The sequence below is a fragment of the Zingiber officinale genome, chromosome 5A, assembly GCF_018446385.1.
Source record: "Zingiber officinale cultivar Zhangliang chromosome 5A, Zo_v1.1, whole genome shotgun sequence".
NCBI lineage: Eukaryota > Viridiplantae > Streptophyta > Magnoliopsida > Zingiberales > Zingiberaceae > Zingiber > Zingiber officinale.
Genome location: NC_055994.1, coordinates 120,185,727 through 120,257,815, shown reverse-complemented (window position 1 = coordinate 120,257,815; position 72,089 = coordinate 120,185,727). Strand labels below are relative to the sequence as shown.

Sequence of the window (72,089 nt, the reverse complement as noted above, 5' to 3'; positions counted from 1 at the left end):
TTGAGTGTGTAGGTTCTTAAGAGGTTGTACATGTAGCTTTTAAAGCTTGCAAAGGAGAGCTTGTCAGTTGAGTTTGAGTAACAACTTGACAGGTTGCAAACCTCAAGTCTCAACAAGGACTAGTTGGAAGATTGAAAGTCCAAGAGGTTAAGATTGACCACAACCTTAGCAAGATGTTCCTAAGGTTGATGTCAACCAGGAGCTTGGCAGCTTGCTCATAACTTGATAGGGATGAGTTGGAAGACTAAGAGGTCAAGGTTGGCCGTAATCTTAACAAGTTGCTTGTGGATCATACAAGATCATGACTCAACATGGTCAAGTTGTGCTCGCATGATCCAGTGGATTGTTGGTTGGATGATTTGGAGGCTCAAAATGAGGTGGACTTGAAGATAAGGCAAAAGATATCATGAAGTAGCTTGAAGGGCTTGCTGCATCCAAGAGACTACAAAAGGCTTGGTAGGAAGGACTAAAGGCAAGAAGCATCAACGACATTAAAGACTTGAAGATATATAAGTTGTGAGTGATTATGAAAGACCGTAATATTGAGTTTTTTCTGGGAGAATCCACTCAATCTCGAATTAAATTAGGATCTTGGAGAAAATTTAATCGACTAATGATTATCATTAGTTGAATGAAGTGTTGACTTGACTCAAGAATCATAAAAAAATTTTGCCCCACTCAACGAGAGAAAGGGTTCAGTTGTTTGAACCTCTTGAGTTGACTATTTAAAATAAGATGCTCTTTGTTGTGCTTGAGTCAATTGGAGAGTGATTCAATCAACTGTCAAACTATGATCATCAGAGGATAAGAGTCAATCGTATCCCTTAGAGTCGATTGAGATAATTTTCAATCAATTGATATGTTATTTAGTCGATTGGAAAGCTAGCCATTGAAGCATTCAAATGACCAGAAGCTATAGCAACCAACTAAAATAGTGTTTAGTTGACTAGAAAGCTAGCTATTGGAGGATAAGATCTCCACCTTAGCTTTTTGAATTTCAATCGAATGAAGAAGATTTGAGTCACTAAAGTTGAGCATAAATAATTATCAAATCTTATCTACGTACCCATTCAAGGCTAAAGATAGAGAATAAAGATACCTAAAAACATCCCTATCAATCAATAAGCAATCATCAACATACATCGTTTCTTCTACTCCTAAGCCCTTCCGATGATTTTCTAAACTTTTTCTTTTGTAAGGTTTTTGGTTTTTTCTTTATCTTCATTCCTCATAGCTGAGGATCCACAACATTACAAAGGGCAGTATGAATCTTGAGATGTAGTCAAATTTAGAAAACTCGTTAACTATTTTTATCTACAAGACATAAAGCAGATGATGGTGCTTTGTTTTTTTGTTTTTATATTTTATTTTATTTATTTTAATTTGTATCAAATATTCTATTTAAATCCGAAATTTTTCCATCTACTATCCGAATAAATAGCCTATCAATCTAACGTACGTTCTTAGATTAACCGTGAAAAAAAAAAGCATCCGTTAGTAGACGATGCCTAAAAGCATCCTTTCTTTCTTTTAATGTAATCATAATCATCTAGATTTTCATGTAACTAACTGAAATGATTAACGCATTGATCAATGGCAGAGTTTATTGATTCTCTTCTCTGTTCTTCCTTTGGTTTCTCCTGCAGTTCCAACAAAGTAGGAACAGAGTGCTCCACCTTCTTCTTCTTCCATTGACAGAGGAGTTTCAAAGCTGAAACAAGCAAGCTAATGAATCTAGTCGATTTAAACTAGAACAGGTTTGCAAAACTCGCTTCCATTGATAATGGAGCAAAACAGAGATATGGCAACTAGCACTACTGAAACTAATTAAGCTTAGCAATTGAAGAGGTAGCTCGTGGAACAGAGGTAGCAGAAACAGAGCTAGTGCTTGTGCTTGTTGGAAAGAGCTGCTTCCTTGAGCTGAGGAGAAACCACGGGCGATGGAGGAGGTGGAGCTGCGGGATCTGGTGAGGGATGGCCGTGTTTGAGTTCAGTCTTGGCGTCGCCTGGTTCGGGTGGTGGAGGGGCTTCGAGGCTTGGCAGGGAAAAGATGGTCTGTGACTGCCTCCTCTGGTGGCGGCTTGGCTTCTCAGCCATGGCTGTGAGTCAGAACTTAGAAGAGGAAGGAGAATGAAGAAGGGAGGAAAGGAGGAGGAAGCGAAGGGTGAGGGAAGGGGAGAGAGGAGAGGAGGTGCGTTTAATGCATGGTTGAGCATTGACCGAGCAATGGCCGCTGGCAGGTGGAGCAGGCTGCTGTCACATGCTCTCCTCTGTTCATCTCTGACATCGATGCAGGTTTTATTTATTTTTTTAATAATTAATTAAAAAATACACGATCTGTTCCTTATTTATCTATAAATTTAAAACACAATTTACCGCATTTGACTTTACCTAAATTTCGTAATTCTAAAAAATAAGCATCACAGGCTAGTTATATTCCTTCTTTCCACGGAATAATTATATAAACTTGTATGTGTGCATCTTTAAATATTTATTTTATCTATTTAAAAATTTATTATTTTTAATTTGTGTTATGAAATTTAGATTTGAGATAATAGATATGTTAAAGAGAATTATATGAATATATTAATTTTAATTTAGAATAGTTCATAGTTTTTTATCAATTAGTTTTAGATAAAATTGAATGATGAATGTATATTATTTATAAATTTAAAAGTTTGATATTTTTTAAATCATGAGAGTCTTAGGAACCTATTGACAATGGTGTAGTCAAGATTTTCAACTAAGAGCGAATTCAATAAATTAATACAACATAAAATCGAATTATTCAACTTTGAAAACTAAAAAATACTTTAAAAAATATAAGTTGAAATTTTAAAAAATTTTAAATATTAGTATAAGTCAATTTCACAATCCAAAAACCTAAATTTCAAATTTAAAGAAATGAAAACGAACTTAGATTCGAAAATTCAAATCTTAGCCCTTGGTTCTAGTTGAAACAATGATCTGTCAATCCCCGTAACTTATCTATGACTTAAAATCGAAGAATTATTTGTGTTCTTGTTTCCTCATAATATTATGAGACCTCCATTCCTATTTAAATAATCATTCCAACTAATAACCTACTAAAATAAATTAAGTTTATACTTTTTAACTCTTCTTAAATTAGTGAAACATGAAAGAAGAAAGAACAAGTAACTCCTCTTGTTGTTGTTGTAGTTAGACAAAGGGGAAAAAGAGCTATTTTGTAAATGGCTGCTCGTTGGAAAAAATAAAAGGAAGACCACTGCTTTTGATAAAAATAGAGAAGAGAATATAGGGAGGAAAAAGTAAAAGAGAAGAGCTTTATCTTCTCGGTTAGCAACCTCAACTAGTTTTTGTAAGCTTGACGATGATACAAAGAGACCAAGGCAAGACAAAACAGGGTTATTATTGTTGTGCCAACAAAACCCTAGAAAAATACGAGAAGAGAAAGAAGATGAGATTGCTGCTCTTGTTGTTGGAAGAGGGTAGTAACTAATGTTGCATTTCTTACTTGTTGGAGAAGAGAAAGGAGAAGAAAAGAGAGTTTTTGTGCTTGAGAAGATGACATGAAAAACTACAAATTTATTGTCATTGGATAAGAGAAGGAGAAGAAGGAAATGAGGAAAAAGAGGAAGGAAAAATAAAAGAGGGATAGACGAAAATACGGCGATTGCGTATGGCACCATAGGGGCTACTAGTTGCGTAGGGAGAAAAAAAAGGAAAGAGAATGTTTCCTTAAAAATACCCTCATTCATTTTAAACCGATCGAACCCATTTAAACCTTAAACTTGGTTCAATAGTAATTTGACCAAATTAACTCCAAATCAATCTCGGTTTGAACCAACGTAACCCCTATCCGTGCCTACCCATTGGATTTAATTTGAACTCGATCCAATTTTAATTTAACATTCTCACTTCTTGTTATATGATTTAATTCATTTAATTATTATTATATATTTTATTTTTAAAATTCAATACTTAGCATTCCAAGTTGTGATATTTCTTCATAAAAGTGATAGCAATTGATAGCTTAGGTCAAGAAATTTTAAAATATATCATCAATTTTAATTTTTCATTGATGAAGTGGTGAATTGGCCAGTCAAAGTGGGAGTGAGGGTTTGATATTTTTTAAAAAATCCAAGGGGGCATGGGCGGAGCCAAGTAGTAAGTTACCCGGGATGGAGTTTGGATCCTCTGTCCCCAAATTTCTCTGTCCCCGTGTCCCCTTACCGATCGGACAGACCATATTACATCTCAAGGATACCTTGCACATCACGAGAATACTGCACACATCTTAAGGATGTCATGATGCCTTGAGATATAATCTGGTCCGTCCGATCGACAGGGGACACGGGGACAGAGGATCCGAACTGCCCGGGATGTAGCCCGGGGTCTCTTTTTTTCTTAATTCCAAGTTAAAATTATATTTCCTCTTTTAATATAGCTCAGGGGCCCATTTTTTTTAGTATGCTACCTGGGGCATTCAAATTGGACGGAAAGAGAGAAGAAGATTTTTAAAAAAAATCCCTAACCCCTCTTTTTCTCATCCGCTCGATTTGGAGCGACTGACGCCCAATGGTCGATCCCTCTTTCTTTTCTGGGAGTATGCGACTATTCCGTTCCTCTCTCGACTGCCCGGGTAGAAATTTTCTTGAAGAAAAAAAATTATTACCATTTTAGGGCATTTCTATGTTCTTGGCTTCCTGCTTTGTATTTACTACATACGCTTTCGTATTCTAGTTTGGAATTTATTTATTTTTTACTCCATGAATTGATATCATATTTGGTGGTTGAGATAGACAAAACCTAATCTTCCAGCGATCTCTTTAAATTCGTTAAACAGGTACCTTGCAGTTGAGAAGAACAATCAACTCTTTGTGAAGCTATACCGTAAGGGTTCAAGCTTGACAAGGAGGAAGCCACCAATTACTACCTTGATCATCAAGATTATTTCTCTGTCTACACAAAATTACAACACTCTCATCCATCTAGGTTTGGATTTTTTTTATATATACTAAGAGAGGGGGATTTTCTATCTTTGATTTCTAATTATTTTTTTTACTAATATTGTTCTAATGTAGAATTTAACTAGCCAATTTCTTAATTGTTTTCCACTCCTCTAAAATTTTACTAATTTAAATTGTCCTTATGTGGAATATTAAATAACACAATTATAAATAATTTAATACTTTTTAATTCAATAAATAATATTGAATTTTTATCACTACTGTTGTTGTTGAATCTATATTGGCGAAGGTGAGATTTATACTAAAAATTGAATTAGAAATCATTCTTTAAAATTTATGAGATTCTTAAATGATCATGTCAAAATTTGTTTGTGTTAGGTTATTTCAATGTCAAATCAAGAGAGAAAAAAAGGAAACAATATTCTATCATTCTTTAAGCCAAGAATTAATAATCCTTCATCATCCGAGAGGACCAAGACTAATACATCCATTCCTAACGAGGAATTTGAACCTTCTTCTAAATCTCAAAGAGTTGAGTTTGATGAAACTTCACTTGAACAAGATCTTAGATTGCGTATTTCAATGTGGGAACGTTCTATTAATTATCATAATGAAATTAGACGAGCTTATATCAAAATAGAAACATACAACCTAAATTGCAAGAGTACCCACAGTCTGAATGAGGAAAGCAACGTCATTAATTTCAATATATATGGTTTAGAAATTTTCCACGGTTAGAGTACTCTTTCAAAGGATGTAATATTTTGTTTTTCATGTTATCTTTTTGAATTAAGTGAAATACAACAATCTACATTTACAGTTGATGGGTTTAAAAGTTGGAAAGACATTAATGATGGAGTCAAGTGTGCATTTTTGTCTCACATGGAAAGTTCTAACTCGGTGGATAATAAATCTGCAAAATATATTGTTGATGTGATGAATGTAACTTGACATATAGATAAAGTTATGAATGAAAAATTTTCTAAAAATATTCAAAAGAATTGATTAAGGTTTGCAACAACAATTGAGAGTGTCTATTAGATTAGTTTACAAGCATGTGGATTGAGAGGCCATGATGAATCTTCATATTCCCAAAATTATGGTAATTTCATTTAGATACTAAAACTTCTGAAAAATGGAATACTAGTATTAACAATGTTATCTTAGAGAAAGCTCCAAGAAATGAAACAATACCTCACCAAAGTTCAAAAAGAAATCTTGTATATTATTGGTAATAGAGTTAGAAATAAACTTCATGATGAAATTGAAGATTCTAACTTTTATATTTTGGTGGATGAAGTGTAGGATGTATCTATTGATCCCGGTGCAACCGGCAAGAGGGGGGAGGGGGTGAATTGCCTACAAATTAAAATTAACCCTTCTTGTACTTTGGACTTGATTAGTAACACAATTAAAATAACAATAATAAAACTAAACTAAACAAATTAAAAGAAAGATTAAGAGACTAGAATTTTACTTGGTTACAATCTAGGTGGTTGTTAATTCAAGACAGTGAAAGACATTAGAAGATCTCCTTCATTATAGGCGGAAAAAGCTCTTAAAATCATTGAAAAGATCAAGAAAATGCTAAGAAAGTGTTACAATAGTTGTAGTTCAAGTTGTTGAATATTTTCTAGCTCTATGGACCTTTTTATATCTCTTCGAAAATCTTATCCAAAGGTAGAAAGTGTCTTTAAGAGAGGAAGGGGCCTTCAATCGGTTAAGTTTTATCGCCAAAGATAAAACTTTATCTTCGGCTAACAGCTAGGGATGACACCTTTGACACTGTTCATCAAATGCGCCTTCCAAGCCATGGAAGATGCCTTTCAAGAGACAGATCAACTCCTTAGTTGATCATTCTTCACTTAGGTGATGCTTCGGCTAACCGGAGTTGAGCTCACCCGAACCCAACTCTAACCTTCTTCTCGAGTAGTTTTCCTCCCCGGCTTCTCTTCCCTCAAATTGTCGCACGCATCCTTCTCGTCTGCCAGTGTACTCTTTCGTAGCACCTCATCCTTTGGATACACTAAGCTCGTCGACTCCCTTTCCATGTCATCCTTCTCGCTAGCTGCATCTTCCGCTCGACTTCTTGTGTTCCTAAGCTCTTGCACAATTAGACACAAGGATCAAACACAACATGACCTACCTTAACTTGGTTGACCACATCAAAACTATTCGAGGTACTTACAATCTCTCCCTTTTTGATGTGCATCAACTCAAGTTAAAGTTAGGATTAAAAATATGATAAAATAACTAAAGTAGATAAAAATTGTAATTAAATGACTTAAGGAAGTTTGCAAAATCAATATAAAGATAAAAATTCTAAATCTGAAAAATATCCTAACTCCCTCTTAACTTTGTTTAGGTCTCCCCTTTGATCACATCAAAAAAATAAGGAACAACACAATAAATAGTTAAACAAATTTAAAATAATTTTCTAGGGGTACATTCAAATTACTAGTAAGATAATATTTTTCAGAAATAATATTAAAAAATATTCTATTTTTACTAATTAATCGTATGTTTTACAAAAATAATTTCAAAAAATACTTTATGGTTCCAAAAAATCCTAAAATTTTTTGTCAAAAGTTAAATAGAATAAACTATATTTGAAAAAAAAAATCACAATTTTTTTTAATCGACACGAGATTATTTATTTTATCAGAATAACCCAATTTTTAACAATAAAATTTGAAAAATATATTTTTAATTCTAAGAATTTTGCTAATTTTCCTAGATATGTAAAACATATAGTTTAATTCAAAAAAAAAAAATCAAAGTTTCAAAATTTTTATTTTCTTAAAATTTTAATATTAAAAATTAACTTTCAGAAAATAATTTGTAATACTTCATATAATACTCAAAAAATGTCAAAAAATTTTATTGATATTTAAAACTCTATGTTTTATCACAAAAAATAAAAAGTTTCAAAAAAATGTTTGTAAAATATTCTTAATTTTTAAATATCATTTTCATTAATAAATTCCTTGAAAATAACTTAACGGTAAAAAAAACTTTTTGACGGAGAATATTATATTTTATCAAAGAAAAATAAATTTTTCAAAAATAGATCTGTGAAACATTTTTTAATTTTAATATTGCAAATTTTAAAAAAAAATAAAAACAAATAATATAACAGTCAAAAAATTTTGAAATGATTTTCTATTTATAGATTAAATCATCAAATAATATAGTAAAAATTTCCAACTCAAATAATGTGGAAGATAAAACACATTAAACTTTTAAAGCATACATAATATTAATTTAAATTATATTAAGCATAATTTGAGAATCTAATATAAAATTTTTCCTACTAGGTTAATCAGGAATTTTGGTGAAACATAATTTCTAAAGACTTTTCTAATTTGACTCCTATAGTTCCTGATTGTTGATTCTATTATAATTTCTAAATTTTAATTTTTGGAAAGAATTTGAATTTAAACATGCATAATCATTTTCTAGTTTCTCTATTTATGCTTTGAGTTTTTCATTTTTTATTTTTAAATTATCAAACATATCTAAGGGGCATGAATTTACTAAGTTTAATTTTAACCTAGCATTATCTTTTTCTAATTGTACTATATTCTTTGAAAGTATTTTAATAAATTTGGAAGACTGCTTAGGAGATAGTGTACGTACCTCACTTATCTCACTTACCCTTCGTCACTGCTTTCTTTTGAAGATCCTCTCCCTTCATTGATGTTCATCTCTGAGGAACTTTTAGCGTCCCTCTGATGGTCTGCCATCCGGGCTAGTCCGACGTATTCTTCTAGATTCGATTCTTATGAAGATGATTCATCCCAAGTCGCCTTCAAGTTTTTATGCTTTGTTCTTGTTGGTCTTTTGCCCTTGTCTTTCTCCTTCTTCTTTAGTTTGGGCAATCGGCCTTGATGTGCCCTTCTTCTTTGTTATTTTAGCATTGAACCTTCCTTTTACTCTGAAAGTGCTTTTCCACTTATGACTTATTAAATTTAATAAACTTACTAAATTTTCGCACCAATAACGTTGCTTCATCTTTGTCGATTGATGCTTCAGAGTCTTGATCATCTATTTTTTCCTTTAAGGGAATGGTCTAACTTGGCTCCTTTGATTCTGCACATTTAGATTCATGAAGTTCTAAAGTGAAAAATAAACTTTCTAAAGTGCTTACCTCTAGATCTTTAGAAATATAATAGAAGTCAATAATTGAGGACCATTCAGGTGTCCTTGGAAAAGGATTTAATGTGTACCTTAGAGAATCTTGATTTATTACCTTTTCTCCGAGATTTGTGAGTTTGGTGATCAACTCTTTAGTTTGACGTGCAGTTGCGCTACTAACTTTCCTTCTTTTAGTCGGAGGTTCATTAGTTGGTTTCGGAGAAGATCCCATCTAGCAAGCTTTACTTCAGACGTTTTTTCGTGTAGCTTCAGAATTTTTTTTCAAAGTTCTTTTGTTGATTCGTAGGCACCAATCCTGTTGATTTCTTGAGGTGGTAGCATGCTTAGTAGGTAGAATTCGGCTCGTCCATTCACCACAAAGTCCGCTTGCTCCTTCTTCATCCAAAGGTACTCTTCTTTTTGTTAATCTTTTTGATCTTTTGAATCTTCAAAACTGTATTTAATTATTAATAAAACTTTAAAGTCAGTTTTAAAAAATACCTCCATTTATTTTTTCCATAAGGTGAACTCTCCCTTGAATTTCGATGGATAAATACTCGGTCCGGTCACGTCTTGTTTGTTTGGGTTGATGGTTAGTCCTTCTAAAGTAACTTGGCTCTGATACCACTTGTTGGTCCCGGTGCAGCCAACAAGAGGGAAGTGAATTGCCTACAAAATAAAATTAACCTCTTCTCATACTTTGGACTTAATTAGTAGCACAATTAAAATAACAATAATAAAACTGAACTAAACAACTTAAACGAAAGATTAAGAGACCAGAGTTTTACTTAGTTACAAAATAGGTGGTTGTTAATCTAAGGCAGTGAAAGACACTAGAAGATTTTCTTCGTTGCAGGCGGAGAAGCCTCTTACAATCATTGAAAAAGCTCAAGAAAATGCTAGGAAAGTGTTACAAGAATTGTAATTCAAGTTGTTGAATATTTTCTAACTCCAGTAACCTTTTTATAGTTTCTGAAAAATCTTATCTGAGGGTAGAATGAGCCTTCAAGAGGGTTCCAGGCACCTTCAATCAGTTAAGTTTTATCGCCAAAGATAAAACTTTATCTTCGGCTAACGACTAGGGAAGATGCCTTCAACAATCTGGAAGGCGCCTTCAATATTATTTATCGAAGGTGCCTTCCAAGCCATGGAAGGCACCTTCCAAGAGGCAGATCAGCTGCTTAGCTGACCATTCTTCACTTCGGTGATGCTCCGGCTAATCCGAGTTGAGCTCACCCAAACCTAACTCTGACCTTCTCTTCGAGTAGCCTTCCTCCCTGGTTTCTCATCTCTCCGACCGCCGCACACGTCCTTCTCGTTCTTCAGTGTACTCTTCCGCAATACCTTATCCTTCGGATGCACTAAACCCGTCGACTTTCTTCCCGTGCCATCCTTCTCGTTAGCTACATCTTCCGCTCGGCTTCTTATGTTCCTAAGCTCCTGCACACTTAGATACAAGGATCAAACAAAATAGGACCTAACTTAACTTGATTGACCACGTTAAAATTATCCCAGAGTACTTACAGTATCTAACAAAGAATATATTACTATAATTTTGAGATTTGTTGATTTCCATAGTTTTTTGCGGGAGCATTCACTACAACAAATTATGCATGTTCATGACACTGCAATTGCAACACTTAAGAAAGAAATATGTGATGTCCTCACTAGATATAATCTAGAAATATATAATATGCGAGGTCAAGGGTATGATAGTACGAGCGACATGTGTAGTGCTTTTAACAGATTACAAACTTTATTTCTTAAAGATTGCCCCGATACGTATTAGGTGCATTGCTTTGCCCACCAACTCTAGCTGGCATAGTTGCAGTTGCTGAAAATGAGATCTCTATAAGACTTTTCTTTTTGAATATGATGATTATTATTAAGCTTGCTGTCCAAACGCAATGTGAGTTACAATCTGCTCAAGTTAATGAAATTGCACGCTCTATTGTTGCCGGTGAATGTGAAACTGAGTGAGGTCGGAGCTAATTAGATTGGTACTTGTCATTGAACAGGAACTAGTCATTGAAGTTCCCATTTTGATTATGTTTGTGACTTAATAGATAAGTATAATGCAACTATTAATGTGCTTGAAAGCGGTATCACTAATGGTTCCTCTATTTCAATGTGTGAGGAAGCTGGTTGTTCTTTAATAGTAATGAAGTCTTTTGATTTCATTTTTATTTTGCATTTGATGCATAAAATTATGAGAATCATAGATCTACTTTGTCATGTCTTGTAGCAAAAATCTCTTGGTATCATAAATGTAATGAATTCGGTCTCTACAACTAAAGCACTTATTTTAATATTGAGAAATGATCATTTTGATATTCTTCTTTCATATGTCAAATCAGTTTACACAATATTAGGTGTTGATATACCGTATATGAGTGCTCTTTATAAACATTCTAGTCATTCATGCTAGTAAAAGGATAACATCACAGTTGTGCATCACTTTTATTATGGCATATTTAATGTTGCAATAGATTTCTAGTTTAGTTTAGGGTGCAAGAATAGGAATGAGAATGAATTTGATAGTAGACTGTGAAATGTGAATGAATTCTAAATTTGCCATTTTAATTGGGTTTTGTCCATTTTAGATTATTTAGGAATGATTCCAAAATTGTTATTCCCCAATCCATTAACTAAACACTTTATATTTCTATTATTTCATTCTCTTATTTTCAAACTCCTAAATCAAACGTCACCTTAAACTCTAGATCTAGTGATGAAATAGTAGAACTTCTTATGATTAACTCTGCTTTGGATCCAAAAGATAATTTTAAATGGTTCGACATTAATAAGATTTGTACTCTCGCTAAGAAGTATTATCCTAAGGAAATACATAATTTGAGGTATCAACTATAACATTATGAGCTCGATGTAGTTTGCCATGAAAATTTTCATAAAATGTCCACTATCTCAGAATTGTTCCGAGAGTTTTTTGAAATAAAATATTACAATACTGTAATTTAATCTACAAGTTGATCCGTCTAGTTTTAACTTTGCCTTTTCCACGGTAGCTACATAACTTGCATTTTCAACTATGAAGCATGTTAAAACATCTTTTCATAATAGAAAGAGAGAGGATTTTTTTGACATATTCTATAATTATCTACATTGAGAGAGAGTTTACTTCAAATATTGATTTAGATTATATAATTGATGAATATTATACTTTGAAGAATCGTATATCACAATTTCAATAATATGTGTATGTATATATGGATCATCTTTGTATCTTTATCATTGGAGTTTGGTATTGAAGCTATGCACATTGCACACTAGAACACAAAGCTTAGTTTGTTGTTGCAAATTTAATCCTATTTTTATTTTCACTATTTTTTTCATAAAATGATTTGTACTTTGTGAAATCTAACATGTACAACTTTTTGTGGTTTGTTAGGTGGATCTTATCATTAGAGATTGTTTTGTAACAACCATCAAATTAAATTACTAATTTTCTTCCGTTTTAATGACTAATTATTTGTTCCCAATAGTATATTAGTGTTTTGTTAGATTTTAGTTTTTTTATCTGTTTCAAACATAATTTTCTCGTGTAGAACTCAAGAAGAATCATCAAAGAGATTTGTAGAACTTGACTTTGGTTGGTCAACATTTCAGGACTTTTTATTTATTTATGTTTGCTACACTCATGATATTTTGGATTCATGAGGTGAGATTAGTTTTCCTTTTCAAGCAATTGAACTTTATACTGCCAATGAACCGACTTGTGCTCTTGTGTTTTACAGGATTCGACCTATAAATAATTCGAGGTCATCATTGTTAATGCAGCTCATAGTACTGTTATCCACAATGACTTGAGGAATAACGCTAAAGTTACCATTTAACTTGCTTTCATGGTTACCTTTTGACAAGAATTTAATGTAATTTTAACTCTGGAGTTTTAGTTACCTATTCAATGTGCTTGTCTAGTTCTATAAATTATGTGATTTTATTTAACTTTGGACTACTATAACTTTTTTGACAATTTATATTTTGATATATTTTTAGTACGTATCATTTTCCTATCTGTTTGGTTGATAAATGAGTTTTTGTATGAATTTGGGTTGAAGTAAAAGATACAAGTTATAGTTGTTCTTTTTGTCTTATAAAAGATGTTTTTTTTTTAAATATTTTTGTGTGATAATATTACAAATTTTTCTCAATACAAGTTTTTTCAAATATTAAGTAACTTAGCAATGAAAATTTAATTCTATCTCTAGATTTAGCGACTGCTATTAAATTTCATTGGTAAATTAGGGATAAAATTAAATTTCTATCATAAATACATTAGCGATCAAATTTTTTGTGATCGACAATTTCGGTGTTGGTTTCTATTGTTGTTTGTTCATGTCTAATGCATAAATATTATTTTATTTTTTTTTGTTAAAACTTTTTTAAGTCTGGCTAGATTATAATTCCTAACTCCGCATCCCCGGAATATCATTGTCCTTGGTCTTATAATTATAAGCTTATGATAAATTATCTCAAGCCTTTTGTAAATTTAAAAATTCACCAAAAAATTAAACAAATGTGAAAAGAAGAGGAGTGTAACGAGAATATGATGGTATTTTTGAAATTATGAAAGTTGGATGCGTGAAAGGTAATATTGAAACTTCGTCACGTGGGTAAATAAAATGCTTCACAATTTATATATACTTAAAAATCAACATTTTTACTAAATCACAATATATTTCAAGATTTCTCATTTTGCATACTTAATTTTTATAATATTCAAATCATGTAATGTATTTTCAAAATGTAACTCCTCTTTTTTTGCATGTCATCAGTTAATTTCATCTTAAATTGATCAATAAATTTAGAGAACTCTGAATCACTCTAAATTTAAAAATCAATGTATTCCTATAAACTTTTTTAATCTATGTATACTAACATATCTGAATTTTGATTTAGAAAAGTGAATTTTTTAATTTATAAAAGCACGATAAATTTTAAAATTTATAATTTTTAAAAATTTTATATTTTTGATATTTTAAATTTATAATATAATATTTTTTAAAAAATACATATAATATAATTTATATCACTTTGCCCTCTATTATTTTTCTTAAAATAATTGTTCTGTATATATTTTAAAATTGTTATTTTTTTCTACTTATACACACAATAAATTGGTTAGGTGACTAATTTGATTTTCTTGGACTTGTAGGTACGGATGCATGGACTATTGGATAAGGATGGCGTACGGAGTAAATTTGATTTTTAAAAAACTGATGGCTCCTTTTTAAAGATAAATCAAAAAGGGGCACCAATTAAGCATGAAAAACATATGAATCATGAGGAACAATGAATCAGGGCACTATGCAACGACAAGAGATCAGGGAATATAAACTCTAAAGCGATGGTTCGATTTTTATGTCGAGCACCTCTCAAACACCCGCGGAGCTCAAATTTTTTATATTTCAAGGGCGCCATGTAAATTTTTGATATCACAATAGCACCTTTTAAAATAATCTGCTTCATCCTATAAAAGTTGTATTTCTCTTGTTTATTTTTATAACTTTCGTTCAATAGAATTATATTAAATTTTGAACCCTCTTTAGTTTTTTTTATACTAATAATTTTATTATCTAACATTAATATTATTATATTTTAGTATAATGAGATATATATTATATAAGTTATATCTTTTAATTAATTTTATATGTTTGATAATAATCTTTACTATATATAAAATAGACTCTCGCATGTGAATAAAGTCACAACCTAGAGTCCATTCTCGATCAAGAAAACTTCTGAATTAGATATGCTCTATCCATGACAATCATCAAAACGTTGCTCACTTGTTTCGACCTATCTCATCATTACCAAATGACCTTGTAGATTATATAAAGATGAGGTGTGGGGTGAATGTGCAATGTTTTTTAATACAAAAACATCATGAACTTATATTTCGCACAGAGTATCACAGTCCTTCATTTTATACAAAACATTGTTTATTTCAAAATAAGAAGAAAAAATGTCTAAAACAATGCATCATGGTGCATTGTCTGGGATAAAGCATTTGACTTACTGTTCTCTATTTGATAGAACTGTTTACATGAAAAGAAAGTGGGCACTTTGCACTATTGTATGAATCTACAAAAATTGATGATAAACAGCTATACTTATACTTCAATGGGATAAAAGGGAAGAAAGAAAAATGTGTTTCAAATATATCTATTCTGATAACACGGGTTCATCTGAATCTACCAAGGATAGACATTGAGCTACATAACAGTGATATCTGCAGGAAAGAAAAGGCAAAATGTAAGAGAAATATGAAAGTGTCACAAGCCAAGACAGTGGAATACAGATAAGTCCCAACTCCCAACTTCCAACTAAAGTTAGTGACCACGCTGAGATAAGCAAGCAGTAGTGAAGCCTAAGTTGATTGATAAAGCTTACAAAATTGGTATCACCATTTACAGTCATTCACAGTAACAAAGTAGGAGAGTGGCCTCTGACTCGGCCACAGTGGACCAATTTATAAACATCATCTTTGAGAATGACTTTGCAAGAACCAATAGTGTAGAATGTGATTGCTGAAACTCATTTTGTGGTCGTCATCAGAGTGCAACATTTCTTCACTTCGCACTAACTTTAATTCTTTAATCACATTTCAGCTTGCTGGCAATTAAAGTGACAACGTGTGACACCCATTCAGTCACTCCAAACTTTAACAATGAAGTCCAAATTGGAGTGGCTTAGAGTTCCTGCACAATGTCATTGTGAGGTGCGCAAGCTTCCAACTTCAACTATAAGGAACTTCCACATGATGTGCGTTCATGAATCGACTCCTTGGTGCCGATGAGCTAAACATTCCGTTTGTTTCACCATGTTGATATGAATCGATAATCCATGACGGTGCAGAAGCTGTGGTCGGCTCAGTATTTAGAGTAGACGGCTGTGATATTGGGGGAGGCCTATTATTTGATAGATTCACAGTTGTAATGTCATGAATGCTAGACCTTCTTTTATCTTTGCCACGTGAATTAAGTCTAATGAAGTACTTCTGTGCATGACTCGCCACTTGAGCAGGGGTTCTTGTGATCACAAAATTTCGAGAAATATTTCGCCAATCCCCTTTACCATGTTCTTTGAGACCAAGCAGAAAAAGCCTGCAGAAACAACAACAAAAAAATCTTCTCAGTGCCACCCACAGCTTTCCACAAATCCAACAACATAGAAAGAAAGACAACAAACATGTCAAATGCTCAATCAATATCAAATCGTTGAGATCAAACAAACACACTTTTTGAAGCCTAGAAGTATCATCTAAACTATGCAACAAAATGTCAAGTAGATAGCATGAACTAAGAAAGTGAGAGAATGAAAAGCTGGTCCAATCTAAAACAAGAAGGGTAGATTGTGCAGCAAAAGTTAGTGTTAGGGCTTACTTGTGCTCCGCTTCAGTCCAAGGGACTCCTTTCTTCCTCTCCTGATGGGATGTTCGTCTCTTACCGCCAATTCTGTGTGCATGTTTCAGGCCTTCGAAGCCATGATTTCCCTCCCACTCCAGAGAAAAAGAACGATCATAACCAGGACAAGGAATTCTCCCAGATTCTATCTGCCTCACATCATCCACCAAATCCAGGTAGTGATTTTCCACCTCCCATGGAGTCTTCCCGGGGACAGAAGAAGCCACCATTACCCAGCGGTCAGGGGTCTCTTTGTCGAACCTTGCCAAGGCATCCTCAAAGCGTTTGTTCTCATCCTGGGTCCAAGTGCCAGTTCCTTTGCTACCCTTTCTTTTCTCAGTGACGTACCAATTGCAGCAGGCGTAACGCGGAGTAAGGATTTCCATTCGAGACCTTGGAAGATCAGGAACACAAAACGGAACAGTGAACTTGGATGATTAGAAACGTCTGAGTATCGAGCTAGGAGTCAACAAAACCGCACATTGAGTAACAAAGAAACGGAATACAAAGCAGCTGCCCTGGCGCGTAGAGAGAGTGCAAGATGCCACCTTTTTCCAGATTTCCCGGTTCTCGGAGTGGGAGACCTCTGGAATGGGGAAGATAAAGAGCTGAGGCTGAGCGGAAAGAGACGACCGAGGAGCAGAGGAGGCAGAAATGTGCATTTATGGCCATGGATTGCTTCTTCCACCTGCTTTAATTTATTCCTGCTCAGCCACTGCTGGGAGATCTGCATACAAAGAAAGCTCCTTTTATTATTATTTTTTAAGAGGAAATTTCAAATCTAAGAATTGGTTTGTAGATTATTATGGTTCAATTAAACTAAAGTAAGCTTCCAGTCCAATTTCATCTACAGTGTGAAGGTGATCATTTGTCTGTTAAATTCTATTTTGATTTTGCGAAATTGACAAGAACATACAGATACGAATTGGTCAATAATTACGGGGTGGCTGCTCCATTGCCTGCAGATAAGGGAATTCCACTGAAAAAGCCTTGCCAATCCACTCAAGTACACAACAACATTTCTTCCCAGCTGCGTGCAGTGCCCATAACTTGGTGTCACTATCTTCTTTCTCTTTCATCTGTCCCAAAGCGCCATCTGTGTTCCAAGTGACCTTCAACCATTGGATGAACCAAATGATAATTTTTTAAAATTCTAAATAATAAAATGTGAAGAAAAAAAATTCTTAGCAAATGCAAGAATAAGTAAAATTATAAAGAATAAGAGCGCAAAGGTGGATAACTTAATTTTGTTTAACAAAATCTTACTCAAAGTCCGGTTTATGTATTTAAGTAAAAAAACTGTGATTGAAATTTAAATAAATCTATTAATATTAAATATTAATAAGTCAAATTCACTAAACTTGCTACTATCCAAACCTACTGAATTTGTTCAATATCATGTTCATTTACAGTCCACAAAAATTTAAAACACCTTAAAGTCTTGCTTTAGAACGTTAAGATACCTAAAAAGTTAAAACAGTTGTACAATTCAATGCAGAAACATTACGTTGACTAATATAACAATGAATGCATGTTTTCTGCTCCTTTGTTCGACACTTCGAATCCTAGCAAGAAAAGAGTGTCCTTTATAAACTACGTATGAACTTTGAAATTAAATCTTTGCCCTTCTAAAAGGACAACCTGTAAAAGAAAAGGGATAGTAAATGGGTGGATCCATGCTCTTATTCTTGGGTAGTCTGCAGCATCAACCAATATAACTTATCCGATTTGCAGGATACCATGATGAATCCATAATTTAAAATCTCAAGTCATTTTGTCTAATACAAGCAAAACATCTCGATCCAGCTGCAGACCGACACCAACACAACCGATACCAACACAAGTATGCCTCCGGTGCCAGCACGCCCCAATGTGTCCAGACCCATCGTGCTGGCCGGCAATGCATCAGGACTCATCTTGCTGGCCCAACAATGCGTCCAAACTTATCACGCTGGCTCAGCAACACGTTCGGACTCATCGCAGTTGCCTAACAACAGATCCGGACTCATCGCGCTGGCCCGCTGCTGCTGGGGATAAAATTTTTAACTTATATTTAATTAAATAACTTAAGTTAATAATTTTAATAAATTCCTAACTATATTAAGATAATTTAAAAACCTAATGAAATTATCTCATTATATATATATAATTTTATTTTCAAATATTTAAATTAAATTTTTTATTTTTAGTTAATATATTTTATATTTAAAAAAATATTAAAACTATATCGACACAAAACACTACAGTACCAAAACTATATCATTTCTAAGGATGATGAAAAGTTCAATTAAACCAAGTTAACCGACCAAACTTACCGAAGTTAAAAGTTCGGTTCAATTAATTTGAAATTTTATTTTTTTAGAAATATCAATTTAATCGGTTCAGTTTCGATTTTGAAAATCGAAATTCGATTAAACCGATATTACAAGTTGAACCAAACTATACTAGAACGAAATCAAACCGAATTGAACCAAACAAGAACCAAACTAATATTATGAGTTGAACCGAACTAAACTAGAATCCAACCTAATTAAGCCGGAACCAAACCAAACCAAAAACTTTTGTTATTTTGGTCGAAAACCGAATTAACCAATGTTTTATCAATTTGGTCAGTTCGATTTTTTTGAAAAGTTTGGCAAGTTCGATGACTTCGGAAAAAGTTCAGTTAATTAATCAGTTCGGTCGATTCAGTTTAAACTGATTGCTCACCCCTACTCATTTCAATCTTGAACCGAAACTTCAAAACGACTTAAGATTTTAAACCTTTTGTGAATCCTTAATGTTGAGGGGAAAAGACTAATGATATAGGAACAACCTATCTAGCCACTGTTACTTTGACTGAACAATCACGTTTCCTTTCCTATCATCCATCTCGAGTCCCTCGGCACAATGATACATGTTAGATCCACCAAATCTCAATGCTACTTTTCCGCAAATTAAAGTTGCTTTTAGATGGGCTTGTGAAAAAAAGAAATCATACCTTTAACTATTAATGTTCAGTGGTTCAGGCCATTGGTTGTGACTCAACAGGCTGGAAGATCTTTCACAAGTAGCAGCTGAATTCAATAGGCTAGGTTTCCTTTTCGAGATTGTTGTTTGCAATAACTGATTAATGTAATATCCAAATACCTGCATTCATAAAAAGAGCTTTTGAAGATTCTATAACAATGACCCAAGTAGTTTGTTCTTAAGCATGGTAAAGCCAGGAAGTGTTCACAACCTAGATCCTCATTAGCTAACTAAAGTCTGAAACAATGTTCATAATCAATCACTGAAATAGACCAGCAAAATGTGAATGTATAGGTGAAAAGCAAAATAACCTTGATCCAACACGTTATGGTAGACTAACTCTAGATGCCTGTTCAGCAGTTTTCCTACATACAGAAATGAAAAATGGATGAAACTGGAAAAAAAAATGTTAATTCACACACTCAAGTGCTCGGAATCTTCACTTATGCCCTTCAATGGCAAACACAGGATTTGTGAATTAGAAGGATGATTTACAAATCCTTGCTCCTGTACACGACACTCTGAGTAGACACTTGTCTCAACACTAATTGTAACCGTGAAAAGAATTTAGAAACAGTCATGTCGCATAAATAAATCCACACTTATGTTGGATACTGATATTTATGGATCAGTATCCAGGCATTTCATAGTTCACCAGTTCAGCACAAGGCATAAACACTTTGTAATCCACATAGATGTTGCAATCCCCTGACATGTCAAAGACGGAACAGCAATATCAAACTCCAGTTCCAGGCATTTCCCTCTTGTGTGGACCTACCAATTTCAATCCCTCAGATGTCTCGTTACGGACCTTTGAGCCATCAAAGGTAACCATCTAACTAGCTTGACTACATCAAGTCTTCTATCATAACTCAACTATGTTAAGTCATGAGCTCTGTTGAGTCTTTGTACACTTGATGCACACATCAAAAGGACAAGATAAACCTAACTTAACCTGTTTGCCAAACATATCACAATAGCATGGTCAACCCTGTCAAACCTGACCACTTGGGAGCATCATTGCACTAACACCATCCTCATGAGCCAGCTAACCAATGCTTCCACATTTCCCCCTTTTGAAAACCAAAGCTTCTGTCTCAGCTAGTATCAGCCAAGAGAGGAGCAATACAACTTAGTCCAACCATGGTTTCAGTTGACAATAGCAATCTCTTCATGACAGCTATGTAAAGATAGAAGATTTAATACCATAAGCCTCATCAAGTGTAGAGTGTTGCATCTTATCTACTTCTAAGATACAACCAAATTATTAGTTCAATGGTAGCCAATAAAGGTAAAAAAGTTATAAAAAAAAAAAATAGAAAGAAAAGTAATAGTTGTTGAGAAGAGGTGATCTAACATGAGTTGTTTAATGCAATATAAAATTCACATTAAAATGGTTGTAGATAAAGAGACGAGGTTACAACATCTTTTTTGGTTTGTATATCCACTATTGGAATAATTTAGATATTTCCTTTTGTACCCCTTTTTTTGAAAAAAAAATCAAAAAGTAGCATTGCCAAAATACATACAGTGGATAAAAGTGTAGAATAATAACATATTGCATCAGAATTCTTGGATTTTTCAATAGCCTTAGCATATGGATTCTGTATGTATATCATTTCCGGGACAATCGTAGAGATAATCTTCAACTTTGCATGTTAACTTTGTCACTAACTCTTTATGCTCTGTCTACTCGGAGGTGTGGATTGAAGAAGAAAAGGAATCCAACATGGAAAAAAATCCCCAAGGAAAAGGAAAAGAAAAGATGGGAAAGAAGAGGGAAAGGGAAAAAAAAGAGACAGAAAAAAGTAAATTTGGCGGACTTAGTGTAAGCAACCTCGCAGAACCTCATGGAAATGAGCGAGGTAGTTTGCAGCCATCGCAATCAAGCTTGCAACCACTACGATCGACCTCAAGATCTACATCACAGCCACCACAATCCACCTCGCAGCGCCACTATGAGAGAGATTTGAGCAAGGCCACGGAATTGTCACGAGGAAGGGAAGGAAAGTTCGTTTCATCCGATTTTTGGTTAATGAAAACATGCTAAAAAAATTATCTGCAAACAGATTACAATGGTAAACAAAGGAAGGGATTTTGATTTCATTGCAATCCATCCTTTCTCTCGTCCACACCTCGAAGCAAACAGGCATTAATTTAAAAGTTGAAGTTGGAATCATCGTCATCACTAAGTCGTATACATCACAACATTTTGAGAATGGTTACATGGATCTTATACCTCTAGTGAGCTCTACACAAATCTAAATCACTAATAATATAAATACCTTTTCAATCACGTTAATTACATCAACTATAATTTTCCTTGATCCTCCTCTACCCTTCATATCTTCAACTCTGAGTGATTCAACTTGAGTAACTATAAAGGTTCTAAAACCTATAATATTGGATGTCAAAGCCTAATGCGACCCTCGATGTTTTTTTTTTCATTTAGACTTGGTTGGCAATGATGATTTTATCTAACATGTCAAATCATATAAGCATTTACCCTACCGACCCTCCTATTTCAGTCAAATACTTTATTTATCAAATCAACCAATATAAGTATCCATGTACCACTCATTAATATTCAGTAGCCAATTGAAAGAAAAGTGAGCACTAACAGAAAAAGGGCTGATTGAACAGATTTAGCTCCTCATAACAACTTTTCAAGACATGAAAATGACTTAGTTATCTTACTGAGAAGGCAAATACCTATCAAGATGACATTCAGATAGTCCATGAAGATACTTGAGATATGCTCAAATTTGTTTGGATGAACTATCATCAGCAATGGGCTTGATTCCTGTGAGTTTGCCTTTTCAGTTCATATGCAATAATAACATGTCATTGTAAAAAAAAAAAAATTGGTAAAGAGAAAAGATCTCATTTTTTGTTATTGCAATGGAACACGTTCAATACTCCAGTGAAATGTAGCATGTTGAATAAACCACAGAAAGTTCTTTCTCCTGTAGTCTGATAGACAAGCTAAAGTTTCTTTTGCATCTAGTCATGGTTCTGGCAAAAACTTTACATTGCCAAAATTGGATAACCGACTTTGATGCTTACATTTCTACGCAGTAACAGATCTAGTGCTACACAAGTAGTAGCACATCGCAGTGAAATAAAACATAAAACAGATGAAGATTTTGATTTACAAGAAATATGTATGTATGTATGTATGTGTGTGAAGATGCCATACAGCAATGAGGAAAATGATGATACAAACTTTGGGCAGAGAACAATTTCTTTCAGAACAGATAGCCGTGTTCCACTGGGTGTTGCCTTTTTCACTCTTTCTCTCTGAAAGTCCCATCTTTAAGCAACTCGGGCACAACACAGCTATTGTGAATCAAGTAGGTGCGATTCAAAGATGCACCAAGGAATGGAGGAGCTTCGGCACCCGGTCAAGTTTTCAAGTACAGAAGGCAAAGATACGGAAACAAGAAGGGAAGAGAGAGAAGTATTCAGCCTGGTGCAGGAGCTGCACAAGACTACGAGGGCCTGGCCGTGATAGAGAGTCTGGGAAGAGCCGTGAGCCGAATGACGGCGGCAGCGCCCAGCGGGAAGGCGTGGAGGGTTTCAATCGCATGGGGTTGGGTCAGAGGTGACAACCTCGGCCATGCCGCCAGGGTCCGGCCCAGCGCACATGGTTTGAGTTTGATCTGGCCCATATTAGATCAAATTTAATAATATTTAATAAAAAAAATATTTAAATTTTATAAAAAAGAATGACTGGTTAACAAATTTTAAGTGGAAATTGACTAAATCTTTGCATTCTTCTGAAAAAAATATTCTTACATCTTGTATGTAAATTTTTTTTTACTTCAATTTCCTTTTTAACTCCCCAATATATACTAATTTATTTAATTATCATCAATTTTTTATATACAAAAAATTTAAAATAAAGTATAATTCCTAATAAATTCAGTACATTTAAAATAGAATTTAGTATATTTTCTATCAAATTAAGTAGGTTCTTTTTTCATTTGATCAATCGATTGAAGCTCATACCAATCGATTAACTTAAGCTAATTGATTAACTCAATCGATTCGGTCTAATCTAATCGATTAGTATGACTCTCAATCGATTGATTAGTGGAAAAAAATCATATTTTATTAGATATAAAATATACTTGATTTTAGTTAAATGATACTAAATTTAGAAAGAATTATACCTTATTTTAGATTTTTTGTACTTATAAAAAATAATGAGGATTTATTTCTGTTCTCTCACGATAAATCGATCGATTGCTGATTGATTCCCAATCAATCGGAGTTATCTAATAGATAGAAAATATATTAGATTATAGTTAAATGATGCTGAATTTAGGGAAATTATATATCATTTTAATTTTTTTTTCAAAATGTGGGTAATAAGGTAAATCGGTGTGTATTAGGAAGTTGAAATGGAGTTAAACTTGCTATTAGGGATTTTAGAACAATTTAGTGAAAATTAAATTTTACCATTAAAATAATTTAATGTAATAAAATTAATAATATAAATGAAAAAATATATTAAAAAATTAAAACCTAGTAAATTTTTATATCCAATACTTTTGATTATATTTAATTCTAAATCAATAAAAAAATGGGTAGTTACACTACAAAATTTATTAGGTTTACTAATGAAATATACTAACGAAATATCATTTTGTCGATTTATTTTTCGATATTACTGACGGAATTTACCTTCCGTCAGTAATAATATTGATTTACGAAAGTAATAATATTGATATTACTGACGGAATTTACCTTCTCTCACATGTGTGTTTCTTGTCTCCAACAATGATTTTCTCCGGTGATCTTCATGTAATCTCTCCTTCCCTACTTTTTTTTTTCACCTTTTCCTGATCTCCGATGGGTGGCGGCATTTTCGACTGCCAACACACGGCTAATGGCATTTCTGGCTGCCAACATGCGCCAGGTGCTAGAGGATGTGCAGGCCGCCAACCGCATACTGGCGGATTTGTCGGCTACCATCATGAGGCCAACGACTGTGTCGGCCGCTAGAATGAGGTCGGCAACTGCTGGCAGACTGGTCGGCCGTCAACTCGCCTTGTCGCAAGCTCACGACTACAAGCTCAGTTCGCCACATACTCTTTTGTTATGTTTGTTTGTGATTAAATTTCATTATTTTTTTATTTTTGTGTAGTATACTGCATTTGCTGCACTTTTCTAGCTAGACTATTTTTTTCAGGTATAATTTAATAAACAGTAAATATATGTTATTTTACATGATTGAATTCAAATGTACTCTAAAAGATAGTATTGTTTGTTATTTGTCTAATCTAAAATCTATGCTTTTTGTGATTTAGGTTGATAGATACTGCAAGTTCAATATATGGAAAAATAATCTAGGTTTCTTGTGGTTTCTTAAGTTGAATGTTCAATAGAAAGTGAATATTATGTCTGATCTAATATATTAGATTGTTAAATGGAAACTAGTCACACTATATTATGTTTGATCGCTTTATGTAAGCCTAAATCAAATTGTACAAGTTTAATAGTGTTTTAAATTGTATTATCGTAGATGACAATATCTATGAACAAAGTTTGAATGTACAATTAATTAGAAAATGAATTTATTAGAGATAATTTTATTGCTAAAGTTGAAAAGTTTATGAACTTTGATAAGAGTCATCTAGAATGTATGAATGGTGTCGAGTTACGGTGTTCGTATAATCATTCGAAATGTAGAAATAAAGCCTTCTGTGATGAGGATATCATAAAAGTACATATATGTAGAAATGGTTTTGTGCCAAATTATTACAATTGGTACTATCATGGAGAACCTTATTTGTATGAACTAATTAAGTCTTTTGATGGTTTGTCATCTGGCACAACTTTACTGCGCCTGAATCATCAACTAATGATGTTCCAATGCAATTAATGGTTCACAATGTGATGAATGCTGCAATTGATTATTCCAATATAGATGAAATACCAACACCTGAATATTAATAACTATATGAAATATTAAAAATTAGTGAAAGAGAAGTGTGGACAAACATTTCCTCTTGTCATTCTCAACTATCAATTACTGCAAGGTTATTAAATATGAAAGCATAATATCATTTTTCAAAAAGACGTTATGATGACATATCAATTGATGTTAGAGTTGCTTCCTGCTGATAACATAATGACTGATAGTTTTTATAGTATAAGGAAATTGGTTAGAGGTTTAGGTTTGCTTATAGAGAAGATTGATTGTTGTATAAACAATTGCATGATATTTTAGAATGAAGACAACGATTTGAGTGAATGCAAAATTTGTACTCACCCTCATTATAAGCATCATACTCACATACCAGGGAAAAAAAGGAAAAATATTGCTTGGAAAGTGATGTATTAGTTTCCTTTAACTGCTAGACTTTAACGCTTGTATGCATTTCCCACTACAGCTTGCCATATGATGTGGCATCATGAACATGAGCACGAAGGAGATATTATGTGTCATCCTTGTGATTCCCTTGAATGGAAACATCATGATACTTTATTTCCTTCCTTTGCAATTGAACTATATAATGTGAGATTAAGACTTTTTCCAGATGGATTTAAACCATTTGGTTAGTCAGGACAATAATATATTGGTGCAGATTGCACTAATAATCAGGTTTTATTGTATGACAAATAGGTTAAAGTTAGACGTGTTGTTTGTCTAGCCTTTTACCAAATGTGCAGGATTTGATGGGTCTAGAGGACCGAAACACCAGACTGAAGTCTAGCTAGGTTGATAGATGGCATGAAATTCAGATTGGATGAGATATGGCAAACGGAAGTTTAGCTAGGTTGATAGCTGACATGAAATCAAGATTAGTTAAGATCTAGTAGAAGGAAGTCCAGTTGAGTTGACAACTGGTTGAAATCCAAATTGGTTGAGATTTGGTAGGAAGTTTTAGTAGGTCAAGGGACCTAACATCAAGGAAGTCTGTGATTGGTAAGTGGAGGTAAGTAACTGGAGGAGAGATCTAGTGAGGGCCCGATTGAGGGAACAGTGGGTATCGGTCTGACCTAAAGTTTCAATAAAATTTAAAGTCAGGAACGAACAATTCGAAGGCTATCAAAACTTATTCTTTATATATTGTTGTCTATACTAACTCTTTTTTGCAGAAAAAATTGAGCTAGAAAAAAATGTGGTATAGGGCACCGAAAATTACTCCAAGCACCTTAGTAAGCTTCACAAAGGGAGCACCCCCGGGTGGGTGCTTGGCTAGGCACCCGGGCGGTCCTGGTGCCCGGAGGTACTCCAAGTGCCCGGACAAGGGAAATTTCATCCGAAAGCTGAGTTGGAGCGTGACGATTGGTCAACCCACGTCAGTGGTCTAAGCGTTTAGAGGGGGTCCGGGCACCCGGACGTGGATAAACTTCGAGGATGAAGTTTCGACAAGAGCTCCCACGTCAGCACACTCCAGGTGTCCGGGAGGGGATCTAAACGCCCAGATGGGGTTATAAAAGCAGCCTTCAGACAACAGCTTCAACACAACATTCTCTACAACTTTCATACTCACACACTACTCCTAAAAGACCTCCGGGATACCAAAAAGCTACTCCGACAAACTACGCTTACCCTTTCTACTTTGTATTGTCGGCATACTTTTATTTCCTGCAATTTGTACTTAATCTTTGTATTCATCAATTGTGATTATAGTGATTGCCCAACGAAAGCACTCAGCGTTTATGGACTTTGGAGTAGGAGTTGTCGAAGGCTCCGAACCAAGTAAAAACTACTGTGTTAGTGTTTTAAGTTTGTTTGTTTTCCATTGCATATTCTCATGATTTCCAAAAAAGCGACAGACACTATTCACCCTCCTCTAGCATCTTTATGACCCTACATAATATTCATCTTGGTCAGTTATATTAATACCGTAAATTTACCATCATATGGATGCGCATAAAAGATAAATTTATGCTTCTTACTATACTAATTTCTATTCCAATTAATCTCAAATAGAAAATTGATGTTTTCTTACAACCTCTGATTGCCGAGTTGAATGAACTATGAAATGTAGGGTTGATTACTTATGATGTTGCAAGTAAAACTAATTTTAGATTACATGTTGCATTATTATGGATGATCAGTAATTTTCCATCAAACTCAATTCTGTCGAAATAGAGCACAGCTGGTAAATTAGCATGCTCATACTACATGATAGATTTTGATACATTTTCATTACCTTCTAGTGGAAAGGTATCTTGGTTTGATAATCATCATAAATTTTTACTTGTTGATCACTTTTTCAGGCAAAATAAAAAAAAATCTAAAGAATGTTATAGTCTAAAAACCTCCTCCAACAGTCCATGTTTCAGGTGAAGAAATTATTGAACAAATAAATAGTTATGGATTTCTATCAGTATCTCAACCTAGTTCCGTTGAGTTAAATAAGTATATTATTAGGATATACAAGTGTGGTCGGAAGAAAAAGAGTATTTTTGGGGAATTGTCGTATTGAAAGTATCTATTTATTCGATATAATTTAGATGTCATGCATATTGGAAAAAAAAATTCTTCGATAATATTTTCAACACTATGATGAACGTGCTTGAAATTAAGAACTAAAGATGCTATAAAATCATGTGAGGAATGAAAAGAACTAGTCAATAGACCAAAGTTGCATTAGGATAAAACAACCAATAGATTTCCAAAGGCTTGTTATACATTGGACAAAGATGATAAACAAGTTTTATATAATTGGTTGAAAGAAATCAAATTTTTTGATGGGTATGCCTCAAATATGGTTCGATGTGTGGATATGAATAGGTTAAAGATGTTTGAAATGAAGAGTCATGATTGTCATATATTCATGCAAACACTTATTCAATAGCTTTTCATAATTTACTTCCTCATAATGTTTTGTCAACACTCATAAAATTTAGTTTATTTTTTAGAGATTTGACAGTGAGGTGTATTATGATGGATGATATGTTTCGGCTAGAAACGGACATTCCTTTCATACTATGTAAGTTGTAGTGCATATTTTCATTCAGTAATCGCATAGGTTTTACTCTTATACTCATTTTCGATTTCTTCCTTTGTATTGTGGTGAGCGTCGCAGCCTCATTCTTGGTTCCTTTGCTTTTGTTGGCGTAAAAAAAATAAATTGTTGGTATTTCTTTTGTACTAATTTTTAAAATATATAAATATATATATATATATATATATTTGATGACAATAATTAATGAGTGAGTTCCAATGAGTCCCGCTCCTTTAGATTTAATATTTTCGAGATACAAAGAAGAACTTGAAACGAGAGCTATGATTGTGATTGGATAGCGTTGTGTAAGGGTGCAAACGAATCGAATCGAGTCGAATATATAGAAAAAATATAAATCTCGAATTCGGCTCGAAATAGGTATATTTGAGTTCGAGCTCGATTCAAAGCTCGAAAAATTTAAAATGTCTGATTCGAGTTCGGTTCAAATTAGGGCTTGGATTCGAGTTCGGCTCGAAATATTCAAACATGTTCGCGAACTATTCAAATTATTGATCGAAAATAGGCTCGAAATTTATTTATTTAATATATATTTAACTTATATTAATCAATATTAATACTCACGAGTGGCTCGCGAACAGTTCGAATAATATAATTTGAGCTCGAGTTCGGCTCGAAAAAAAGTTCGAACATGTTCGAGTTCGGCTCGAATTCAATAAATTCGAATACGAATCGAACATTTTTCGAGCCGGCTCGATTCGTTTGCAGCCCTAGCGTTGTGGCCTCTACGGATTGAGGCCAGATCCTCTGGTCCAGGATCTCCTAGACCTTAATAGACCCTTCAAATTCATTGGGGGTGAACTAGACACATCTATTAAATAGGTGAGGTCCAGTGCACCCCTACCAATAAATAGACAAGGGTCCAAGACTGTGTAGGTGCAGCGAAGGCCGACAAGAGGGGGATGAATTGCTGAAAATAAAAAATAAATTATACCCTCCTCGGATTTCAACTCAGAAAAGCAATAGTGAAATAATAACAAATAAAGAAATAGAAATTAAGCAGAAGACAGAAATTTAACTTGGTTACAACCAAGAGGGTTGTTAATCCAGGGCAATAACAAAAGTGCAGTAGAAGATCTCCTTTTGCTGAAGGCGGAGAAGCCTTTTACACTTTGAAGCTTAGAACTATTGCTAGGAAAGACTATACAATTGATTGCTTGAATTGTTGTTCTATTTCCTAGCTCCAGGGGCCTTTATATAGCTCCAGGAAAGTCTATTCCGAGGGTCCAAGGCGCCTCCAACAAGGTTCAAGGCGCCTCCAGCTCGATCAGTGGATAAAACTCTATCCGCAGCGAAAACGGTCATTTTGACCAGTCCAAGGCACCTCCAACAAGACTAGAGGCGCCTCCAAGCCTGATGGAGGCGCCTCCAAGCTGGCTGGCAGCATTTCCAGCTTACTTGCTTCAGCTTCCGACGCTCCGTTCTTTTTGGTGATTTCGGCCAACCGAAATAGGGTTCACCCGAACCCAATTTTCGGTCTTCTCCTTGAGCAGCCTTCCTCCCTAGCTTAACATCCCTCGAACGCCACGCACGTTCTTCTCGCCCACCGGTGTACTCTTCTACAGCTCTCTCGTCCTTCGGACGCACCGAGCCCGTCGGCTCCCTTCCCGTGACGTTCTTCTCGCTAGCTGCGTCTTCCGCTCGACTACCTGCTCTCCTAAGTTCCTGCACACTTAGACACAGGGATCAAACACAAAGCAGGACCTAACCCACTTAGTTGATCACATCACAACTACCACGGGGTTCAACAATATCCCTCTTTTTGATGTGCATCAACCCAAGTTCAAGTTAGGATTAAAACAGACACAAAAAGTAATTTTAAAGAAAAATTACTAAACTAGCATGTTAAGTATAAGTTTTGCAATAAGTAAAATTGCAACAGAATTTAGGAAAAAAATATACTAAAAAGTTGTAAATTTCCTAACTCCCCTTAACTCCCCCTAAACTTATATTTTTCTCTCCCCCTTTGATCACAGCAAAAACGGGGTGATAAATCAAAAATATATTAGGAAATATTTAACTTTAGACAAGAAAAAAAAATGATTTCAAGTCAAATAAAATTTTGAATTTTCCAAAAATTTTCAAGTAAAAATGAATTTAAAAAAAAATAATTCTAAGTAAAAATGATTTTTAGAAATTTCCAAACATGTTTGAAAACTTTCAAAGCATTATTTAATTTTTGTTTAATGCTTTTTCAGAAAGTTAATTAAATATTTTCTTTAATATTAGCTTCCAGGTCGTGGCGAGACACTAGACCTTCTTGGTTATTGGAGCAACAACCATTTCCTAAGACAAAGCTTCCATAAAGAAATTTAATGTTTAATTTTCTCACTGTAAACTTTTAACTTAAAAGAGAAATTTAAACTAGCAAAGATTTTGGAACTCAATAAAGGTTCCTTCCCACAGGATTAGTCAAATATTTAGGGGGTACATAATTCTTGGGCACTTTTCTAAGTTGACCCTGATGGTTTCTAATGTATCAATTTAATCTACCATAAATCCTTAGTTTTGATTTTGGAAATCTGTTTAAGCATGCTCTATTTTTCAATTCTTCAATTTCCTTTTTCAATTTTGCATTCTCTAATTTCAAATTGTCATTTTCATTTTCTAATTTATCTAATTCTTTCGAAAGTGTTTTAATAAAGTGAAAAGACTGAGTCGGGATTAGATTACGTACCTTACTTACCTGACTTGGTGAGGCTCCCCCTTCACTGCAGCTTTCCTCTTCTGATGTTCCTCCCCCTTCTTCTATGCTCATCTCTGAGCTTGACTCTTCTTCAATCTGATAGTTAGTCATAAGCGCTAACCCTGAGAAGGCTTCGATGTCTGATTTGAAGGATGACAAATCTGACCAGGTTACCTTCAGGTTCTTGTGCTTGGAGGATTTCGGATTCTTGTACTTTACCTTTTCTTTTTCTTTCTGCTTGTTTTTTAATTTCGGGCAGTCATCCTTGATGTGTCCTTCTTCGTTGCAGTTGTAGCAACGAACCATTCTTCTTTTTTGTTCATACTTCTGCGATTTAAATTTGTTAGATTTAAAAAATTTATTAAATCGTCTTACCATTAACGCAGCTTCGGATTCGTCGATCGAGGCTTCGGAGTCAGAATTATTTGTCCTTGCCTTCAAGGTAATGTTCTGACTTGCTTTCTCTACTCCATTGGACTCTGCAACTCAAGATTCGTGAAGTTCAAAAGTGGAAAACAGATTTTCTAATGTACTCTCCTCGAAGTTCTTAGAGATGTAGTACGCATCTACTAAGGAGGCTCATTCGGGAGTTCTCGGGAAGGCGTTGAGCGTGTACCGAATCGAGTCTCGGTTCGTTACTTCTTCTCCAAGGTTGTTGAGTTGCGTAATCAGCTCTTTGATCCTCGCTTGGAGTTGCGCTACCTTCTCGCCTTGGTTCATCCGGAGGTTCGTCAACTGGGTCCGGAGGATGTCGCGCCTCGCTAGCTTTGCTTCGGAGGTACCTTCGTGAAGCTCCAGGAATTTTTCCCAGAGATCTTTCGTGGAGTCGTAGCTTCTGATCCTATTTACCTCCTGAAGTGGCAAAACGCTGAGCAGGTGGAATTCCGTCTTTCCGTTGGCCATGAACTCGGCCTGCTCCTTCTTCGTCCAGTTGTACTCTTCTTTGTCTTTTGACACTTCATATCCATATTTCATTATTAATAATACATCAAATTCATTTTTAAAGAATACCTCTATTTTTCGCTTCCACGTAGCGAAATTTCCGTCGAACTTCGGGGAATGGATGTTCACTCCGACCATCGTCTTGATCGTAGTGCTTCAGTTGGCGGTTAGTCCTTCTGAGGCGATCGAGGTCTGATACCAATTGTAGGTGCAGCGGAGGCCGGCAAGAGGGGGGTGAATTGCTGAAAATAAAAAATAAACTATACCCTCCTCGGATTTCAACTCAGAAAAGCAATAGTGAAATAATAACAAATAAAGAAATAGAAATTAAGCAGAAGACAGAAATTTAATCTGGTTACAACCAAGAGGGTTGTTAATCCAGGGCAGTAACAAAAGTGGAGTAGAAGATCTCCTTTTATTGAAGGCAGAGAAGCCTTTTATACTTTGAAGCTTAGAACTATTGTTAGGAAAGACTATACAATTGATTGCTTGAGTTGTTGTTCTATTTCCTAGCTTCAGGGGCCTTTATATAGCTCCTGGAAAGTCTATCTCGAGGGTCCAAGGCGCCCCCAACAAGGTTTAAGGCACCTCCAGCTCGGTCAGCGGATAAAACTCTATCCGCAGCGAAAACGATCATTTTGACCAGTCCGAGGTGCCTCCAACAAGACTGGAGGCGCCTTCAAGCTGGAGGCCCCTCCAAGCCTGATGGAGGCGCCTCCAAGCTAGCTGGCAGCATTTCTAGCTTACTTGCTTTAGCTTCCGACGTTCCGTTCTTTTGGGTGATTTCGGCCAACCGAAATAGGGCTCACCCGAACCCAATTTCCGGCCTTCTCCTCGAGCAGTCTTCCTCCTCGGCTTAACACCCCTCGAACGCCGTGCACGTTCTTCTCGCCCACCGGTGTACTCTTCCGTAGCTCTCTCGTCCTTCGGACGCACCGAGCCCGTCGGCTTTCTTCCCGTGCCGTCCTTCTTGCTAGCTGCTTCTTCCGCTTACTTCCTGCGCTCCTAAGTTCCTGCACACTTAGACACAGGGATCAAACACAAAACAGGACCTAATCCACTTGATTGATCACATCAAAACTACTACGGGGTTCAACAGATTGATCCAGAGATCCCTGTGCCTACGGCGGAATTCGACCTGCATAAATATTTTTCATTTTTTTTTCTTGATTCGTTTTTTTTTATTGGATTTATAATTTAAATGATTTGTTAAACCCATACAATGCCATAGATTTGGTAGACTCGTGATCTTGTCTTATCACATCACTATTTTTTTTTTGAAAAAAAAGTTAATGTTTTTACATAAGGATTTATTTATTATGCCGAAGCAAATATTGTCGTTCGATCAACCAGCTCTAAAATTGTAAGAGGATAATGAAAGTCATAATAATTAATAGCTTGGCTTTAATTGACACGCATATTAGTTTTTGTTCTCATTAATATCATTCATTCCTTTTTTTTTATTATTGTTTTTGTTTTAAAATAATGTGGTATACAATTTAGAAGTATTTTTTTTAAAAAAAAATGTTAGGCGCTAGCGACATGGTGGCGGAGAAACCATCTATCTTTTGACCTTATATCATATAATCTTTAATAAATTTGAGATTGTTAGTAGGAACGAAGGCAATATGATAAATAAAGAGATTTCATCCATTAAAAAAACTAAAGTATTAAAGTTATTTAAGTTATAGGTGCAATTGTAATTACCTAAATCTCAGATACTCAATTTATAGAATGGACTATAGTCGTCTTATGGAAGCAATAAAAAACACTCTCAAAAGTGTCTATCACAATCTTAACTCGACTGAACAATATAAGTTTAACAGAGTATGGCTTCATGCAGAGACAAATCTAAGAAAAATGGCATAGATATTTGTAATCTACAACTTGCTTCAAAGAAAATTGATGGTGGATTCTTTCTTTCTTTATTTTTTTCATTTTATTTTGGTATTTAACTCACTCCTTTCACACCTAAAATCTAATTCAATCTATCTCTAATTCTTGGATCCGTCTCTGCCTAGTATTATAGGATTCCGCCGACAGAGATAAAGGATATCACCCCTTGTTCCGTGCATAAATCACCCTCTTTTCTTGCGTTCTTCTGTTCATATATTTCTATTATTTTATTTTTCTTTTTAAACACGTTAATAACCATTGGAGAGGGAACTCAATAACTTATACAAGTACTCCAACACCGACAAGAGAGCTATAGTGGAGCGGAGTTTAAGGTATATCTCATTCATTTTATATCTTAAATAAAAGTGAATATATAAATAGTTATTTTTTTCTATTGTAGCGATCATTCACTTGGGACCTAGTGATAAGTTGGAAATAAAGAGAGTTTTCAAGAAAAAAATGTGACAATCACATTCGCCATATACATCATGCAAAGACAAGGGGGAAAACCATCATTTATCACTGAGGAAAATAGGACTAGGATCTCTAATTTTTTGGCAACCGAGGAGTGTAAACAAAGGAGTCACCAGAATAAAACAAATCAATCTTTTAATTCTGGAGATATGTCTGCGACATATGCAAGAGACTCTATCAATACGATGAGTATAGACGCAAATTAATAATTTTTAACTCTCAAACCATTTTCTTAATCTATTTCACACTATTTCATTATTTCAAATCATCTTTTTTAGACAAAAAAAATGGAAAAGGAGACTGCATTTATAGATACTTTCTCCTGCACCTTTTAGAAAAAGGATAAAACTTGGAGCGGGGAGAGAGCTAAAGCAATCGAGGTTTGGATAAATTTTGGATCTTAATTTATAACTTATACTCTATTAGTTATGTACCTTCTCTAACTTTATATTCTTACGTTCTTAAAATATTATTATTGTAAATTTATTTTAAGTTTTTTATTATAATACAGGACCAATATGATGAGCTAGAGGTAGTACAGAGATGTTCAGATGATGCTAGTGATAATATTGAGGGGTCTAAGGTGTCTATTGGTAATGATTTGGATTTATGGCTACAGGCGAATGAGGGACTAAAAGGGGGAGAAAGAATATTGGGAGTGAATTTTTTTAGCAGAACCTATAAAGTTACTTGTGCATCTTCTTCCTCCTCACTAGCAATAAGAACCCATATGCATAACTTGACTGAAGAGGTTACTCATTTGAAGGGCATTATATTGGAAAGAGATCAAGAAATGAGATAAATGCATTGACAACAGGATTTGATTTTGTGACATGTTTAGTTAGGTTTTGCTCTAAGTCAGATTCATCCTGATTTCGATGATGATGATGGTAATGGTGGTGATGATTCTTCATGAATTTGTATTGTATGAGTATTTATTATTTGATTGAGTTTGTTTTATATATATATATATATATATATATATATATATATATATATGTTTTTAATATTGTTAATTTGTTTCGAATAGGAATGGTAAATCCATATTGAAGGAAGTAAGTCTTTACCTATTAAGTTTTATGCTAGGATTTTTTTTGCATATCATGTTATAGGAGGTCGGATCCTATGGACCGCTTTTTACAGTTCAGAGGATGGTCTCTTTGCATGTATTGGTGGGGGATAAATGGTCTCCACCAATTTTACAAGTGGAGGTCATCCATCTCATTAATGTATGCAAAGGGACCATTCGGTCTAAAGGATCTCCTCTGCATGTTATAGTTGCTTCTATGCTTCTATTTTACCTTGAAACTTTGCATGTTATACCATGTGTTTGCATATTTTTGACTTGGCTACTACTAATTCATGCAAAGATCTATATATATATATATATATATATATATATATATATACACAGATTTGTTATCCTCACAGTGCGTGACTGTGTGCGCGCGCAGGATAATAACTGTTTTTATTTTTTTTTTAATTTATGAATTAAAAAATAATTGAAAAAAAAATAAATAATAAAATATTTTTTTAAGAGTTTATTTCTAGGGTTCAGGCTTTGGTTATAGTGTTAAAGATATTTTTTTTTTAGATTTTACCTATGGGGTTTAGGCTTCCCAATTAGGTTATAGTATTTGGTTTTTAAAAAAAATTAAAATAAAATTATTTTAAGTATTTATTGAGTATTGTAATATGTTAAGGGGATATATTAATGTATTAGAAATTTATATAAGGAAATGTGAAATTTTTTAATTATTTTTTAATTTAAAAACTAATAAAAAAATAAAAAAAACGCCGATTGATATGCTGCGCGCGCACAGTCGTAAAACCAAATATTATAACCTAATTAGGAAGCTTAAACCCCATAGGTAAAATCTAAAAAAAAAAAAACTTTAATACTATAACCAAATCCTGAACCCTAGAAATAAACTCTTAAAAAAATATTTTATATTTTATTTTTTTTTCAATTATTTTTTAATTCATAAATTAAAAAAATAAATAAAAACAGTTGTTATCCTGCACGGCGCTCACAGTGCGCACTGTGGCGTCGCGCAGGATAATAAATCTGTATATATATATATATATATATATATATATATATATATATATATATATATATGTTAGATGTAAATATCATTGATATATTAGATATTTTTTTTATAAATGTTACTTATTATTTATTTGTAATTTGATAAGGAAAATAGGAAGATGAAGGAAGCTCCTGCGGCAGAACGATTTGTATTTTTTTTTTTCCTTTAGATGACTTGTTAGACTTGTTGTTTGGATATTTTGATTTGTTGTTGAACTTTGATATGTTACATGACTTGTAGGTGTAGTTGTTATGGGTATGATAGTTTCAAATTGAACTTCGTTTTGGATGACTTCTTTGATTGTTAAATTGTAGGATGTGTTAGAAATGTTAAATTGTAGGATGGGTTGAATGTTAATATTGTATGATGTGTATAAGATGTTAGTTGTTATGGATATGATGTGTTGAATGTTGTTTAATTGTGTATGAATATGATGTGTTTCGTTTTAGAAGACTTCTTGGAATGTTAATAGGATGTGTTGAAAATGAAAATTGTAAGATGTGTTTGATATGTTTAACTGTAGGATGTACGTGTTAGACGATTATGATATGTTGTATGTTTGATACATGATATGTAAACTTGTAAACATGCTAAATGCACAAACAATGTGAAAATTTTTAATTTTTGTGATTAAATTTGTGATAAAATTATTTTTGTCGCAAACTTAAGTTTATCGTAAATCTGGATTCGTTCGTAGATTTGGGACGAACCGGATTCGTCAAAGATTTGGGACGAAAATATATTTTTGTTGCAAATCTACGATAAAAAGGGGATTTTTCAGCTCGCTTCTTCGTAAATATGCAACGTTTTTAGCGACGAAAAATAATTCGTCGCTAATCTTCGACGAAAATATATGTTTGTCGCAAATTTGAGATAATGAAATTTGCGATGAATTAATTGTCGTCGCATATTTGCAATGAAAACTACGATGAAAATTAAATTTGTAGTAAAATTTGCGACAAATTTTCACAATTTCATCGCAAAATTTGTTGACAACGGATTGACGATAAATTTATTTTTGTCGTAAATTTTATACGATGATTTTTTTTAAAAAAAATCATCACAAAATTTATCCTAGAATACCTATTTTTTTTAGTAATTGGATCATAAAATGAACGATGGAAATCCGAAGGAGGTACTTTTTGCGAATCTTCCTCGGCGTCTTCTACAACTTGTGGAGAATTTATGGGCCCAAAATATTAATTATGAGGATGAGTTAGCGATTTAACTTGATATTTGAATATTTGATAGCGTCTGACTTCATCAGCAAACATTGTGTTTATTGTAATATGACCATTTTAATATCGGCAGTCAAATTAAATATCTACTTAACCCTTTAAATTAAATTCTAATTTAATTTTATGCTATTGCTTTCCTAGTTGTCATTAAATTAGGCAAATTAATCAGATGAAATAATTAGCCTTAACAGTCAAATAAGTAGGGTGCTATGACGTCAATGGTTTTGTAGCGAAATGGCTGATATATATTAACGTGTAGACCAATTCAGATGATTGAACTTAAACTTGTATTTTATATATTATAGTTGCCCGCGTAACATTGTCAAATTAGCAGTTGAGAGTTCTCTTTCATCTTTGCTTACTCAAGCAATCTAAATTAATAGACTTTAATAGACAATTTATTCTGAGAAAAAATTGGGTTTAATTCAGATCTTTAAAAAATCAATGCAATATGTGGGAGAGTATTAATTTAAAGGAAACAAATAGGTTATTTGGTAAATTAAATACGCATTTTAAGTATTTTTTTTAAAGTTGAATAAGTGATTTGATAATTTTTTTTCTCAAATAACCATCTTATGTGCAAGGTCTTCAAATAACCATGTTATGTACCAAGTTGAATAAGTGATTTGATATTTTTTTTCTCAAATAATATATGCATATGATATTACTAAAATATCTTTGTACATACATGCATGTATGAATTTTAGTTGGTCAGATTCTGACCATTTAGCATTACCCTAACAAAAAGAGTAAATCTTGTTGGCCAGAATCTGGCCAGCTAGAATTCTCTATCGTCCAATCATAGTACATGCATGTACATGCATGTAATTAATATATGTATATGATATTACTAAAATACCCTTGTACATACATGCATGCATGAATTCTAGCTGGCCAGATTCTGGCCATTTATCATTACCCTAACAAGAAGAGTAAATCTTGTTGGCCAGAATCTGGCCAACTAGAATTCTCTATCGTCCAATCATAATACATGCATATACATGCATGTAATTAATATATATATGCATTTGATATTACTAAAATATCTTTGTACATGCATACATGCATAAATTCTAACTCGTCAGATTTTGACCATTTAGTATTACCCTAGCAAAAATTTACTCACCTCTCATTTTATTATTTTTCCACGCTGATAATGCTCATTTGTTCTATATTTTCCGAGGAAATCGTACATTTATTATCTACATGAAATAAATGAACACTTGTTGCCATAGTTAATGAACCAATTATTGCACCTCGAATTATATTCTAGATGTCAGCTAGAGGAAAATATCACATGACTTTAATATCAGTAGGCTGTACTTAGTGTTCGGCGTATATAAGTTTAATTAAAAAAAAAAATTGAACATATATGTATTTAATTCTTTAACGTTCACAAACTATATTGATTAATAATTTTTTTTTCAATATATTAAATCATTAATAAAATATAATAAATAAATAAATTTAAATTATGAAATTAAATAATTAATCAAACAATTAATAATTTCAAATAATAAAAAAATTTAAATTGAAAGCTCAATATACAAATTAAATACCTAGCTACTTAATGCATTGAATTAAATTTTACTTTAATTTTATCCGAGTACTCCCTAGTTGTCACAAAGTCTAACAAATTAATTAAATGAAATAATTAACCTTGGTAGTGAAACAAGTAAGGCGCTAACGATAATGATTTTGTAGCGATATGGCCAAACTTGTCCATTAGTTGAATGAGCACAATTCGATTAAGTAAGTTTTTTCGGATGAGTCTAGTGGCTAGCGCATGAGGTGTTATCATAATGAGGTCTGAGATTCAAATCTCGGTAAAGTCGAAATAAATACCTCACTTATGTGCTAATCATTATTCCAAAGGTTAGTAGTCGTCCGTGATTTATCTCCTCCGTGTTGACCCTGAGACGAATTGACGGTAACACTAGGGGCGAACTTATTCACCTTTTGCCAGAACAATTCGATTAGGCAAGAATAGTCGATTAAGGTCGGATGGAAGGAATTCATTACCATAACTTTGCCTTCATAGATCAAACCGGACAAAGAGGAGCCACCTAAGTTGATTGAGTGAGAATAAATTGAATCATCTCCTATTACAGTCCACCAGCTCCTCTTTATGAATCAAACAATGAAATGAAACTACTTTTTCTTTGCAAAAATAATAATAAAAAAAAGAAGTTTCATATAAATTATTTTTTAAATTCTCTTTACAAATAAACAAACCATTGGATAAATATACAAATGCAACCAACTATTGCTGCCGACGTAACATTATTGAAAGTAGCAGTTGAGAGTTGTCTTTCATCTTTACGCCCACAAACAAACACAATGGACAGTGGTCTTCTCTGCCCGATATTAATTATTATTTCTTGCTCCTTGCAAGAAATAAATCTCTTGTTATTGTTATATTATATACATCTCCCTCTCTGCTTGACTCCTCTCTGCTTAACTCTTATCCATATTGCTATTTGGCAAGTTAGAGCTTCTCCTCATCCATGGCGTTCATCAAACTAAATCTCAACGTAGACGTCAACAGTTGCCTGAACGGGCTGTGGGCATCACTGCGACTGGGCAGGCCAAAATCTGGCATCAAGAAATTGGAAAAGGAAATGGCAAGATTGAAAGGCAAACGGGACGGCATCAAGAACCAGATCGGCGAGGCGGAGCGTGAGGGGAAGGTTTCGACTAACGAAGTGAACCAGTGGCTACGGGAGGTGGAGGAATTGGAAGGCCAAGTGGCTGATATCAACCAGGATTTCCAAAGCATGAGTGAGTGTTCCAATTCTCCCGTATATACCTTTTTGCCTTTTCACGCCAATTCAATTGCTAGTCTTTGTGCTTTGATCCATTCAAGTTATTACTACTGCTTTTATCTATAAGAGAGACAGAGAAAAAGTAGTTGTTTCCGTCTACTCTGTTTTGTTTCTTTAGGTTGCTTCAGTTGCAATTGCTTCAATCAAAATGGCGGCACGTTGAGTCAAACACAGCAAGCAGGAGATCATGTCCCTATCAGAGAGTCATCATCAAACTGCTGCTCCATCAATCGAAGAGTTGTAAAGAAGCTCAGCGAGGCTAATGAATTGATGAGCCGAACTGGTGCACTAGATCCGATTGTCACAGTTGGGCCTCCGGAACCCGTCGTGATGTTTCCCATCTCACACCGACCACCTATTGGGATGGATTCGTACGTGCAAGACATTGTGGGCTACATCGATGGTGGAGAAGGCAACATCATAGGCATCTATGGAATGGGTGGTGTTGGTAAGACCACCATATTGAAGAGCATTCAGCGACACTATTGTTAAGTTTTAATTTAAAATATTCTCATTATTTTTAGTCCCACATTACTAAGCTAAAAAACTTAGAAGGCTTTATATATGGAAGTCTTCCATGCTAGCTTAGTCAAGTTAAGGAGGACATACACACATGCGCTGGCCAAACCCAAATCAGATGGTTTTAGGGGGTTTGAGTCGGGAAATCCATAAACCGGGCGCGACGCACACGATTATCACGCACAGAGGCGATTCAGTCCGCGAGAAAGCGACGCACTTACGCGTGAGAAAGCAAAGCGACGTACACTTTGGTGCGTACACTGCTTCGAAGTGTATAAATACACTTCCTCTGCTCCTTCTCAATTCACTTCGAAACATTCCTTTGCTTTCTTCTTCTTCTTCTTCAAGTTCTGAGGCTTGGTTCTGTGATATGAGATTGAGTCCGAGTGCGTCGTTCATCTTGGAGTGCACCTACGAACGACGCGAGCGGTTATCGGATCTTGGGAGGATTTTGCCAGAGAGCCTCTGCACCGTGGGCGGCAATCAATTCTCTAAAGACAGTCGGCACGCCCGACGCTTCGACCGGAGATACACAAATTCCTAACCTTACTCTATTACTATTTATTGCATGCTCGTCATTTATTGGTATAATTATTACTGTATTAGTGTAATCAATTTTACTACAATTTTAGAGAATTGATTGTAGCATCAATAAACATGATGAACGATAGGATAACTAGGTATGATGAGGCTAGCGCCCGACCCGAACGATTTTTTGGGCAAAACTTCAGACGTTGGCAACAACGGATGAAATTTTGGCTTACTACGCTAGGGCTATTCTCCGTTATAGAAACAGACCCTCCTTCGCCTAATGAAGAGGAACCTGCCCGTAGTACTACCTTAGAGAGGTTTAAGCAAAGGGATTATCTCTGCCATGGGAGAATCCTGTCTGCTCTCTCAGACGTACTATTTGATGTGTACTGCTCAACCTCTTCAGCTAAAGAGCTGTGGAAATTTTTAGATAAAAAATACAACTCCGAAGATTCTGGTTTAGAAAAGTACACTATGGCAAAATTCCTAAACTTTAAAATGGTTGAAGGCAAATCTGTGATTGAGCAGACACATGAATTCCAAGTCCAAATTCATGGTCTTGCTGAAGGAGATATGTCATTACCTGAAAAATTTCAGGTCTTGTGTATCATCAAAAAATTGCCTCCGAGTTGGGAAGATTTTGGCATGACTCTTAAACATCGGAGAGGTAAAATCTCTCTAGAAGATTTGATGATTGCCTTAAATATCGAAGAAGAACATCGGAAACAACATAAAAATGATGATACAAGAATGCCTATGGATTTTATTCCAAAGGCAAATGTAGTAGTCTCATCTGACAAAAAGAAATTCAAAAATCAGAAAATGAAGAACAAGATGAAACCCAACTTAAAGGTTCAAAAGAAAATTGGAACCAAACCTAAGCCTTGCTGGGCATATGGACAGGTTGGATATTATGTCAAATTCTGCCCTAAGCGGAAGGACAAGGAGAAAAACCAAAGTAATACGTCCAACATCAAGGCACAAGCAAATGTCGTGACTGCTAGTGACGACACCAGCAATAGGTTTGTTACCTTCAAACACGAACTAAACTTGGTCTATCAACCCAATGAATGGTTAGTTGATACAGGTGCTAATGTGCACTGTTGTGCTGATCGCTCTGTCTTCCTTACTTATCAGGTAATTGAAGGCACTTCCGTGACCATGGGAAACCATTCTGCAGCCAGCGTGTTCGGGATAGGACAAGTTGACCTGAGCTTCACCTCTGGAAAAGTCCTGTCACTGCATGAGGTGCATCATGTTCCAGCGGTCCATCGGAATTTGATTAGCGGATCAAAGTTAGTACGTACTGGTTATGAGTTAAACTTTAAATGTAATAAAGTTGTAATATTACATTTAGGAACCTTTATTGGAAAAGGTTACCTTAATGAAGGTTTATTTAAACTCAATGTAGAAAATGCTACCTTAAATAAATCTACTGATATTACTTATAACATTGAGTCATATGATATATGGCATGACAGATTATGACATGTCAATTTTAATACCGTGAAAAGGATGATGAACCTTGACATGATTCCTAAGTATGCTATAAATGATAAGAAAAGATGTGAAGTTTCTGTGCAATATAAACAAACCCGAAAACCCTTCAAATCAGTTGATAAAAATTCTGATATTTTAGAATTGATCCATACTGATTGTTGTGAGTTTAACGGTGTAATAACGAGAGATCATAAAAGGTATTTCATCACCTTCATTGATGATCACTCTCGTTATTATTATGTTTATTTGCTGAAAACTAAGGATGAAGTTTTAGATAAATTTATGGTTTTTAAATCTGAAGCTGAGAAGCAAATAAACAAATCTATTAAGAGGTTAAGATCTGATAGGGGTGGAAAGTTTACCTCGAACCTGTTTCAAAAATTTTGTCAAGATACAGGTATAATTCACGAGGTAACTGCTCCATATAGTCCTCAATCCAACGGTATAGCAGAACGGAAAAATCGAACCCTTGAAGATATGATTAATTCCATGTTAGGCAGTTCCGGGTTATCCAACTTCATGTGGGGAGAGGCTTTATACACTGCATACCATGTGTTAAATAGAGTCCCCATGAAGTCAAGGGAGAAAACCCCATACGAGCTTTGGAAAGGCCGGAAGACAAGTTTGAAATACCTTAAAGTGTGGGGGTGCCTTGCAAAGGTACTAGTACCTGAACACAGAAGGAAAAAAGCTTGGTCCAAAGACCGTAGATGGTATCTTCTTGGGTTATGCTCAAAATAGTATTACATATAGGTTTCTGATTATTAAATCTGAAATTTCTGGAATAGATGCAAATACTATTATAGAACTTCGTGATGCTACATTTTTTGAGGATATATTTCTTATGAAGACGAGAACACCTCAATCTATATCTGGTAACCCAACTAGAGATATACCTGCTTCCGTAGAGACCCCAGTATCCGTAGAAGGTACACCCTCCTCAAGTCACTCTAGACTAGATGAATCTAGAGAGTGTACAGAATTGAGAAGGAGCAAGAGACAACGTGTGTCTACGGATTTAGGCCAGGACTTTATCACCTATAATATAGAAGGTGATCCTGTGACATATAGAGATGCTATGACTTCTCCTGAAGCTAAGCACTGGAAAGAGGCCATTAAAAGTGAAATGGACTCTATTATCTCTAATGCCACTTGGGAGTTGGTAGATTTACCTCCTGGGTGTAACACTATAGGATGTAAATGGGTGTTTAAAAGAAAACTAAAATCTGATGGGTCAGTAGATAAATTCAAAGCCCACCTAGTTGCTAAGGGATTTAAATAGAAAGAAGAGATTGACTATTTTGACACTTATTCTCCTATTACTAGAATTACTACAATCCGAGTGTTGATAGCATTGACATCTTGAGGTTCATCAAATGGATGTCAAAACGACATTTCTTAATGGAGATATAGAAGAAGAGATATATATGGATCAACCTGAGGGATATGTAGTCTCTGGAAATGAAATAAAGTCTATAGGTTAGTCAAATCTCTTTATGGTTTGAAGCAAGCCCCAAAGCAGTGGCACGAAAAATTTGATAGAGTTATGCTATCGTTTGGCTTTGAAATGAATGACTCTGATAAATGTGTGTATGCTAAAATGAAAGGTGATAATTGTATTATCTTATGTTTATATGTAGATGATATTCTACTGTTTGGATCTAACCTTTCTATTATTAATGAGACTAAGGCCCTCTTAAGTGGTAAGTTTGATATGAAGGATATGAGTTGTGCTGACATGATTTTAGGGCTGAAGTTGACTCGATCAACTAATGGAATAGTAATTTCTCAGTCATTCTACATTGAGAGAGTATTAGAGAAATATGGCTATAACCAAATTAAATCTGTAGTCACACCGTATGATCCTTCAAAAACTCTCCACAAGAATAAAAGTGGTGTGATAGTATCTCAATTAAGATACTCACAAATAATAGGTAGTCTAATGTATTTGCAAATTGTTCTAGACCTGATATTTCTTTTGCTATATCGAAATTGGGCAGGTTTAGCAGCTGTCCGGACAGAACGCATTGGGATGCATTAGACAGAGTACTCAGATATCTAAAAGGCACTATATTCTTGGGCTTGTGGTATGGGAGATTCCCTGCAGTCCTGGAGGGATATAGTGATGCTAGTTGAATAGCGGACACTGCTGAGTGTAAAGGCGTTACTGGTTATGTCTTTACACTTGGAGGCGGTGCAGTTGCTTGGAGGTCTGTTAAATAGACGATTATAACCCATTCTACATCTAATGCAGAATTGTGTGCTTTGGATACCACAGTAACTGAAGCTGATTGGCTGAAGGGTCTTCTTTCTGAAATTCCCTTGATGATGAAGCCAATACCTTCTATTTCAGTACACTGTCATAATCAAACAACAATAGCTCAGATTAGAAGCTCCAAGTATAACTAGAAACAGAAGAGACATGTACGAATACAATTAAAGTCTATTCGTGAGTTAGTGTCTCTTGGAGTGGTGTCATTGGACTTTGTAAGTTCAAAGGATAATATTGCTAATCCACTCACTAAAGGGCTTGATTCTGAGAAAATCAAGAGATCCAGTAAGGAAATAGGACTGAGGCCTATCCTGGATTCATCTATAGCAGCAACCCAACCTATCTGATTGGCGATCCCAAGAAGTAGGTTCAATGTGGTATAAACAAGCTATAAGGATGAATCGTAAGTATCAAATTGATTGAGATGTAATCTCATAATCTCTTCCCTGGATATATGCTTTACTGCTAGTAAGGATGAGCTTAGGAGCTCTTAATGAGTTCAAGGTCTTAATGACAGGATGCTTGCAGTATATCCTTGGAGAACTCACCTATGTAAGTGTAACTGTGGGGCCGCAGTGTGGGGGTATCTAGGCAACTCTCCTTAGTACTTATAAAATAAGATTCGGTGGCATGGCCGTAATGCACTAACCCAGAAGGATTCAACCGTCGCCAGTGATGAGTTGTTACCAATTGATCTTCACATATAAAAGGTTTAAGATCAATACTCAGTTCTCTTCAAATCTATGTGAATAAGATTGGTATACTTATGTAAAAATTCAAATCGGAAGGTATTTTCACTGAAAGTTCATTGCAACCAAGCCTCAGAACATATCTTTATTTTTCTATCGAAATAATTTGAATTAGTGGGGGATTGTTGAGTTTTAATTCAAAATATTTCCATTGTTTTTAGTCCCACATTGCTAAGCTAAGAAGCTTAGAATGCTTTATATATGGAAGTCTTCCATGCTAGCTTAGTCAAGTTAAGGAGGACCTACACGCATGCGCGGGCCAAGCCCAAATCAGGTGGTTTTAGGGGGTTCGAGCCGGAAATCCATAAACCGGGCGCGACGTACGCGATTATCGCACGCAGGGGGGGTGCAAATCCCCAGCTCGTGGGCCTCACGCTTACGGGCGGCCCAGTCCGGTTTAGTTCACCCGGTTCGTTTTTGCCACTGGTCTGGTTTGGTTCTGTCCGCGTGAGGAAGCGAGCGATTCTGTCCGCGAGAAAGCGACGCACCCGTGCGTGAGAAAGCAAAGCGATGTACGCTTTGGTGCGTACACTGCTTCGAAGTGTATAAATACACTTCCTCTGCTCCTTCTCAATTCACTCCGAAAAAAGCAAAGCATTCCTCTGCTCTCTGCTTTCTTTTTCTTCTTCTTCTTCTTCTTCTTCTTCAAGTTCTGAGGCTTGGTTCTGTGATCTGAGGTTGAGTCCGAGTGCGCCGTTCGTCTTGGAGTGCACCTACGAACGGCGCGAGCGGTTGTCGGATCTTGGGAGGATTTTGCCAGAGAGCCTCTGCACCACGGGCGGCAATCAATTCTCTAAAGACAGTCGGCATGCCCGACGCTTCGACCGGAGATACATAAATTCCTAACCTTACTCTATTACTATTTATTGTATGCTCGTCATTTATTGGTGCAATTATTACTGTATTAATGTAATCAATTTTACTACAACTATTTTAATCATAGAATATTTGATCATGTCATTTGGGTTGTGGCCTCCAAAGACTGCCAATTGAAGAAGCTCCAGATGGATATTGCTAAGAGTCTAGAACTGAAAACACTGCAGGAGAGTGACGATGAACGAACTTGTGGTGATAAGTTGTTTAGCTACTTGAAGAACAGAAACTGCTTGCTGCTTCTAGATGGCATTTGGGAACATCTGGATCTTCAACTATTGGGGATGGCACACTCAGCTACTAAGCAAGGCCAGCAGCAGCAGCCGCGCAAAGCCGTGGTGTTCACAACCCTTAGCGAGACATTGTGTGGGCGAATGAAAGCAGAAAAGAAGATCAAAGTCAAATGTCTGGATCCAAATCACGCATGGCAACTCTTTAAGGAGAATAGCGACGGGGATCGGATGTTCTCAGCTCAGATACAGGAATCAACTCCTGTGCTCAAGAACTTGCTAAAGAATGTGCAGGTCTTCCGCTCGCTCTTATCACCGTTGCTCGGGCCATGTTAGGGAAAAATTCATGGGAACTTTGGAAGGACGCTCTCCATCAAATAAGGGATAAACATGAGTGCACAACTATTGATCTTTCAGAAGAAGTTTCAGTCGAAATGTACAGATCCTTCAAGTTAAGCTACGACAGTTTAGAAAATGACTCGATAAGAGAATGTCTTTTGTGTTGTGCTTTGTGGCCTGAAGATTATGAGATCCATAAACTTAAAGAGTTGATACCGTGTTGGATAGGTTGTGGCATAATCCATGAATTTAATGTAATCAATGACGCTTTCATCAAAGGATGCTCTTATTTGGAAGCTCTCTTGGCTGCATCCTTGCTAGAGCAGTCCTCTGAACGTCGGGATTATTATGAGGCTAGACATGTAAAGATGCATGACGTCATCCGAGACATGTACATGGCGCTATGGATGGTCTCTGAGTTAAAGGGGAATAGAAGGAAAACGATTGTCAAAGTTGGAATTAGTTTGCATAATTTACCTAGACCGGAGGATTGGCAGGAGGCAGAGCGAGCATTGTTCATTGAGAACCATATTCTATCTTGATCCGGCGGTTAGAACAGGGGACCCTCATTTTGAGGGGTCAACGCTGTTAGGATCTTCGGATGCGGCTAGAGAGGGGAGGTGCGAATAGCCGACCTCAAATTATCGTTTCTTCCTACAATTTAGGTTAACGCAGCGGAAATACAATGTAGAAACGAAAGTGGAGAAGATCAAACCTCAAACACGATGATGTAACGAGGTTCGGAGATGATACTCCTACTCCTCGGCGTGTCCGTAAGGTGGACGAAGCCTATCAATCCGTCGGTGGATGAGACCCCGGATAACCGGCTAATATGAACTCCTTCTGGGTGGAGAAACCTCACCACAATCTCTCTTGTAACAGCAAGAATGGAGTACAACCAATAGAGAAAGAGAACAAGATCAATATAAATGTAAAAACACTTTGCTTGCCTTCTCGTCGACTGGAGTTCGATGAAGCAGCAACTTCACGATGTCAACAGCAGCTGATCAACCAGTCGAGGGAAGCTCACACGAAGCTTCAGGAATAGGGAGCTCAGCAAAAGCTCAGATCGCAAGAGTGAGGAAGAAGAAGCACAGCACAGAGGCGCTCAGCATCTGATTTATATCTGCACCTGCGAAGAAGAAGACAAAGAACAACACAGAAATCTAGCCGTTGTGTCGCAACGGCTAGGCCTGGACCGATCAGGCTCCACCCTGATCGATCTGGGAGGCTCCTGATCGGTCTGTGGACCGATCAGGCCCTAGGCTGATCGGTCCCCAGACCGATCCCCATACTTGTTCTCGTTTCTGATCGCTTCCTGATCGGTTTGTGGACCGATCAGTAGGCTTCCCGATCGGTCTGTGGACCGATCAGTAGACTTTCTGATCGGTCTACAGACCGATCAGATAACTCATAGTGCCTCTGTTTGGTTACTGATCTGTCACCAGACCGATTAGATAAACCTGAGTATCACTGGATCGGTCTGCTGACCGATCCAATGCCCATGTGGATTTAGAGCATCTCATCCCTAAATCCTAAGGCCTTCCTGGTCTTGAGAACGAGCTACCGAGCCCTCTCTGACCTAATCTGGAGAACGAGCTACCGAGCCCTCTCCGACATCCACGTCCGGTCCAGAGAACGAGCTACCGAGCCCTCTCTGACCTAGTCCGGAGAACGAGCTACCGAGCCCTCTCCGACTTCGTCCGGTCCAGAGAACGAGCTACTAGCCCTCTCTGACCTAGTTCGGAGAACGAGCTACCGAGCCCTCTCCGACTTCCACGTCCGCCAGAGAACGAGCTACCGAGCCCTCTCTGACCTAGTCCGGAGAACGAGCTACCGAGCCCTCTCCGACTTCCACGTCCGGTCGAGAGAACGAGCTACCGAGACCTCTCGGCCTGGTCCGAGGAGGCAGCTACCGAGAGCCCTCTCGACTTCCACGTGCGGTCCGAGAACGAGGCTACCGAGCCCTCTCGACCTAGTCGGAGAACGAGCTACCGAGCCCTCTCCAACTGCATGCGGTCCAGAGGCAGGCTCCCGAGCCCTCTCGGCCTAGTCCGGAGAACAGTGCGAGCCCTCTCCAACCCGTGCGGTCCAGAACGAGGCTTGGAGCCCTCTCTGACCTAGTCCGGAGAACGAGCTGCCGAGCCCTCTCCGACTTCCCATGCCAAGCTTCCATACTTGGACTTCTCCCGTGCCAAGCTCCCTGCTTGGACTTTTCCGTGCCAAGTCTCCATACTTGGACTTTTCCCGTGCCAAGCTCCCTGCTTGGACTTTTCCGTGCCAAGTCTCCATACTTGGACTTTTCCCGTGCCAAGTCTGCATACTTGGACTTTACCGAATCAAGTCAACTCAAGTCGGGTCAACCAGGTCAACCTTGACCGAAGGTTGTACCCACAATCTCCCAAGTTTGTATTCTTGTCAAACATAAGATACAACTTTTCTATTCTCGTCAAACATCAAAATACAACTCGAGTCAGGTCAACTCGAGTCGGGTCAACCAGGTCAACCTTGACCTAAGGTTGCACCAACAATCTCCCCCTTTTTGATGTTTGACAAAAACCATAATCAAGTTAGGTTAACCCGATAACCTAACTTAGGTTTTCCAATAGTTCTCTAATCAATGTTCTTCCTTGAACATTCTCCCCAAACTCCAATGTTCTTCCTTAAACATTCTCTAGACATTTCTCCCCCTTTTTGACACACATCAAAAAGAGTGAATCAAGGTTAAGAGTTTCTTCCTAATGAAAGTCCCATACCTTTCATTGAAACCCTTAATTTCCCCCTTGATACTAAAGACAATAATCAACTTAGTGATAATCCCATATCACTCATCCTCAGAAATCGAGTAAAAACTCCCCCTAAAAGTCAACTCCCCTTTAACCAATAGGTAAAACTCCCCCTAAAGGTCAACTCCCCCTTGACCATTGCACCAACAATGTCTTGGAGAGTTTCAACCCTTTATAACTCAAAAACACCAACTTCTAAAGCTGAAATTTCAGACAACAATCGAAAATCAGCATTTTGGCACGCTCTGATCGGTTACCAGACCGATCAGAACCTTACTGGATCGGTCACCAGACCGATCCAGACTTCCCTGGACCGATCGGGATCCCCTCTGATCGGTCCACAAATCTCTGATAGGGATTTCTGATTTTTCTCCCGAAATTCAGAAACCCCTAAAAAATCACAAAAAATTCCAAAAATTGTAAAACTTTGAGGATACATTCTTCATAACATATATTATCATGGAAAAATAGTTTTCTATGAAAATAACTTCCATTTTTAAATCTTGATACAAAGTTCGAAAGACTTTGAAATAGTTCAAGGTTAATCCATCTTTGTATCAACTTGCTCAATGATGAATGCTATCACTAGAAAAGCTTCATCAAGGTTTTTCAAATCAATTTTGAAATGATTTTAAACCATTTAATTTAGGACCACAATCTTAGGGCTAAGTGTACATGACTTGTACGCAAGCTTTCCCTATGATCCTCAATTTCGAATTAGGCTCATCTAGGTACAAGAACTATGCACCTTGATCCTAACTCGTAATCCTAATATCTCACACACATCTAAGGTGTATCAAACACATCCACGTCAATTTTGATGTGAGATATGGGTTTAGGTCATCTTAAGCTAACTTCTCATGCATTTTCTAAACAACAATTTGATCTCCATATCAAATTGTGTTTTTATCCTTAAATCAATTTAATTGATCATACATGCAAGAGATGATGACATGGCATAAAATAATATCATAAGTGGAAACATGTGCCAATGTCATGATGTCATGGCATAAAGTATGAAACTTAAATAAGGCATGACACATAACTAACCTAAGCATTATCATGACATTTCAAATGATAGTAAATTAGATATGATGTCATGACATGGCATATGGCAAACAATATATGGCAAATAACATATAAAGGTATAGAAAATACCTAATTCTAGCTTTAGTTGCCATTTTTGATAATTTTGATCATTTTGCCATAAATTCTATATTCCTAAGTGTAATAGACCTAAAATCATATACTAAAGATTTTTAGATCACTATGCGCCAATTAGATTGACCCTAGAAAACTCCTCAAATGTGGTTGGCACATCCTAATTACCTTAGGAATAATTCTTAATTTCATTTTCAAGGCTTAATTACACCTTGAAACTTCCTAAAATGCCACCTTTTGCCATGATTAGGTTAACTACCTATCCAAATAAGGTTGGCACACCCTAACCCATCTAGCGTGATGGAATCACGCTCCTAGGAACCCAAAACCTATTTGAGCTCATTGGGTTCACTAAATATTCACTAGGGATGACTTCCCTAGCAACCCTCCTAATGACCCTCCTAGGCTTTAAAGCCTTGGTCATTTGGGACTCATCAAGATCAACTCTAGGGGTGACTCCCCTTGTGACCTTGGTGATGGTCTTCCTAGCCCTAGGTCTTGTTCCATAATCGAATGGAACATTATGATAAGTGGGCTTGACCACTTGAGACTTAGGTTTGTGACTCAAACCTCTCATGTCCTTGGGCTTTTGTTTTTGACCCTTAGACCCTAGAGTTGACTTCTCCAAATTCTTAAGGGTCTTTTCTAAAGTGTCAAGTCTTGACCTTAAGACTTGATTTTCCTTCTCTAATACCTCAAGTTTTAATTTGTCATTTTTCTTTGAGGTATTCCTAGGCATATGTCTAGTTGTTTTGGGATTGCTATCTAGGTTTTCCTTAACCTTAGATGAATTAATTCTAGGGTTGGCATTTCTAGTATTATCCTTACCTAGACTAACATGTTTGACACCTAAGCACATGTATCGGTTTTTATGGTTATCATGCTTATCATCATTGGCAATTGCAATAAAGCTACCAGCATGTTTCTTATTAGAATTGCAATAATGTGCCTTAAAGGGTACCTTAGGGTTTGCCTTAGCTCCCCCTATAGATGTGCTTGGTCTCTTGTCCTTGTGAGGTTGCCTCCCCCTCGGACATTGGCTCCTATAATGTCCCCTTTGCTTGCATTGGAAGCACACCACGTGCTCCTTGCCCTTGCGTATCGGGACTCCGACTTCCTTGACCTTTGGCGTCGGTGGAGTCTTCCTAATCATCTTTGGACATTTACTCTTGTAATGCTCATATCCCCTACACTCAAAGCACATTATATGTAATTTATTTGAAATTAAGTTGCTTGAGTTACCTAGGGTTGAGGATGGATATACGCTCTCTTCTTCATCCCTTCCGGAGGTAGAGACTTCTTCTTCTTGCTCCAATCTTGAAAAAGAACTCTTCTCCTCTTCTTCCTTAGATGTTGAGTAGCCCTCAACTTCTATTTCCATACCTCCATGATGTGAGCTACTTGGCTCACTTGACTCCTCTTCATGATTTGAATTGGAGCTCTCCTCATGGAACTTAGCCAAGTTGTTCCACAACTCCTTGGCATCGTTGTATCCACCTATCTTACGCAAGACATCATTAGGTAATGAAAATTCAAAGATTTTCGTTACCTCGTCGTTGATCATGGATCGGTGGATTTGTTCCTTCGTCCACTTCTTCTTCTCAAGAGGTTCTCCTTCTTTATCCACCGGAGGAATAAAACCTACTTGTACACAATTCCAATTTACTAGGTTAGTCATAAGAAAATACTTCATTCTTACCTTCCAAGACGCGAAGTCGTCGCGATCGTAGAAGGGTGGAATCGTGATGTCTTCTCCAAGTCGATCCATTCTCTAGCTCGTGCTCCCCCGGGTGTTAATCCGACGAAGAGCAACCTTGCTCTGATACCACTTGTTAGGACCTTCGGATGCGGCTAGAGAGGGGGGGTGTGAATAGCCGACCTCAAATTATCGTTTCTTCCTACAATTTAGGTTAGCGCAATGGAAATACAATGTAGAAACGAAAGTGGAGAAGATCAAACCTCAAACACGATGATGTAACGAGGTTCAGAGATGATACTCCTACTCCTCGGCGTGTCCGTAAGGTGGACGAAGCCTATCAATCCGTCGATGGATGAGACCCCGGATAACCGGCTAATATGAACTCCTTCTGGGTAGAGAAACCTCACCACAATCTCTCTTGCAACAGCAAGAATGGAGTACAACCAATAGAGAAAGAGAACAAGAATAATATAAATGTAAAAACACTTTGCTTGCCTTCTCGTCGACTGGAGTTCGATGAAGCAGCAACTTCACGATGTCAACAGTAGCTGATCAACCAGTCGAGGGAAGCTCACACGAAGCTTCAGGAATAGGGAGCTCAGCAAAAGCTCAGATCGCAAGAGTGAGGAAGAAGAAGCACAGCACAGAGGCGCTCAACATCTGATTTATATCTGCACCTGCGAAGAAGAAGACAAAGAACAACACAGAAATCTAGTCGTTGTGTCGCAACGGCTAGGCCTGGACCGATCAGGCTCCACCCTGATCGGTCTGGGAGGCTCCTGATCGGTCTGTGGACCGATCAGGCCCTAGGCTGATCGGTCCCCAGACCGATCCCCATACTTGTTCTCGTTTCTGATCGCTTCCTGATCGGTCTGTGGACCGATCAGTAGGCTTCCTGATCGGTCTGTGGACCGATCAGTAGACTTCCTGATCGGTCTACAGACCGATCAGATAACTCACAGTGCCTCTGTTTGGTTACTGATCGGTCACCAGACCGATTAGATAAACCTGAGTATCACTGGATCGGTCTGCTGACCGATCCAATGCCCATGTGGATTTAGAGCTTCTCATCCCTAAATCCTAAGGCCTTCCTGGTCTTGAGAACGAGCTACCGAGCCCTCTCTGACCTAATCTGGAGAACGAGCTACCGAGCCCTCTCTGACCTAGTCCGGAGAACGAGCTACCGAGCCCTCTCCTACTTCGTCCGGTCCAGAGGCAGGCTGAGCCCTCTCGACCTAGTCAGAAGAGGCACCGAGCCCTCACCGACATCCACGTCGGTCCAGGAGGCGAGCTCCCCTCTCGGCCTAGTCTGAGAGCGAGCCACCGAGCCCTCTCCGACTTCCACGTCCGGTCCGAGAGGCGAGCTACAGAGCCCTCTCGGCCTAGTCAGGAGGCAGCTGAGGCCTTCTCCAACTCATGCGGTCGGAGGCAGGCTCCCGAGCCCTCTCTGACCTAGTCCGGAGAACGAGCTGCCGAGCCCTCTCCGACTTCATCTGGTCCAGAGAACGAGCTTCCGAACCCTCTCTGACCTAGTCCGGAGAACGAGCTGCCGAGTCCTCTCCGACTTCCCATGCCAAGCTTCCATACTTGGACTTCTCCCGTGTCAAGCTCCCTGCTTGGACTTTTCCGTGCCAAGTCTCCATACTTGGATTTTTCCCGTGCCAAGCTCCCTGCTTGGACTTTTCCGTGCCAAGTCTCCATACTTGGACTTTTCTCCGCGCCAAGCTCCCTGCTTGGACTTTTCCATGCCAAGTCTCCATACTTGGACTTTTCCCCGTGCCAAGCTCCCTGCTTGGACTTTTCTGTGCCAAGTCTCCATACTTGGACTTTTCCCGTGCCAAGTCTCCATACTTGGACTTTTCCCGTGCCAAGTCTCCATACTTGGACTTTACCGAATCAAGTCAACTCAAGTCGGGTCAACCAGGTCAACCTTGACCGAAGGTTGTACCCACAATCTCCCAAGTTTGTATTCTTGTCAAACATCAAGATACAACTTTTCTATTATCGTCAAACATCAAAATACAACTCGAGTCAGGTCAACTCGAGTCGGGTCAACCAGGTCAACCTTGACCTAAGGTTACACCAACAAACGCCACGTGGAAGTCAAAGGGTCAGGTGGCCGACCGGAGAAGGGCGGGCCGGTCGGCCGACCGGAGAAGGATGGGCCGACCTCCCAGCCGGCCGACCGGTGAATAACTGATGGCAAAAGGCGCCCCGACAGGAGTCGGGGTTCCGACGCTCAATTGAATAGTAACGAAGGGCCGAGCGGAAGTTATGCTCAGCCGTAAACATAAGGTAACATACTGCTAGTAGTCCTCCCATATCACCTTAGCTAGGATCTCCCCAGCATACCGATGCATATGGAGGGCCGGACGTGACGTGAGTGCCGGCCGGCCGGACGTGAGATGAGTGCCGGCCGGCCGGACGGGAGACGAGTGCCGGCCGGCCGGACGCCCCTGCATGGAGTAGGGAGAGAAGGACAAGGAACATCTTATAATAGCTGTCAAGTCCTATGACTAGGGTATACTCCAAATCTGGCGGTAAGGTGTTCTGCTGTCCCATCGAAGACGTGCCTGGACTGTAGCAGTATGGTGTCAGGTAAGCTTTCTGACAAATACATACCGAGGCATGGGCTAATGACACGTATTTGCCTCGGTAGGTGTGCGTGAGCTCTTTCACCGCTCTATATAAAGTGCCTTATACTTCGCCGAAGGTAGGCGTTCTACAATTTTGGCAGCCACTTCTTCACTGTTAGCTTGCCTGACTTGAGCGTCGAAGGGTCGTCGCCGGGAACCCCTTCCCGGCCCGACTTCTTTGCAAGATCGCCGGAAGTTCGCACCAGCATTCGAAGACCCACATCAGCAACCGGAGAGCGCCACGTGTCCAGCGTCCGTTGATTCAACTTTCGGACAGGATCAATTTGGCGCCGTCTGTGGGAACGCTCTTGCATCCGATCGGAAGCAATGGACGAGGCTGGACGACCGCCCACGGTGATGCTCTCCACGAAGGAGCTCGACGCTCTAATCAAGGCAAGAGTAGCTAAGCTCGTGGAGCAACAGAGAGAGAATGCGCAAGCCGAGCGGCTGAAGCAACAAACAACGTCAGCATCAGGTGGCCGAGCGGAGGCAATGATCCCCGAGCGGACGCCTCCCCCGAGAAAATGATCCAACCGGCATTCAAGGGGGAGCACCGCCGAGCGGATGAAGATGGATTGGGACTTGGATCAACCATGAAGCGCAAATTATCTCCAGCCTTTCCAGGGCAGGGTGAAAGGTGCACCAATATAATGTGTGTTGTATATTTTCCATTTGGCTGTATATTTGAAATGCAGGAAGCAAAATGTTAAAAACGCAATTAGCATTATTTGCCGAGCGGCCTATCTCCATGATGTATAAGATCCGAGGCACCGACTCAATGTCGAAGACCCCGGGCCGATCGGCCGGGCGTAAAAATTATCCGAGCCAAGTCATCGAAGACGAAGACCCCTCGCCGCTCGGTAGGGCGTATGTCATCAGTGCTAAAATTAGCCTTAACATTTGGAGGATGAAGACGGTCGGCGGCTAGATCGACCATGGAGCGCGAATCATCTCCAGTCGTACCGAGCTGAGTGAGAGGTGCGCTGATGTAATTTTATATATGTTTTGGTCGCCTATGTCCTTGTAATGCAGGAAGCAGAAATAATTAAAGGATGACAAATAGCTTCGCCGAAAGGCAGTGTCAAAATTAGTCTTAATGACTGTCGAGCTCCGACGTTAAAAATCGAGAGACGAGCCGGGGTCTATAAACCCGCCGAGCGGAACACCGTCGAGCTCCGACGTTAAAAATCGAGAGACGAGCCAGCGTCTATGAACCCGCTGAGCGGAAGACCGTCGAGCTCCGACGTTAAAAATCGAGAGACGAGCCGGCGTCTATAAACCCGCCGAGCGGAAGACCGTCGAGCTCCGACGTTAAAAATCGAGAGACGAGCCGGCGTCTATAAACCCGCCGAGCGGAAGACCGTCGAGCTCTGACGTTAAAAATCGAGAGACGAGCCGGCGTCTATAAACCCTCCGAGCGGAAGGCCGTCGAGCTCCGACGTTAAAAATCCGAGCGGAAGACCGTCGAGCTCCGACGTTAAAAATCGAGAGACGAGCCGGCGTCTATAAACCCGCCGAGCGGAAGACCGTCGAGCTCCGACGTTAAAAATTGAGAGACGAGCCGGCGTCTATAAACTCGCCGAGCGGAAGACCGTCGAGCTCCGACGTTAAAAATCGAGAGACGAGCCGGCGTCTATAAACCCGCCGAGCGGAAGACCGTCGAGCTCCGACGTTAAAAATCGAGGTTCGCACATAAGCCGGGCCGGGAAGCTCAGTCCGGCAAGCGAAAAATCGAAGAAGCGGCATCTAAAACCAAAGAGCGGAAGACCGTCGAGCTCCGATGTTAAAAATCGAGAGACGAGCCGGCGTCTATAAACCCGCCGAGCGGAAGACCGTCGAGCTCCGACGTTAAAAATCGAGAGACGAACCGGCGTCTATAAATACGCCGAGCGGAAGACCGTCGAGCGCCGACGTTAAAAATCGAGAGACGCGTCGGCGTCTATAAACCTGCCGATCGGTAGATCGTCGAGCTTAGACGGTAAAGATTTACGTTAAAAGGCGAGCAACCGAAGGCTATAAATCCTCTGGATGGTTAACTTTCTGCGAGGTCCTGCTCAGTTGTAAAGGTCGACCTCTGATTGGGCCTGCCGATGAGGCAAGAATAAGGAAAGCGCGGGGCCGAGCGGCTCCTTTATAAAATGTACATGGGACGTGAAAAAACTGCGACCGAGACGAAAGTAAAGATGGGACGCTGGTCGAACGAACAAATAACAAAAGGAGACAATCCACTTACGCCGAGCGGCGGACAGACAAAATTTATAATATTCGCCCCGAACGGCAGGCATACAAAAGATTGCACACTTAGAGAAATTACATAAACCCCTCATTCACTATCATCAAAGTTAAAGAGAGAGTCGGGGATGGAGCCCATCATGGCCGCCAAATCTTCGGGGACGGACAGCTCGGCAGGTATATGGCCTTTGGTCTTCAGATATTCCACTGCCACTTTGATCGCCTCTTCAAAAGTTAAGGATAGCTTGTCGCTAAACCTTTCGCCAAATTCATCCGAGAGGACGAATGCTTTACGCACCTCCGCCGACCGACCAGGCTCCCCGTCCTGATATTCTTTAAAAGTAGCTTTAGAAGCATCGAGGGCAGCTTGAAAATCTTTCCAAGCCCCTTCCGCTTTATCTTGGTCGGCCGAACGACCCTCCCGTTCAGTCTTGAGCAAGGCGTCTAATTCCTTCACTCTATGCTCTAGCCCCCGGTTCTCTACCTTCATCATATCCATGTCATCGATGGCTTTAAGCTTCCGGGTGGTCGCGGTCTTTATTTCCTTGTCCCGCTGCTTGACCAAAGCTTCGAGGCGAGCCACCTCACTCGACAGATCGGAGGACTTACCCCGCTCGGCTTCCAGCAGTTTTTTGGCCTTCTCCAGAGCGGCCATTGACTGTCTGCTTTCTCCCGCGGCTTTGAGCTTTTTCAGCTCGTCCTCCAGTTCGGCTAGGCGATTGCTGATAGCAATCTGCTCCACCCAATTCTGCAAACAGACGGGAGCAAGTTAGAAACTAAATCCAAATAACTAACAAGGCAAAAGAACATACCCCGGTCGCCTATTGTAGATTGCTGTCGCCTAGCTGACCGGGAGTCATCATTGTAATTCGGAGTCGAGCATCCTCCCAGGCTTTGGCAAGAGGACCCGTGAGGGTGATCTGCTGCTCGGGGACCACTGGCCGATCAGCAGCCGCCATGTATTCCTCCGACGGAAGGCGTAGGATAGTTTTTATCAATCTCGGGCCGCTCGGATCACCCTGGGGTGCAGTTGCTTTGCCGGACGGCTTACCACTTGAGGAAGGAAGGTCGCCCAATCGCCAAAGGCGACGCATGGTTCGTGGAGGACTGGCGGGCGGCACCTCAGAGGTAGCCCTTGGAGAGCCGCGCGGCGTGGGGGTACTCTCTATAGAGGCCGTCCCGGACAGCACTGGAGCTTCATCGCCCCGCTCGGACTGCGGTTCATCAGATGGAGTTGGTTGAGAGGCTGGTTCTGGCCGTCTTCGCTTCCGAGTTGCCAGGGGAGCTTCGTCAACCGAACGGCCCTCTACCCCGACTTGGATAGAAGGCTCTATATCGCCCGCAGCCTCGCCGAGAGAGGCAGAAGCGTCTAAGGCTTCGGGGACACTCTGAGTCCCCTCACCCTCTCCGCCGGCCGGACCAGCTGAGTCCAAGCTCCGCTCGGCGATCTCCCTATTCTTGGTCGCCTCGATCTCAGCGGCTCGCAGTTTCAGTCGCTCGGTAGCCTTTGCGCGCCACATAACTTCGGCTGCAGAAACAAAGAATAAATCAATTAGAACAAAAGAAACGGGAAGATAAGAGAACTTACTCATGCTGCAAGGCAGATCGGCTGGGATAGAAGATAAGCCGAATATATACAGTACTCCCGGAAGGAGCAGCTTGTCGATGTGATAGCGCTGGCCGACAAGCCGGTCGGCTGCATGAAGGTAGGCCGGATCGCCCCTAAACTTGCCGAGCTCCGGTTACACTGGCATCGCCGTCTGCCACTTGATTCGGAAGGCCGGTGGCTCGGGAAAGCGCATATAGAAAAAATGCTCCTTCCAGTGTTTGTTGGAGCTCGGCATATTATCAAAAAGGACGAAACCTATCCTAGATTGTAGAGGATAGCCTCCCCACTGACAGCTCTTACCAGGAAGAACAGGAAATTTCAGTGGACAGAGAACTGTGAGAACAGCTTCAGCGAGCTAAAAAGGAGGTTGACCAGTGCTCCCGTGTTGGCTCTACCAGATGACACCAGCAGCTTTGACATCTACAGTGATGCCTCTAAGTTGGGACTAGGAGCAGTACTGATGCAAAATGGCAAGGTGATCGCCTATGCCTCCAGACAACTCAAGGATTATGAGAAGAACTACCCTACTCATGACCTCGAACTTGCAGCAGTAGTGTTCGCTCTCAAGATTTGGAGACATTACTTATATGGAGCTCAGTGCAGAGTATATACAGATCATCAGAGTCTGAAGTACTTCTTCACTCAGAAGGATCTGAATATGCGACAGCGCAGGTGGCTAGAGCTGGTCAAAGATTACGACATAGACATTCTCTACCACCCAGGGAAAGCCAACAAGGTAGCAGACGCACTCAGCAGAAAATCCAGCGCTACCTTGTTATCTCTTACAGCTATGTCACCGCCCCTACAGAAGGAGATCGTAGAGTTCGGTCTCGAGCTTATTGTTGGACAGCTCTCTACTATGACCTTAGGGTCTACCTTGCTTAGTGACATTCAGTCAGCTCAGGGACAGGACCCTGAAATTCAGAAAATCAAGCAAGGACTAGCAGAATCAGAAAGTAGAGAGTTCAAGGTGTCCGATAGCGGGGTGCTGTATTTTGGAGACAGACTCTGTGTTCCAAATCAGGAGGAGCTACGGAGACAGATTTTAGATGAGGCTCACAAGACTCCCTATGCGATGCATCCAGGTTCCACCAAAATGTACCAAGACGTGAAGAAACATTTTTGGTGGCCTGGGATGAAGCGAGACATCGCCAGATATGTTAGCGTCTGCCTCACCTGTCAGAGGGTCAAGGCGGAACATCAGCGACCAGGAGGAGTCTTGCAGCCTATACAGATTCCAGAATGGAAGTGGGAGGATATCTCTATGGATTTTATAGTGGGACTGCCCAGAACCACGAATGGTTTCGATGCCATCTGGGTAATAGTCGACAGGTTGACCAAATCAGCCCACTTTTTAGCTATCAAGATATCCTACTCCATGGAGAAGCTAGCTCAGTTGTATCTCCAGGAGATCGTCAGACTACATGGAGTCCCACGAACCATCATTTCAGACAGAGACAGCCGATTCACATCACACTTCTGGGAGTGTGTACAGTCAGCATTGGGTACAAAGCTAAAGTTCAGCACAGCATTCCATCCTCAGACAGATGGACAGACGGAGCGAGTAAATCAAGTACTCGAAGACATGCTCCGAGCTTGTGCCCTAGACTTTAAGGGAAGTTGGTGCAAATATCTGAGCTTAGCAGAGTTTGCATACAACAACAGCTATCAGGCCACTATCGGCATGACACCTTACGAAGCTCTCTATGGGCGGAGGTGTAGATCTCCAATCTGCTGGTATGAGAGTGGTGAACAGAAGGAACTAGAGCTTCAGACAGATCTAGTAGCAGATACCACAGCTATACAGATCCGCCAGAGGATAGAGGCAGGTCAGAGCCACCAGAAAAGCTATCAGACCCCTAGAGTTTTCAGTTGGGGATTCAGTGTTCCTCAGAGTAGCTCCCATAAGGGGAGTAATGCGTTTTGGGAAGAAGGGCAAGCTAAGTCCCAGATATGTGGGACCATACCGTATCAGTCGAAGAGTGGGCAAGGTAGCATATGAGCTAGAGCTACCCCAGGAAATGTCAGCTGTCCACAATGTATTTCATGTCTCTATGCTGAAGAAGCATACCCCAGATGCCACCCAGGTGATTGAGCCCCAGTCGGTACAGATCCGCGAAGACCTCAGCTATGATAGTCGGCCTATTCAGATAATAGACCGAGCAGTTAAGAAATTACGGAACAAGGAAGTACCATTAGTCAAAGTTATTTGGCACAATCACACAGCAGAAGAGGTAACTTGGGAGACAGAAGCCAGCATGAGACAGAATTGTTCTAAGTTCGAGGACGAACTTTTTATAAGGTATGGGGGATTGTAACGCCCGAAAATTTTCAAACTTGCATTAGAATTATTCTACGATTTGTCTGGAATTTTTAGATATTTTTCCGGAATTTTCCGAGTAGCGGAAGCAGCAAAAATAAATATAAGCGTAAAACGGCCTAGGCGGGAATCGAACCGAGACCTATGGTTTAGTGGACAAGGCCAATAACCAGTTGACCCAGCAGGGCTGTGCTGAAAGAAAGGAGAACCAAATATATTTATATTAGAGTTGGGTTCATTAAACCACTTAATATAAATATAAACTTGAGTAGGGTTTGGGTTTAGTAATCGGTTCGGCACCTCCTCACCTCACGCAACTTTTCCCTCTCCAAACCCTCATACGCCGACACCTTCTTCTTCACCTTTCTCTCTCGGCACACCAAGCCCCAAGGGCTCAAGGGAGCACCTTCCGGCGACGACTCCAACACGGAGAAGGTTCTTCTCCGCGAGAGGAACGCAAAGACGTGAGCGGTTCGTCAAGAAGGTCATCTCCACCGGAGTTCTAGCGAATAGAATCGTAAGAAATTACGAATAGGAGGTAAGAAACCCCTCACCTGCAGTATAATAGCTCCGTTTGGACTTTCTATGCATTAGATTAGTAATATGCAGATTTTGTTGACATGTAGGGTGTTTTAACCCTCCTCTCAGATTTAGGGATTTAGTTAGCACCTTTAGATGGGCCGAACACATTCATTCTCCGTCAGTTGGAGGTCATAGACGCTGTTGGGTGCCTAGAGGTGATTTCCCTAAGGGAAAGGAGGGTTTAGGCACACCAAGTGTTCGATAAAATGACTAGACCAGATAAAATGCAACTTAGGCATTTTAAACAGCGTAGATAAATGCATTAGAAGCATTTAGATCAGTAAATCAGTTTATTCTAGCTTATACGGGACTAGATGTCCAAATGGGTGGGCTCCCACAGTCGCCTCTAGGTTCAGACAACCTAGTCCTAGGTTCAGATAACCTAGATTCAGCTAACTAGCATATCAGTATTTTACTTTCAGCAGCGGCACTGTACTGGATTAGATATCCATTGGGTTGGACTCCCACAGTCGTCCCTAGGTTCAGATAACCTAGTACACCCTGCTAAATTCGGAACTTGCAACCCCGGGTCTAGTAGGGATGCGCGCACAGCAAGTACAGTTGCTAGGGCCCTACAGCAGCATGTTTAGTATTTTCACTTACTATGTATTAGTTTTCAAGACTCAAAAATCAGTTATACCAGTTGAGTTTGATTGCAGCTTCAGTAGAGTTTAGCTTAGCTCAGCATTATGCTTCAGTGTAATTTTCCATGTTAACTCTATGTTTCAGCTTATGCTATGCCATGTTTGTATGATACTATGCCATGCCATGCTTGCATATTCAGTATGTTTTCCAAAAGCATGTTTTAAAAGCATATTTGCATCGTATGCATGATTTAGTGAGGTAGATGGTTTCTTACTAAGCTTTTTAGCTTACAGATACTATTTTCCTTATACTGCAGATACAGGTAAAAGGAAAATGGACTAGCAGAGGAGGCTGGAGGACAATGCGAAGATGGTGTGTGTGTGTAGAACTGGAATCAAAGGTCCTTAGGGGACTTAGCAGGATGAACATTAGACTCCTTAGCATGTTTACCTTAGCACTTTACAGTTTATGGTTTAATACTTTCATTTTTATGCACCTTTAGTTTTGGAACGTACTAAACTATGAAAGAATGAGTTAGATTGTTAGTAGTCATTATGGGAATGGTTGTTAATGCATGTTAGAAGTAGCTTCAATTGATTTAGAACTGCTGTGTGAGGTTTTGGCACGCCAAAGTGCTGAAATCAGAACTTCCGGGTGAAATCAGACTCTGATCGGTCTCCAGACCGATCAGGGTCTGAGCTGTGCCACTGGATCGGTCAGCCGACCGATCCAGCGAGATACAGTATGCTACTGTATCCTCCTGGATCGGTCAGCCGACCGATCCAGTGCGATACAGTAGCGATCCCAGGTATTCCAGGTGCCTGGATCGGTCAGCCGACCGATCCAGACATACCTGGATCGGTCTACCGACCGATCCATCACGGGACAGTAGCGAACCCAGGATTTTGCAGGTTCCTGGATCGGTCTGCCGACCGATCCAGCCAGTGTTCGCGTGGGGGTCAATGGATCGTTCCACGGACCGATCCAAAGCTCCAATTTTGCCTCCTCAGCCTAGCTATGAATATCTAGAAGGTAGTGGGACATGAAATCTCACTCTCACAGAGTTAACAGAGGCAACTACGATAGTTTAGTAAATTTTTTATTCAGCCCAGTTTTTCCGCATTAGAAATTTAGCTGCAGTTAGCAAAGAAACTGTAGCGGTCCGCCTTGCAGCCTAGCAGTAGAAGGTGGGTCGTTACAGGCCAAAAATTGGTCTCGGAAGAAAAGAACGGTGCCGGGCGGTGGTTCATGAGGCCGGTCGGCGGGAGTGGCTAATACTATGTGGTGGTCGTCAGGGATTTCATAGGTCCGAGCGAGGCGCAGCGCGTCCTCCTCATCAAACCAGCTCTCCATGGTCGTATACCAAAGACCGGGAGCGCCGGCGGTCGGCTGTGAGGTACTAGTCATGGTATAAGGTAAGGAACGAACGCGGAATGAGAGGAAAAGGAAATAAAGCAAGGAAAGAAGGGGGCAGAATGATAGAGACAACTAACAGGAAGAAAAGGAGGGAGGAAGCGAGGAAAAGAAAGGCTTACGAGCAAAAGGATGGTCGCAAGGGGCCTCGAGGTCGTCGGAGAAGAAAGGAGCAGCGGGGCGTCGGGGATCGATGAAGCCGAAATGCGGCGAAGAAGAGAAGTCGCGAGCTTTATAACGTCGGCCGCAAGCAGCTTCCACCGTCCGATTCAGGTCGTGAAGAACGAGGCCATCATCCAGACGTTCATTTCAAACGACAGCTGTCCCATCGGACGTAACGCCACCACCATACGCTGACAGAAGCGAGGTCGCCACGTGTCAGCAGAGCACGGGTCGCATTTAATGAGCGCCCCTTACCGCGCGCAGCGCACGTGATTGGTAGTAGGGGAGAGGATTCGGCATGGATTCCAAAGGAATACAAGGCACGGGCAAGACACCGCCGAACGGATGAGCATCCATAAGCCTCGCCGAGCGGACTAATATAGCGGTCGTTACTCAGTCAGATCAGCAGTCCAGTCAGTCGGACTTCGCCTCCTTCGACTAGACTTGAGGGGGAGGCAAGTGATCCGGCGGTTAGAACAGGGGACCCCCATTTTGAGGGGTCAACGCCACGTGGAAGTCAAAGGGCCAGGTGGCCGACCGGAGAAGGGCGGGCCGGTCGGCCAACCGGAGAAGGATGGGCTGACCTCCCGGCCGGCCGACCGGTGAATAACCGATGGCAAAAGGCGCCCCGACAGGAGTCGGGGTTCCGGCGCTCAATTGAACAGTAACGAAGGGCCGAGCGGAAGTCATGCTCAACCGTAAACATAAGGTAACATACTGCTAGCAGTCCTCCCATATCACCTTACCTAGGATCTCCCGAGCATACCGATGCATATGGAGGGTCGGACGTGACGTGAGTGCCGGCCGGTCGGACGGGAGACGAGTGCCGGCCGACCGGACGCCCCGGCATGGAGTAGGGAGAGAAGGACAAGGAACATCTTATGATAGCTGTCAAGTCCTATGACTAGGCCATACTCCAAATCTGGCGGCAAGGTGTTCTGCTGTCCCATCGAAGACGTGTCTGGACTGTAGCAGTATGGTGTCAGATAAGCTTTCTGACAAACACATACCGAGGCATGGGCTAATGACACGTATTTGCCTCGGTAGGGGTGCATGAGCTCTTTCACCGCTCTATATAAAGAGCCTTATACTTCGCCGAAGGTAGGCGTTCTACAATTTTGACAGTCACTTCTTCACTGTTAGCTTGTCTGACTTGAGCGTCGGAGGGTCGCCGCCGGGAACCCCTTCCCGGCCCGACTTCTTTGCAGGATCGCCGGAAGTTCGCACCAGTATTCGAAGACCCACGTCAGCAACCGGAGAGCGTCACGTGTCCAGCGTCTGTTGATTCAACTTTCGGACAAGATCATATTTTTACCAGAGTATGAAGCTTCTATGTTGATTCTTTTTTTTAATTATCCTCCGCTGGATATTCCTCCGAGTTTATTCCAGAGCATGCCTCGTTTAACATACTTGGATCTCTCTAGATGTTTCCTACTAAAACTTCCAATGGAGATTGGTTGCTTAACTGAGCTTCAATATTTAAATTTGTCCTACAACGATATCAACAGTCTGCCGCTCGAGTTAGGTTGCCTTGGCAAATTAGAGTACTTGCTTCTAAGGGATAATTGCCTTGGGACCGTACCCAACGGGATAATGTCCAATTTATCAATGCTCAAATGGCTGGATATAATGCAACAGATTCCTGTATGTGAGCAATGGTGGGATGAGTCAGTACGTTTCAGAGGACGCCACCAATTAAGTCTGGGAATTTCCATTTATGCAACTGACCTCGAAAGACTGAACATGTTACCAAATGTCTCTGTATGGAATCTCACTATGAGCGGATTAAGTTCAGAATTTCAGATGTTACAATGGAGTCTTAGAGTAAATGACAACCTCGAGAGACTAACTATTTCATATGTCCGGGGAGACGAATTAATGGTGAATGCAGGCGTTGACGACGAATCAAGTTTCAGATGTTTGAAGACTGTCAAATTTAATTTTCTATGGCAATCGAAAATCAATTTGTTGAATGGGGTTGGGTTCGACAACCTTCGTGACCTATACATTTCTAATTGCTTCAAGTTGAAGGATGTTTCTTGGGTTCTACAATTGTCATGCCTTAATCTTCTAATCATAAAAAATTGTCAGGGAATGGAGGAAATAATAAGTAATGTTGGGAATTCCAATTCTAGCTTTGGCATCAAGATGTTGGGTTTGTTTAAAATGGATAACCTGCATAGCATTGCACACCAACCACTTCATTTTCCCTACTTGGAATATATGAATGTGCACTTTTGTCCGAGGCTAAAAAATTTTCCATTCGGGGCTGAAATATTGAAGAGCAGGTTAAAAGAGATTGAAGGTGCTCAAACTTGGTGGGACAACTTGGATTGGGATGACGAGAGCAACAAGGATTCCCTCACCCCTTATTTTAGGTAATAATATTCATTTCTGATATATATTTTCACATCAAATCATTTATTATCTACTCTGTCAACATGGAACAAATGATTTCAGGGTGAAGTTAGGGAATGGAGGTGTTCACTATTATGACTTCGATCGTGTTTAAAGCGTAAGTTGATTTTTGAATTTATCTCTCTTGCCGCATGTGTTTTTGAAATTTCTTAAGTCATAGACTTTTGTTACAATTCGAGTTAACTGTTAAGGTTAAAAAAACTTATAATCTCGCAAGTTGATTTGCAAATAAATATATAATAGTCAGGACCGTCTCCACCCTTTTTGAGACGTAAGCTAGAAAAAAAATAAAATTTTAATATTTTTTTTTAAATAAATATTATTAGAGATGTTTAATTTTATTAGTTATAATAAAAAGTAAAAGTTGTCATCCTAGCAGCTTAACACGGTTAATTATCATCTATGAGGAGGTAAATTAGGAAATTACAGTTGACTACGGTGGGAAGAGCATTTTTCTCGGCTTTACCAAGATTCAACCCATTGCCCATTGTGCATTAGCCAATTCAACCATGTCTAGAAAATTATTGACTCTAGATATATGGTAATATAAAGAAGACAAAATTGTTTGAAGCACGCACAGTCACTTCTTTATTAGTAAAATTTAAAAAATAAAAAATATTTATGTTAACTAATTTGGAAACGAGTAATAAATTATTATAATATTATTAATATGCATTTTAATTTCTATTTAAAAAAAATATCAATAAATTTTCACTTTGAGGAAAGAAAGTCTTGACACAACAATAAAATTATTGTACCTAACTTAGAGAAATAGATTCGAGTACTAGATATAGTCATTACTTAAAATATACTCTTTTAAATCTTGTATTGGTGGGAGCTTTATAAATCAAATTATCTTTTTTATCAATTTTAATTTTGATAAATTATTAAGAAAATTTATTTAACCAAAAATAGTTAACTAATAAACATCAACGGTGAATTATTAAAAACTTGAAAGGAATTTTTTTTTAAAAATGATAACGAAGGAGTAGATTAAAAAAAATAAAATTTAGAAAAAAAATAATAGTGTAATATTAAATTTTTATAATAAAATATCAATTAAATATAACTCATAAATATTTTAAATTTATTAACAAAACTTAATTTTGATTAGTAAATTAAATTTTAATAAAAAAATAAAAATAATTATTAACCAAATTTAATTTTAATTGTAAGAAATTAAAATTATCAATTAAATTTAACAAGAGTAAAAAAATAAAAATGATGTAGAATTTTATCTATTAAAAATTATTAATTATTGATTAAATTAAAAAATTTAAAATTACTGGCTAAATATAATTTGATTAATAAAAAATTAAAATTACTAATAAAAATAAATCTCGACTAAATTTATTTTAGTCATAATTTTAAATATTTAATATACAACTTCATATATATATATATATATATATATATATATATATAATTTGATGGGCCCCAATATAATAATGACCTATACTTTGAGCCGGCCTTAGATAATAGTTTAATGCTAAATTTAAATGTGCATTATGTAAATTTAAATTTTTTAATATTTTTTATGTTAGAAATTTTATTTATAAAAATTTAAATTTATAGAGTGTAAGCTAATTTATAAATCAATTTTGTACTTGAAATTTAATTTTTTTTCGTACATACAATGACCTCGAGTTAATTTACAAATCAACTTATAGTTAAAATTTTAAAAGTTATGTATTTGCCTCCGCAGTGTAGAGCAGACGGTGGACGCATGATATGTCTGGCGTAATAGTCAGAGATCGATTCTCAGGAACTAACGACTTGAGGTTTATCCCACCATGCCCCTATGACCTGTATACCTACATGTACCTTCCTTTATATCTATGAGACCGATACTAAGAGAATCACTAGGATAACGGATCTACCTTTTAAAAGTTATGTATTTGTTGGATTCTTAGTTTAGCTTTAATATTTGTTGTAATAGGACTTTGTCATTTCAAAAATATTAAAAATCTTAAATTTATAGAATGAAAATTGATTTATAAATTATACTTAGTTTGACCTAGACTTGGTTCGGAACTCATGTTTGATGGTTTCATGATTATTAAAATTAATGAAAACTAATTTTTATAGAATGAAAATTAATACTTGAAAGATAAAATTCCTAGCTGAATGTTAGGTGAATTAAATCTAAGTAATTAAGGTTTGGTTGACAAAATTACTAGTGGAGTGCTAGATGAATTAAATTTAAGTGTGTGGATTCAGTTGAAAGTTAATTACTTGGCAAAAAAGTCCAAGTGAGTGGAATCAGCTTTTAGCTGATTGTTGGGTAAAATTGGATTAAATGGATCAAATCTAATCAAGTAAGTATGGGTAATATTATATTTTTTTTATTGGAGATCACTCATTCACTCTTCTCTTAATCTCTTGTGCTCCTTCCTCTTATGTGTTATGACTTGCGCTTCATTTCTGATCGAACACCTAGAATAATATTTTTATTTTGTTTTAGTGTTGCCTTATTTGTTTGTATTATACTTAAACTTTTTAGATTATTTTTTTATAAGGTTTCTCCACCTATGATAAACTAGAAATAATATTCACATTTTATATCTATTATGTGTCTATACTTCTGGTTTGATTAATCAACTTATATGTTTAAACTGTTAGCTAAATTTATTGCATGTGTTTTATTATCTTTGTCCTGATTGAATCAGTCTAAGTTTAATTTATTTCTACTTGATTTAACTGCTTTAATTTCTATATACTCATTTTTAAATTCATAATACTATTTACCTCCCCTTTAGCATCAGTTTCGATCCTACCATAATAATTATATCCAGTTACTTGGCAGGAAAAAGTGAAATTGTCACTTCACCGACTCCTTCAGGGTAACCCCCAACTATCTAAAAGGGAGCTATATCATAGGGGGCTTCACCAAGCAACAATAGCGCATGCAAGGAGAGGTTAAGGCAACTAGTGGAGTATTCCGCATCAATTGAAAATTGACTTAGATCTATTGATAGTAACACCCTTACATGAACCAACTGAATCAGATCATGGGGGCATATATATCTAGTTAATAAAGTGAAGTCTAGATATTTCTATTGAGTAGTATAAATAGTATGTGAAATTAAAAATAAAATTATTTTGAAATATAATTTATATATTTTAGTGAATTTTTCTTCTTTTCTTTGAAAGCTATTTGAGAATTCACCATCTTTCAAATAAGTCAACTTTATAGTTTAGTGTTTTCAAGCTCGTTTCATTTGCCCAAATAAATTGTCTTTGTTTTTTCAACAAGAGAAGAGATGGGCATTTTTCAGTTGATCTAACACAAATCAAAACCTTTGTCCGAATGTATGTTGCTTTCATCAGAATGAAGATGAAGAAGGTGATGTATGAGTATGATTCTAATTTAGATGATAAAATAAGTTAAATTGAATTGGCACATTAGATTTTAGATGTTGAATTAATGTCAAATTGAGTTTGTATCATGCCCTAAATGAGTTAAGCATGCTATAAAACTATTCTTGCTCTGTTAGAGCAAAAATATGCATATAAGTTAGCTAAATTAATCAAATGCATACTTTAAAATTAGTTTGCATTACAACCATTGGAGAACAATATGTCAAAATAATAATGTCACCATATGTATGTCAAATATATAAGAAAAACCAGAAATAAACACAAATATAAAATTAAAATGAAGTAAATAAAAATAAAAAAAATAGTTTGGGCAGCACAACTCCTAGATATTGACAAAGGCAGCTTTGTGAAAGGCATATCAAAGGTTATGACAACAATAGTTTTCTTAGAATAGATCAGTCTTCTCTCTAAAGGTGTTTAAAGATTTGAAAGGATAATCAATTTCATAGGATAGGATGGTTAAACTATTGTAGCAATGAAGTAAAGATTACTTATGACAAACTTATATCTAACTTTGACATTTATTAAGAACACGCTTATTTCATAAAATACTTAGTGTGCTTTTCTATAGCCCGAATTAATTCTAATTTTTTTTTCCCTCCCTTGCCATGGGAAAAAAAAATTGTTGTCGTTGTATGCTCTCCAGAGTCTAGCTCTAGCGGCCACAAATGGTCATGGTCTAGCCACAAAATTGTAACCAAATGCAAGCTTTTAAGAACTAGGCGACCGCAAAATCGCATCTCAAGTTCACTGCTAAGTGATCGTGGCATTGCAGGCAGCCAACTATGAGCTTAATTAGGCCGCAACATTGTAGCCATTGCTAGCTTTTAGAATTTTGTTTTTCCACAATTTTCTCTTTTGCCATGTAGAGGATTGGAGGAAAAAAAATCTAGTTCAAAATTTAAAAAAAAAAATCAATGCAATATGTGGGAGAGTATTTAAAGGAAATAAATAGGTTATTTGATAAATTAAATACGCATTTTAAGTATTTTTAAGTTGAATAAATGATTTGATAAATTGTCCCTCGAACGACCATGTTCTGTATCATGACCTTCTCCACAGATCTGTTAATAAAAAGAGATTTTCTTTTATCAAACAGAAAGTGAATTTTGATCTCAGATTATGCAGAAAACTATATATGTTTGTTTTAAGTATTCTAGTGAAAACTTATCAAATGAGAATTTCAATGAAAAAATATATTGTTAGACTTTTTTATTTTGATGAAGGATGTTTGCCTGTTTCATTCGGGCATTTATTAGAAAAAGAACTTTTCTAAGGACATTTTCTCTTCTCTCGATATCAAATCTTCAGCTATCATTTCCGTAATATAAACTTGGCTTAGTATCTTTTTATTTTCTTCGAATATTAAGATTTAGTTGTTTCTGTTAAAAAAAATTATATATATATATATATAATTTAGGTT

At 37.9% G+C, this 72,089-nt stretch overlaps 2 protein-coding genes across 5 annotated transcripts; one reads left to right on the top strand and one right to left on the bottom strand.

The window, feature by feature from the left end:
- Nucleotides 1-15,239: 15,239 nt before the first annotated feature.
- On the bottom strand, nucleotides 15,240-23,095 carry LOC121981498 (transcription factor DIVARICATA-like). Of its 3 annotated transcripts, none has more exons than XM_042534057.1 (7): nucleotides 22,752-23,095; nucleotides 22,238-22,328; nucleotides 19,497-19,645; nucleotides 17,433-17,628; nucleotides 16,998-17,243; nucleotides 16,496-16,909; nucleotides 15,240-16,216 (listed from the first exon to the last, which is right to left on the bottom strand). In XM_042534057.1, the coding sequence occupies exons 5-7, from the start codon at nucleotides 17,186-17,188 to the stop codon at nucleotides 15,850-15,852; spliced, it is 972 nt and encodes a 323-aa protein (XP_042389991.1). In that variant the 5' UTR covers nucleotides 17,189-17,243; nucleotides 17,433-17,628; nucleotides 19,497-19,645; nucleotides 22,238-22,328; nucleotides 22,752-23,095; the 3' UTR covers nucleotides 15,240-15,849. The 3 variants fall into 3 exon arrangements, with proteins under 3 accessions (XP_042389991.1, XP_042389990.1, XP_042389992.1); XM_042534056.1 differs by having other exon boundaries at nucleotides 22,725-23,093; XM_042534058.1 differs by having other exon boundaries at nucleotides 17,457-17,628; nucleotides 22,725-23,093.
- A 17,123-nt stretch (nucleotides 23,096-40,218) lies between these two features.
- On the top strand, nucleotides 40,219-63,659 carry LOC121983174 (putative disease resistance protein At5g05400). Of its 2 annotated transcripts, XM_042536132.1 has the most exons (3): nucleotides 40,219-40,625; nucleotides 40,788-41,117; nucleotides 63,609-63,659. In XM_042536132.1, exons 1-3 carry the CDS (start codon nucleotides 40,352-40,354, stop codon nucleotides 63,632-63,634), a joined length of 630 nt encoding a protein of 209 aa, XP_042392066.1. In that variant the 5' UTR covers nucleotides 40,219-40,351; the 3' UTR covers nucleotides 63,635-63,659. The 2 variants fall into 2 exon arrangements, with proteins under 2 accessions (XP_042392066.1, XP_042392065.1); XM_042536131.1 differs by lacking the exon at nucleotides 63,609-63,659 and having other exon boundaries at nucleotides 40,220-40,625; nucleotides 40,788-41,192.
- Nucleotides 63,660-72,089: the final 8,430 nt, after the last annotated feature.

Bases quoted from the DNA above. Each gene is read 5' to 3' on its own strand.
- LOC121981498 (XM_042534057.1), bottom strand. From the start codon at position 17,188: ATGGCCATAAATGCACATTTCTGCCTCCTCTGCTCCTCGGTCGTCTCT. The intron at 16,910-16,997 runs GTGCGGTTTTGT...TGATCTTCCAAG, and splicing joins CCGTTTCTTTGTTACTCAAT to GTCTCGAATGGAAATCCTTA. The intron at 16,217-16,495 runs GTAAGCCCTAAC...TTGTTTCTGCAG, and splicing joins TGGACTGAAGCGGAGCACAA to GCTTTTTCTGCTTGGTCTCA.
- LOC121983174 (XM_042536131.1), top strand. From the start codon at position 40,352: ATGGCGTTCATCAAACTAAATCTCAACGTAGACGTCAACAGTTGCCTG. The intron at 40,626-40,787 runs GTGAGTGTTCCA...TTGTTTCTTTAG, and splicing joins CCAGGATTTCCAAAGCATGA to GTTGCTTCAGTTGCAATTGC.